Genomic DNA, 68337 nt, shown 5'->3' on the forward strand with positions numbered 1-68337 from the left:
TGGTAAAAACTCTTAGGATTTGCTCCCTTAACAACTTTTATATGTAACATACAGCAGTGTTAATTATAGTTATCCCATTGTACCTCACGTCCCTAGTACCTATTTATCTTATAACTGGAAGTTTGTGCCTTTTGATGCCTTCAACCAATTCCTCCCCCCACCCAACACCCCTTTCCTGCCTTTGGTAACCACAAATCTGATCTCTTTCTCTATGCTCAATGCTAGTCAATTGTTCGAGTCTACCAATTTGTTTAATTTGTCCCTTGTTAAAGAATATCTATATTATATTGTTTCCAGGCTCCAGGCTTTCACTATTATAAAGAATGTTGCATTTCTTATATAATCCTCAAACTCTATGAGAGGGGAACAGTTTAATCCCATTTTACAGATGAAGACTAGAGAGAGGGATAGGGAAATGAAGTAATTTGCGTAATCTCATGCATGTAGTAAGTGGAAAATGTACAATTCTAATCCAGAGCCTGCATTCTTTACTACCTTCCATTGTCTTCCTGCCAACAAGGGGAACTGTATTAGTATTTATCTACCATGTTAAGTAAGGTATTGGAGGCATGCTGCAGAGTGTACAGACTGGGGCTTCAGGAGTGTTTGTAATATGTTATTGCCTTAGCTTAGGTCATGGATTCGCACGTATCTATTTTTGTGGTTTGTTTTTGAAACATAAAGCATTTGTTTATTTTTGTGTTTCTTAATTTACGTCAATGTCACATATGAACTTTCATATGTATCATCTATTACACAATTAAAACTGTTAAAAATCCCAATACTGGTAAAAAGTTGTGTGGGTAAAATCTAAGGACAAGTTCTTCAGATTGCTTTAAAATTTCTGACCTATTCTTACATGGCTGGGGAAAGGAGAGATTGCGATGGTGATTTAGGAACCCATGGAGAGCAAATCTCAAATCTGGTCACATAGTGACCACCACGGCAATTATTCATCTGACATCCCTTTTCTAGGAACTATTCTTTTCCCAGTATTCATGGTTATGGTGGGAGACATAATGATCCTACTTCCTGGATACAGTTGATTGGACCAAGAGAGGACCCTTGGGACAAGATATTGTTTCTCTGGTAATTCATTTCCTGGCTTGAGTCAGCTGGTCTATAAGCAGTCACATGACTCAGGCTAAGCCAATCAGTGTCCTTTACCTAGAATTTTAGAACCAGAACTGGGAAACTATTAAGATTCAAACTCAAATCTGCTAGTAGACTTTTTTTAAAAAAAATTTTTGGCTGTGTTGGGTCTTCATTGTTTCATGCAGGCTTTCTCTAGTTGTGGCGAGTGGGGGCTACTCTTCATTTCAGTGCATGGGTTTCTCATTGCGGTGGCTTCTCTTGTTGCGGAGCTCTGGCTCTAGGCGCGTGGGCTTCAGTAGTTGTGGAGCATGGGCTCAGTAGTTGTGGCTCACGGGCTTAGTTGCTCTGTGGCGTGTGGGATCTTCTCAGACCAGGGATCGAACCCGTGTCCCCTGCATTGGCAGGTGGATTCTTAACCACTGCGCCACCAGGAAAGTCTCTCTGCTAGTAGACTTTTGGAGAAAATTTCATTTGCATTAAAAAGAAGGAGTACAAGGTAGACAAAAATACAAAAAACAAAAAAACCGACAAGCCACAGGGAGTCTTGATGGCATTCAAGGCTTGATTCCAGATGTTCCTGAGGCCCAGCTACACCCAAGACCTTCCAGAGCTAAGTTGTTTTTTAAGAGTCCCACGGTATCCATTTAATAAATTACTTTTTTTCTAAAGTACTTAAAAAAAAAGTTTCTGTTTTACCTGAGAGAATTCTAATTTCCTTAGGTCAATTAATCAGCAGGTGGTGCTGCAAAGGTATAAGCAGACAGCTATCAGGACAATAAGGACTTCCTGTGCTAGCCACTGAGAGTTTAATTGGTTATAGACCCACAACAGGTATTTATACTGAACAGCCAAAAGAAAATACAGTTAGCAAACAAAGAAGTATACCCTACTGGTCATGACAAAAAAAACCAGACAAAAGTAAAATCACCAGAGTTGCAGAACTTCCTTTGCCAAAAAAAAAAAGAATTTTTAAAAACTAAAAAACAATTGAGAGGCAAAGTAGGAATAATGGATCCCAATCAACAGGAATAAACCATAGAAATTCTTCTGTGCAAATGCATCAGTTTTGTGTAAAATAAAGGAGGTGGACCAGATAACTGTCTACCTCCTTACTACCTCTAAAATTCTTTAGCTCTGATGTTAAAAACATTAATAGCAATTTACAACTTTTGTAAAGTCCTGAAAATATGACAAAAATTATTTCACATTGAACATCACTGTCAAAAATGGAGGTCTTAGCTGACTTAATACCAATGATAAAATCAGACCAAGTGGTTCAGAATATGCTTTATTGGCTAGTTAACAAGTTTGGGTGACTTGTGAAGTATCAGATATAGCCCATGCTCTGTAGATGCTAAAAATATATAGAAATGTTGTGTAAAGATCCAAGAAAGCAAAATCCAATCCCTATCATTTTATTTCTCCATGGCTTTTAAATTAAAATCACTACTCAAGATCCAGCTCGTATTTATTTCCATTTCAAAGTCTAGTTTATTTTTCCTTTCACACCAATGATTCACTTTATCAAGAATATTTTCTTTATTGTGACTTAGTACTATATATATATGTATATATAATTAGAGTAACGATTACAGAATATTTTTGACAAGTATGGAAAAATAGTAGTTAATGTTTTCCATCTGTTTGCTGCATGCTATGTCACCAAAAGAACCACTGAGCCTACAGAATCAGGAAACGCCTATGCAAGTACATGACAGAAATATAAATGTCTAATGAATTAATTTTGATCACTTACTTACACATTTTTGTAAATGTTACCATATGTTGTTTAAATTACCCATTATCAAAATTAGTGCACAAATGTTGTCTCTTCCAGAGCTTCACTCTGGGAAGTTTTAAAAATTATAATTATTTAAATTTATTTGTGTAAAATGTATTGTCATTTACTTCTAGATATCTATTTTCTAAAATTAAAGTTCAAGTTCTGAAATCTTCCTTATAAGAGCTTTAGTGGTGCTGTCGCATGTCTTCTGTTTGGTAGATTTAAGTTCTCCAAAAAGTAAAAACAAAGAACTATATCTAATGACCTCAAATTCAAACTACATCTTGCAGAAAGGGAATGCAGAATGTGTTACAATTTCAATCTGCAGGCTTGGAAGGCATTGCAGATTGTTCGTGTTCTAGGAAGTCACCATAGCTTGGTTTCATGTTGGGACCCGTCTGTCCCCATCCCACCCCATCCTTCTGAGGGATTGTGCTGGAGGAAGAGACCTCAGTCAGAGCAACACAGAGAAGTCTAAGAAACCCTTTCTAGATGAGTCTATTTCACCAACCTGGCACAAAAATGGAGGTCAGAAAGCCTTCCCATAACCAAAACGACTGTTCTAAATATTATAAATATTGGCTTAGTAATTTGTTGTTTGTTGAACAACGATTGAGCAATTATAAAGCCAGCACGTCCTAAACTCCTTGGAGGCAGGTGCTCTAATTATGCCCATTTGACTCGCCCAAGGTTACACAACTAAGAAGTTGCCCCGCTGGGGGTGAACACAGGTGTGTCTGACTATGGAGCTGGTGCCCTGACCGGTCCCTAATGCTCCCTCCAAATAACCAAGTGTAAATGGCCAGATTTATTGGTACAAATGACACAAACATAACTTCCCGCCTTCTTGTCCTACGCTATGTTATCAGGGATGTAACTAAGCAGACTTTCTGGTCTGAGATTTTTAGTCTTATATTAATGTTTACAGAATGTGGTTTATCCCAATTAGTACTGCACATGCAAATTCCACACAGTGAAAATTTAAAGAAAAAATAGGCCTGAAATCACACGGCTCTCCCACTTGCAGTACTGGCAGAATAGGTATCAAAGAACCTGCACTGCTCTCCATTCACCAAACTGCTGAGTCAAGGTTAAGTCCAGGGGATAAGTTTTGGAAACACGAAAAACCTTGAATACATGCACACATGTACACTGTGCCTGAGGAGAGGTCACATATTGGATATTCGCATCCCAAAACATGAAGAACCATTGCACTAAAATCTTTTAAATTGTAAAATTGTGATTTCCCACATAACTTACATTGGAAGAATCTTAATCCATAAAAGAAAACCTGGCCTGTTTGTTATATTTCTCACGATAAAGTAATAAATTAGTATTGTGATTTACTCAAAAACAAAGAGAAAAACTAAAAATGGTTGCGCTAAGGTTTACAATGCACATATGATACAACTGTGTTAAAAGAAGGAACACTAGATTGGTGTAACGTGAATTGTTTCATCATGAACACATGTCTTAGGGTCTCCGAGAAATCTTTCCTTCACTCAATCCTGACGGTCAGAACATAAAAGGTGACTGTTCATTAAAGAAAACCAGACATCTCAAGTTAAGGAATTTAGTGCTTTTCTGTGTATGGGAGGATGCAGGAGCCTGGGCTCACTGAAATCATCCCTTTGACGTGCACCTCAGTGATCTGGGGTCAGTACCCTGCTCTTCTCCATCCTGAATCCCCTCAGGGTGCACAGCTGGGGGCAGCTGCAGTGGCTGCGGGCCTGGTGGCAGCAACATCCTTTGTTTTCTGACAGGGCAGGCGACATTCTTTGTCCACAACAGTCTAGAACTGTCAGGCACAAACTGAAGCTGCTGTGCTCAGGCAGAATTTCTTCTTCAGGGAAGACTTAGCTCTGCTCTAAAGATCTTTCAAATAACTGATTCAGGCCCATCAGATTATCTAGGATAATCCCTTTTCCTTAAAGTCAACTGGTTGTGGACTTTAATCACATCTACAAAATGCCTTCACAATAACACCTAGATAAGCGTTTGACTGAATAACTGGGGACTACAGCCTGGCCAAGGTGACACACAAAACTGACCATTACAACAATCACATGTATATGAATGTATATATACATCTGTATTATGATCCAGATGCACTGTTGCACTATGTGTGTGTAGACAGACAAATGGAGCATTCAGGAGGGATGCACACTAAAATGATAACAATGGAAGAGAGTGTATGTGGGGAGATGAAAAGGGGAGTGGTGTAGGGCAAAGAGGAGATTAACTTTTTACTCTTTATAGTTCTGGTGGGTGATGTTGATACTGGGGAGAGAATGCATGTGTGGGACCAGGGAGTATTTGGGAAATCACTGTACTTTCTGTCCAATTTTTCTGTGAACCTAAAACTACTCTGAAAAATAAAGTCTATTTTTAAAAAAATGACAGATTACCTACAAATAAATGGCAATCGGGTTGGTAGCAGAGCTCTCATCAGCAAAAATAAAAGCGGAAACATATCTTTTATGTACCCAAAGTAAAGAACGCTGAACCTAGAATTCAATACATAATAAATTATCATTCAAGAAGGAAGATAATTCAATATGTATTCAAATATGATATACAATGGAATATTAGCCATAAAATGGAACGAAATTGAGTTATTTGTAGTGAGGTGGATGGACCTAGAATCTGTCATACAGAGTGAAGTAAGACAAAAAGAGAAAAACAAATACCGTATCCTAATGCATATATATGGGATTTTAAAAAGCGGTACTGATGAACCTAGTGTCAGGGCAGGAATAAAAGACACAGACATAGAGAATGAACTTGAGGGCACGGCGGGGTGGGGGGGGAAGGGGAATGTAGTTTGAAGTGAGAGAGTAGCATTGACATATTATGGGGAAGGAAGCACACCTCTGTGACTGTATTAAAAGTCATTAAAATGTACACTTTCAAATGGCTAATTTGTATGGCATGTGAATTATATCTTAATGAAGTTGTTAGAAAAAAAAAAACAAATATGAAAATATAATAGTTTACTCCTCACTGACATTTGTGAAGAAACTACTGAAGAATATGTATCAAAGAGGTAGGAGGGAAATGCAATGGTGAGCAAATCCATTTGGATAACATATTGCTAAACTAAATTAAGTACTGAGTTTGAAAAAAACCACAAGAATTTTCATGGATGTGTTTAAAAATCAGAATGAAAATTCTGGATAACAATACTATGGAAGTTGATGGTGAAGTGTTTCAGCATGAAATAAAAAAATTATAAATACTTTGTTGCTTTTGGAAGAGAACAGAGTTAATAATTAACCTTAGAATACGTTAAAGAAATGTGAAGCTAACACACATGTTAAAAATGTAAGAGTACCTTTTAAAAAATACCACAGAAGTTAAGAAAAACATACTAATCCAACAAAAGGAGCAAAGGAAAACAATAGACAAGGCAAATGGGGATAAAAGCATGGTAAACAGATGACACAAAATAGGATAACTTCCAAGGAAGTTAGTACATTTTTGAAAATTTATCTTTAGAACACTACTCATCAAAACCTGTAAAATAGTTAATCCAATACTTAAGTGAAAATGTGTAGTTTTAAATGTGTTTATTATAAAACAAGAAGCAGTGAGCCTAAGAAATCAGAAGAAGAACAACGAAAATTGGAGGAAGTAAATAAGAGCAAAGGTAGAATTACAGAAACAGAAAGATCAAAGAATTTTAAAATAGAGTTAAATTGGAAATCAAAACCTGTTTCTCTTAAGAGAGTAGCAAATAGAAAAAGTCTGCTTAAGGAAAAAAGAGAGTACATGCAAATTAACATTAGGAATGGAAGAAGGCCGGTAAGTACAGATAAAGAACAGATTTTTTTAACCTTCAAAAACACATGACAATGTTACGACAATTAATTTTAAACAAGTGACATTAACACATTTTTAGAAAAATAAAAATGTCCACCTCTTAAAGGAACTAGACCCAGATATTTCACAGAAGAGATTTAGCAACCTCCAAGACACAAGTTATTTCTATCTTACAGAAACTCTTGCAGGGAATAGAAAAAGAGAGAAAGCTATCCAACTTTTTAAGGGGCTAACGTAACATTGTTACCCAAATCGGACAATAAAAGAAAATTATAGGCCCATCTAAACTATAAACATGAATGCAGAAATGCTCTATAAACTATCAATAAATTGAACCCACATTATATTCTGAAATTTAGGGTTTTCTAGCATTTTTCAAAATTAGAAAAATATAATAACACTGTTTTCCTGTACATACATTGAAGAAGAGAAGCCATATGATCTTGCCAATGAAATAACAAATGTGATTTGACAAAACTTTAACTCATTCATTTAACAAAAAAGAACAAAATAACATTGTAGCAAAATGTCCTTACCTTGATAAGGTATCAAACTACAAACAAAAACCAAGAAACCACTCAGTGGTCAAAGTATTTCAAATAATAATGGCTCGTATTGAATTTCATATTTTAAATAATTTTGCGTATATTAAATAATTTAATCCTCATAAGAACTACATGAGCTAGGTATTATTTTCTCCATTTGATAGATGGAAAAAGTGTTGCAGAGAGAGGTTAAGTAACTTGCCCCAAATCACACAGGTAGTAAGAGCTAGAGCTGGGATTTGAACCCTGGCACATTAGCCTCAAAGTCTTACTTTAGGATGCCATAATGCCTTGAAAAAGATCCAAAACCTCTTAATTTCTGTTGCCCACATAGACCATGCATTCTTGGATTGAGTGTGGATTCTGTCTAGTTCTATTTAAGCAGAATTTATGTAGATCCTAGAACTTGTGTCTCAGGGGCACTTTCCCCTAAGGTCCCAACATCTGTTTCAGATTTAGAATCATCCTCAGCAGATTCCTGAAGAGAACCTATTATTTGTCCTTCTGAAGTCTGTACCCTCTGGGGCCTAGTGAGGATCAATGCCCCTGCCATGTTCTCTCCCCCCAAAATCTAACTTTTTTTCAACTTTTGGATATTTTCCATGCCCTAAGTAACTTACTTCACTTCAATGGAATGCAGATGGCCTTCCCTTTGCCACAGCGCCTTCTGTGGTGGAGACCCACGACACATGACACAGACTGGGACTCTTTCTGGCTACATCTCACCTGCTTCTTTCAGGAAGGTTCCCTTAGGTTTATATTTCTTATCCTGACCCTTACATTGATCCCTTGCCTTCTTGAAAAACCTGTAAACCAGCCCTGTTTGCTAGGACTGAGTGCTCTCCCTTGATTACAATCCGTATCCGTGGGTGAGATCCTCTATTCCACCAACCGATTTTCGATCCTCAGTCGGTTGACTCGAACCATGCAGAACCGAGGATGTGGAGGGTCGACTGTACTGGCTAGGTCATATAAAAGACTTGAACATCCACGGAGTTTGGTATCTGCAGGGGGTACTGGAACCAATCTCCCTCGGATACCAAAGGACTATTGTAATTTCCCTTGATTTGGGGCTCAGATATTTGTTTTCTAACATAGTCCTCTCATCTTGATGTGGAAGGTCTAGCATAGGCAGAAATATGAAGTCAATGAGTTACTGAATTATCAGACCGTTCATTGTTTAGCTAAAGCTTGCCCATTTTCACCTCCTTGACTCGGATAAACTCATCTAGGTTGCCCTCTCCCAATCACCCCATCATGTACTTCATGAGGGGGGTCAATCGCTTTTGTCTTCCTTGGTTCCTTTTAGCGTTTCTCCTCTTCTGTGTGCTTCTTTTTTGAGGAGACTTAACTCTAGAAGTTCTTGATCCCCTAGGGCTCAGGAAATACATGGGCAGTGGGCAGAGTGCTTGCTGAATAAAATGAAGTGTGCTCAGACACAAGTGCTTAGGGACAGCTATCTCCTCACTGGATTCTTTAGTGGAGAAGCCATACTGGCCACTTTAATAAATAAGGCCCAACATTTTAGTGGTTTACCACAATGAAAGTGTATTTCTCACTCATGTAACAGTCACTGTACATGTTCCTGGTGAGTGAGTACCTATCCTGACCATGGTGATTCAGGGACCCAGGTTCCTGCCAACTTATGGTGTCACAGTCCAAATGGCCTCTTTTGTTGCCTGTGTCTAGATGGCAGATGGGACAGAGAACTTCTTAAAGGTCTTGGCCTATAGGTGAAACACGTCACTTCCATGCATATTTTGTAGTCGACTACTGATCTCATTGTCACATGTGTAAGTCAAAGGAATTAGTAAATGAAGTCCTTGATAGGGCAGTCATGTTTCAATTAAATTCCATATTACGGAAAGGTAGCACGATGTTGGTTGAAGCAAGCACTCAATGTCACTTCTTTACATTACATTAAAATAAATTTCCAGATGGATCAATATTTAAATGCACATTTTCTCCTCTTCAGCAAGTGGTATTGGGAAAGCTGGACAGCCACTGTAAATCAGGGAAGTTAAAACACACCCTCTGGGCTTCCCTGGTGGCGCAGTGGTTGAGAGTCCGCCTGCCGATGCAGGGGACACGGGTTCGTGCCCTGGTCTGGGAAGATCCCACATGCCATGGAGCGGCTGGGCCCGTGAGCCATGGCCGCTGAGCCTGCACGTCCGGAGCCTGTGCTCCGCAACGGGAGAGGCCACAACAGTGAGAGGCCGCGTACTGCAAAAAACAAACAAACAAAAAAACACACCCTCTCACCATACAAAAAAATAAACTCAAAATAGCTTAAAGACTTGTTAACATGACACCATAAAACTCGTAGAACATAGGCAAAACATTCTCTGACATAAATCATGCCAATGTTTTCTTAGGTCAATCTCCCAAGGCAATAGAAATAAAAACAAAAATAAACAAGTGGGACCTAATCAAACTTACAAGCTTTTGAACAGCAAAGGAAACCATAAATAAAGCAAAAAGACAACCTACAGAATGGGAGAAAATATTTGCAAATGATGTGACTGACAAAGGCTTAATTTCCAAAATATAAAAACAGCTCATACAACTCAATAACAAAAAAAACAAACAATCCAATCAAAAAATGGGTAGAAGACTTAAATAGACAGTTCTCCAAAGAAGACACACAGATGGCCAATAGGCACATGAAAAGCTGCTCAACATTGCTAAAAATTATTAGAGAAATGCAAATCAAAACTACAATGAGGTACCACGTCACACCGGTCAGAATGGCCATTATTAAAGAGTCTACAAATAACAAATGCTGGAGAAGGTGTGGAGAAAAGGCAACCCTCCTAAACTGTTGGTAGGAATGTAAATTGGTGCAGCCACTATGGAAAACAGCATGGCAGTTCCTTAAAAAACTAAAAATAGAACTACCATATGATCCAGCAATCCCACTCCTGGGCATATATCCCGAGAAAACTCTAATTCAAACAGATATATGCACCCTAATGTTCACAGCAGCACTATTTACAATAGCCAAGGCATAGAAGCAACCTAAATGTCCGTTGACAGATGAATGAATAAAAAAAGATGTAGTACATATACACAACGGAATACTACTCAGCCATGAAAAAGAATGAAATAATGCCATTTGCAGCAACATGAATGGACCTAGAGATTATTATACTAAGTGAAGTAAGTCAGAAAGAGAAAGATAAATACCATATGATATCACTTATATATGGAATCTAAAATATGACACAAATGAACTTATTTTTGAAACAGAAACATAGAAAACAAACTTATGGTTACCAAAGGGTAAAGGGGGTGGGGCAGGGGTAAATTAGGAGTTTGGGATTAGCAGAGACAAACTACTATATATAAAATAGATAAACAACAAGATCCTACTGGATATTGACTGTATTTAACATCCTGTAATAAACCAAAATGGAAAAGAATATGAAAAAGAATATGTATTTATATGTATAACTGAATCACTTTGCTGTACACCAGAAACTAACACAACATTGTAAATCAACTATACTTCAGTAATAAAAAAAAGGAGTGAATTTTAAAAATTTAAAGTAGATTATAATCACTGAAAGGGAAACAGCTGTCTATTATGAAACAAAATCCAGAACTCATTTTAAAAACATTAGTTAATTCAACTACAAACAGAAGGCATGGCAACCAGCAAAATGGGGATGGGAGAGTAGGGGGGTGGGGAGACTCATGGCTCAAAACGGTCATTTCATTAGTATATGAATGGTTTCTATAATCAAGAAGAAAATTCTAACAGTCCAAAAGGGAAACCAGGAAAAGATATAAGATGATAGTTCACCCAGAGAGGAAATATGGGGAGTCTAAGCAACAAATTAAAAAAGTAAAATCAAAATAAGATACCAGTGGCACAACTCAAACATTTTAATGACATTCTGGGACAGGCTGTGGCAAAACAAAACTTCATGCACTGCTTATGAGGGTGTAAACTGATACAGCTTCTATGGATTTCATCATTAACTCTGAAATTTAAAATGGGATATCCTTGGGCTTCCCTGGTGGCGCAGTGGTTGAGGGTGCACCTGCCGATGCAGGGGTCACGGGTTCGTGCCCCGGTCCGGGAAGATCCCACATGCCGCGGAGCGGCTAGGCCTGTGAGCCATGGCCGCTGAGCCTGTGTGTCCGGAGCCTGTGCTCCGCAACGGGAGAGGCCACAACAGTGAGAGGCCTGCGTACTGCCAAAAAAAAAAAAAAAGGGGGGATATCCTTTGGCCCAGTAAATCCCTTTCTACAAAAACATCTCACAAATATAGTTCTTGTGCTCTAAGTAAAAGACATTCATTCACTTAGCACTGTTTATATCAGCAAAACACTCTAAAAGACCCACAGATCTATCAATAGGGTTATGGCTCATTAATTTATGTTTCACCCATACACTGGAAAATTATAAAGCAATTCAAAAGAGTAAGATAACTCTACATGCAGTCATGTTAAGATCCTTTGACATATTTGGTGAACAATGTAATCTGCATACACACTGCAATAATACTCATGGAAAAGATATGCCTGCATATATTTTGATATGCCTGCAAATGCGAAGAAAACGGTTTGAAAGGATAAACACCCACTTTTTAACACTTCCGTTAAGAGGAGGAATGGGGCAGAAGGGAGTTTTAGGGCTGGCTTCTGGGTTATTTTCTTCTTTTTCACTTTTCATTCTATGCATTTACTTCTAACTTTTTACAAGGAGAATGTTATGTCTGTAGTTAAAGAATAAAAACAACTAAATTAGGTGTACCAGGTTCACCAAAGCCTTACCCTGAGAACCATGCTTCTGGATGATCCGCCCAAAGGTAAAAGCTGCCACTTAGAACACATGACATATCTGTGCCATTTGTGTGTGTGTGTGTGCGCGCGCGCGGGGGGGGGGGGCGACCGTGAACCAGCCAAATTCTGCCAATAAATTGTGAGTCCTGTAGGACAGGCACGATTCCATTCGCCTGTAACACGTGTTTCTTGTATTCACTGAATCGTGAGAGGCTGGGCGCAGGGACACATTTGGGGCTGGTTAGGCTACCATGTGGCCGCCAGCAAAGCTCCAGCCTCCGGGCGCGAGCAGCCTGGGCTCGAACAGACTCCTTCAGAATTTCTCCAGGAAACCGTCGGGTGGGTGGAGATGGGCGCTCCGTCCAGCAGCGCCCTTCCAATCTGCTGTCCTGTTTGAGAACGTCGCCTTTCCTTCCCGGAAATGAGCCTTAATGCAGCTAAGGTTGCGCCAGAGGCGGCGCCCGGGCGGGAGGCGGGGCAGGAACCGGGGCCCGTAGCGCAGGGGCCGGAGGCGGGGCCGGGGCCGGACTCGGAGAGCTGGCCGCAGCCGCCGGCAGGGCCCGGCTCCGAGCCTCTCCCGGCTGCAGAGCCCGAGCCGGAGCCGGTCTCGGCGTCGGGTCCGGGACAGGAGCTCGAGCTGGGCTGGGCTGCGGGGCAGCGCGCAGGGGCCCCGCCGGAGTCGCAGCCTCTGCCGGCGTCGGAGTCTGAGAACGGAGTGTCCGAGAGGCCCCGCTGCCACACCGACTGCCTGGAGGTGCTGCTCTCCCGGGCCTTCCGGCGGCTGGGATGGGAGGTGGGCTCGCACCCCTGGATCTTCTTTCTGCTGCCCATGGTTTTGACGGCCGTCCTCGGCGCTGGCCTGATTCACCTGCCCAAGGAAGAAGAAGACGTCGAGGAGCAGTACACCCCGATAGGGAGCCCCGCCAAGGCTGAGCGACGCTTCGTGCAGGGACATTTCACCGCCAACGACTCCAATCTCTTCTCCATCGCCAGGAAGAGCACCGGGGTCAATTATGCTTCCATTCTAGTGGTCTCCAACACCAACTCGCTGCTGGAACAAGAAATCTTATCAGGAATTAGTGAAGTGGACGACGCGGTTCAGGCTTTGACTGTGACACAGGCAAACGGAACCCAGATCCTCTACAATGAGGTGTACTCGAAGAACCAGGGCTACTGTGTACCCTTCCACCCACTCTTGTTCGCCTGGAAAACGAACAGTGTCCTCAACCTGAAAAACATCACCTTCCCCATCTACAGCCTAGCCGGCCAGGTCGTGTACCTAGCCAACATCCTTGGAGGAACTGTGTTAGGCAAGAGCATGGGACTGAGCCAGTTACTCCTGGAGGCCAAAGCCATGCGGCTGCAGTACTACCTGAAGACTGGCGAAGGAGAGGACAGCGAACGCAGCAAGGCGTGGCTGATCCACTTCCTGAACCAAGTTGGCAACCTTGAAAAGAGTCTGGCCTTGAAGAAGATCCAGGTACCTAGCGGCTGGGGCTTTACAGGGAGGCCAGGAGAAGGTGGGAGGGATAAGAAGACTTTTCCAACAGCACTCCCTAATTACTTGATGGAGCCCTTGACTTGAAGCTGGGTGTGTTCTGCTGTATTTGGTCCTTAATCCAACTTTCTTAACATAGCGCACTGAAGAATGCCACAAAAGAATCTAAAAGAGTGGATATATGCCTATGTATAACTGATTCACTTTGCTGTACACCTGAAACTAACACATAATTGTAAATCAACTATACAACAAAATTTTTTAAAAATAAAATAAAAAAGAGAGCTAAGACGTAAAAAAAAAAAAAAGCCAGAAATCTTAAATCCTTGGTAACATTTTGCTGAAAAACACAAATTGTACATCCTCAAGGTTGTTCTGTTCAGTACAGACATTGATCTTAAGGTTTAGTTTGGTTTTCTGGTCAAATTACTTTGAAATTTTTACTTTTAGTTAAAGTCTTTGCTGTTTCTGGGAGCCCCCTAAAATTTGTTTAGAGTTCAGTGGAATAAAAAAAAAATCTATAAGCAAAAGTTCCATGGTTTTGTTGAAAAAGAATGCTGAGCATTTTAAAAGTAAATTATAGCATAGTGCCAGGCACATGTTAGCTGTTCAGTAATTGCTGGGCTGGCAAACCTAATACTCTGAACAAAACTGGTGAAAGTGAGACACCTTCTGGAAAAAGCCTTTGAATACCCAGTCCTTAATGAAATGATATTTGTGCAGTTAAAATAGTAAAAGATAACAACCTAATAAAAATTTAGAAAAGCCAAAATGTCTATAGTTATCAATGATTTTTTTATATAAGATTCAGATTTCATATATTCAGGAGTTTTAAACTTTAGATTTTTGAAATAAACTTTGGAAAGCATGCCAGAGATTTGTGGGAAGAAGCAAATCTTTATTACCTTCTTTATTCTAAAATCATAATCCACATAGTTTGATTCTTTACTGAGTTTTAATGTTTCAGTCAATAAGCTATAGTGTTTCAATATCATTTGTAACACACACAATATCGGAATTAAAAGTTACTTATCTGAGTATCTTTTTGTGACAGATGGTCTACTTTACATCACTTTCTAGACAACTGGAATTTGAGCCAACTTCTATGACAGTGATCCCCTTGTTTCACTTGGCATACCTTCTAATCATATTATTTGCAATCACATCATGCTACAGGTAAAAGAATTTTATTAGTTTTTTAAACACTAACTTTAAAAAATATTTTATTGTGGTAATATATATGTATATAATGTATATACAATATATGTAACATAAAATGTACCATTTTAAAAACCATTAAAAAACAGTTATTTATTTAATTATTTGGCTATGCCAGGTCTTAGTTGCGGCACATGGGATCTTTATTTGCAGCATGTGGGCTCTTAGTTGTGGCATGCAGGCTCTTAGTTGTGGCATGCGGGATCTAGTTTCCTGACCAGGGATCCAACCTGGGCCCCGTGCACTGGGAGCATGGAGTCTTGACCACTGGACCACCAGGGAAGTCCCTAAAAACCATTTTTAAGTGTACAATTTAGTGGCATTAATTACATTCACACTGTTGTGCAACCATCACAACTATCTCTTTATAAATATGTTCCATCACCCCAAACAGAAACTGTAACCATTAAGCAATAACTCCCCATTGTCTCCCCCAAGTCTTGGTTACTTTTTAATCTACTTTCTGTTTCCATGATTTTGCCTATTGTAGAGATTTCATATAAGTGGAATCATATAGTATTTGTCCTTTTGTGACTGGCTTATTTCACTTAGCATAATGTTTTCAAGGTTTATCCATGTTGTAGCATGAATTCCTTTTTATGGCTGAATAATATTCCATTTTATGTATATACCACATTTTATCTACTTATCTGTTTATGGGCCCTTGGAATATTTCCGTCTTCTGACTATAGTGAATAATGCTGCAATGAACGGTGGTGTACAAATCTCTGTTTGAACTTGTTTTCAATTCTTTTCAGCATATACCTAGGAGTAGAATTAGTGGGTTGTATGATAATTCTCTGGTTAGCTTTTTGAAGAACCACCAAACTATTTTTCACAGAAGCTACACCATTTTATATCCCACCAGCAATGTGTAGGTTTTCCAATTTCTCCACATCCTCACCAACACTTATTTTCTGTTTTATTGATTATAGCCATCCTTGTAGGTATAAAGTGACATCTCATTGTGGTTTTGATTTGCATTTCCCTAGTAACTAATGATGTTAAGTATCTTTTTTTATGTGTTTACTGGTCATTTGTATATCTTCTTTGGAGAAATGTCTATTCAGGTCCTTTGCCCTTTTTTCTTTTTTTTTTGTCTGTGCCACACAGCTTGCAGGATCTTAGTTTCCTGACCAGGGATTGAACTCAGGCCCTTGGCAGTGAGAGCGTGGAGTCCTAACCACTGGACTGCCAGGAAATTCCCACATTTGCCTATTTTTAATGAAATTGTTTGTCCTTTTGTTGTGTTGAGTCCTACTTTTGATGAGTACTTTATATATTTTAGATATTAAATCCTTATCAAGATATATGATTTGCAAATATTTTCTCCCACTCTGTAGATTATCTCTTTACTTTCTTGATAATGTCCTTTAATGCACAAAAGTTTTAATTTTGATGAAATTCAATGTATTTATTTTTCTTTTTGCTACTTGTGTCTTGGTGTTATATCTAAGAATCCATTGACAAGTCCAAGGTCATGCACATTTACCCTGTGTTTCCTTCAAGAGTTTTATGGTTTTAGCTCTGAAATTTAGGTGATTGCAATTTTTAATTCATAGTTGTATGTGATGTGGAGTAGGGGTCCAACTTAATTCTTGTACATTTGGAAATTCAGTTGTCCAAGTACCATTTGTTGAAGAGACTCTTCTTTCCCAGTTGAATGGACTTGGCATCCTTGTCAAAAAACAATGGGCTGTAGATGTATGGGTTTATTTCCAGACGCTCAGTTCTAGTCCATTGGTCTATATGTCAATCCATATACTAGTACCACTCTGTTTTAATTATTGTAGCTTTTTTATAAGTTTTGAAATCTGGAAATCTCAGCTGTCCATTTTTTTTTTTTCATCTTAAGGTTATTTTGGATATCCAGGGCTCCTTGTGAATTTGAGTGTTGACCTTTCCATTTCTGGAAGAAAACGCCATTGGAATTTTGATAGAGATTGTGTTGAATCTGTAGATTGCTTAGGTGAGATTGTCATTTTGACAATATTAAGTCTTCCTCCCCATGAACTAAGAATGTCTTTCCATTAATTTAGGTCTTCTTTAGTTTTCATCAATGTTTTGTAGTCTTCAGCATACACGTCTTTCACTTCTTTGGTTAAATGCATTCCTAAGTATTTCATTATTTAAAACACTAAATGGAATTACTTCTTTAAGTTCGTTTTGAGATTGTTCATTGTGCATGGATAGAAACCGCTGAATCCTGTGTGTTTATCTTATAACCTGCAGATTTACTGAATTTGTTTACTAACGTTAGTAGTTTTCTTGTGGAGTCTTTGGATTTTTCATATATATAATCATATAATCTGTGCAAAGAGATAGTTACAATTCTTCCTTTCCAACTTGAATTCCTTTTATTTCGATTTCTTGTCTAATTGCTCTGGCTAGCACTTCCAGTACAATATTGAATATCATTGGTGAAAGTGGGCATCCTTATCTTGTTCCTGATCTTAGGTGGAAAGCTTTCCATTTTTCACCATTGAGTATGATGTTAGCTATGCAGTTTTCATTATTGACTTTATAACTTTGAGGAACTTTCCTTCCATTCCTTGTTTTCGAGTGTTTTTATCATGAGAAGATATGGGAATTTGTCAAATGCCTTTTCTGCATCTTTTGAGATGATCATGTGGTTTTTATCCTTTGTTCCATTAGTGTGGCGTATTACATTGATTGATTTTCCCATGTTGAACCACTCTTGCATTCCTGGGGTAAATCCCATATGGTCATGATGTATAATCCTTTCAATATGCTATTGAATTGTGTTTGCTAGAATTTTGTTGAGGATTTTTGTATCTATATTTATAAGAGGTATTATCTGTAGCTTTCTTGTGATACCTTTGTGTGGAATTGATATCAATGTAATGATGGCCTCATCATATGAGTTAGGAAGTGTTCCCTTCCTTTCAACTTTTTGGAAGGGTTTGAAAAGGATTGGTATTAATTCTTCTTTACATGTTTGGTAAAATTCACTAGTGAAGCCATCTGGTCCTGGACTTTTTTTGTTGGGAGGTTTTTGATTACTGATTCAATCCTTTTACTTGTTACATGTCTGTTGAAATGTTCTATTTCATCTTGAGTCAGTTTAGGTCTTTGTGTGTTTCTAGGAATTTGTGCGTTTTATCTAGGTTATCCAGTTTGTTGGCATAAGTTGTTAATAGTAGTCTCTTATAATCCTTTACATTTCTGTAAGTTCAGTAGTAATGTCCTCACTTTCATATCTGATTTAGTTATTTGTATCTTTTTTATTTTCTCCTTTGTCACTCTAGATAAATGTTTGTCAATTTTGTTGATCTTTTTCAATAACCACTTTTGGTTTTGTTGGTTTTGTCTATTGTTTTTCTATTCTCAATTTCTATTCTCAATTTATCACTGTTCTAGTTTTTATTATTTTCTTCCTTCTGTTAGCTTTGTGTTAGGTTGTCTCTTCTTTTTCTGGTTCCACAAGATGTCTAAATCCACAAAGTGGTTTGAGATCTTTTCTCTTTTTTAATGTAGCTATAAATTTACCTCTGGGCACTGGTGTCACTACCTCTCATAAGTTATGGTATTTTGTATGTTTGTTTTCATTTTCCTTATAAATTATCTGCCTAGATGTTTTATCCATTATTGAAAGTGATGTATTGAATTTGCCAACTATTACTGTAGAGCTATATATTTCTCTCTACAATTCTGTTAATATTTGCTTCATATATTTTGGGTCTCTGTTTTGTGGTTAATTTATGTTTATAGTTGTTATATCTTCCTGATTCATTGACCTTTTTATCAATATATAGTGTCCCTCTGTCTCTTTTAACAGTTTTTGAAATAAAGTCCATTTTTGTCTGATATCAGTATAGCCACCCCTGATCTCTTTTGGTTACTATTCATATGGAGTATCTTTTTAAATCCTCTAACTTTCAATCTATTCATGTCTTTGGATATAAAGTGAGTCTCTTGTACACAGCATATAGTTGAATCATGCTGTTTTATCCATTCTGACAATATCTGCCTTTTGATTGGAAAGTTTAATTTATTTAGATTTAAAATAATCGCTGACAAGGAAGGACTTGCTGCTGCTGTTTTGCTGTTTGTATTCTGTATATAGTATAGCTTATTGTTCTTCATTTCATCCACTTATGCCTTTTTTTTTTTTTTTTGGCCATGCTGCACAGCTTGTGGGATGTTTTCTTTAATACTCATCTTTTTTTTTTTTTTAAATTTTATTTTTTTTTGCTGCTCCACGGCATGTGGGATCTTCCCGGATGGGGGCACGAACTCGTGTCCTCTGCATAGGCAGGCGGACTCTCAACCACTGCACCACCAGGGAAGCCCAGCTTGTGGGATCTTAATTCTCCGACCAGGGATTGAACCCAGGCCCAGGCAGTGAAAGCTCCAAGTCTTAACCACTGGACCAGTGAATTCCTGATTTATGCCTTCTTTTATGTTTAGTTTCTATTTTTCTAGTGAGCTGTTTTGATTCTTTTTTCATTTCCTTTTGTGATGGTTTTTAGAGACTTTCTTTGTGGTTACCATGGAGATTCATATAACATCTTAAATTTAAAATGATCTATATTAAATTAATACCTACTTAACTTTTAAGTATGCTGCTTCTATACATCTCTGTCCTCCCTCCCTTATGTTGTTGTCATAAATTGTATGCACTATAACATAGATTTATAGTTATTTTTATGTCATTGTCTTTTAAATTCTGTAGGAAGTAAAAGGTAGAGTTACAAACCAAAAATACAATAATACTTGTTTTTCTATTTGCCCATGTATTTACCTTTACTGGAGATCTGTATTTCTTCATGACTTCGGTTACTTTTTCTTTTTCCTTCATTTCAATCTGAAGGAGTTCCTTCAGCATTTCTTATAAGACAGGCCTAGTGATAACAAATTCCCTCAGCTCTTCTTTATCTGTAAATGTCTTAATTTCGCCTTCATATTTGAAGGAGAGTTTTCTGGACACTGCCTTGAAGTTGATCGGTTTTTCTTTTAACACTTTCAATATCATCCATTGTCCCTTGGCCTCCATGGTTTCTGATGAGAAATCAACCTTGATACTTATTAAGTATCCTTTGTACGTGATCAGTTGCTTCTTTCTTGCTGCTTCCAAGACTGTCTTTGTCTTCATCTTTCAATAGTTTGATTATAGTGTCTCTTGGTGTGGATCATTTTGAGTTTATCCTACTTGGAATTTGTTAAGTTTCTTGGATTTGTAGCTTCATGTCTTCTATCAAATTTGGGAAGTTTTCAGTCATTTTTCTTTAAATAGTCTTTCTGCCTTTTTTCCCCTCTCTTCTTTTTCAGGGACACCCATTATATGTATGTGGGTTTGCTTGCTGGAATCTAACAGGTCAGTGAGGTACTTTTCACTTCTTATTTCTTTCAGCCTCTCAGACTCAGTAATTTCAATTGACCTATCTTCAAGTTCACTGGTTCTTTATTATGCCTGCTAAATCTGTTATTGAACATCTCTAGTGTTTTGTTTTTTATTTCAGTTGTACTTTTCAGCTCTAGAATTTTAGTTCCTTTTAAGTTTTTTTTCTATCTCTTTATTTAAATGATCACTTTGTTCATACATTATTTTCCTTATATCCTTGTCAGTGCTCACCTTTAGTTCTCTAAGCTTATTTAGGACAGCATTTTATAGTCTTTATCTACTAGGTCCTGTCTCTGTCTTTCCTGTCAATTTATTTTGTTCCTTTGCCTGATCAATACTTTCCTATTTATTTGTTTGCCTTGGGATTTTGTTGTTGTTGTTGTTGTTGAAAACTTGGCATTTGACTATTATAATGTGGTAACTGGAAATCAGATTTCCTACCTCCCCAGGGTTTCCTGATGTTTGTTTGCTTGTTTGTTTAATACTGTAGTAGTTGATCTTCTTAGTGACTTTCCCAAACTATTATTGCAAAGATTGTATTCCTTGTTTATGTTGTCACTGAAGTCCCATTCCTTAGCTTGTGTTCAGCTAGTGTTTTGACAGAAATTTCCTTGCATTCCAGGAGCTCTCGCAGTCTTTTCAAAATGGTTGTGTGCCTGGACTCTCCTTCAACACTTACCCAGGGTTATGCCATGACTGGGGATTAGCCATAGGTGAAAAGCTTAGTGTCTTAAGTCCTTTTTGAGCATTATATCTTGCCCTGGGTGACTTTCTAAATTCCCCAGTATACACAGGCACTTGTGAATATTCTAAACTCCCAGAGAAATGCTCCCCAGCTTCTGCCTTAGGCAGTCTTTTGTATGTTTGGGCTGTAATCTTTTGCCCTATGCATGTGAAGTTTGTTTATTCAGTTTGTGGTGTTTCCACCTTTCTCAACCTGAGTTTTGTGTTAGACAAAACAGAGGAGTGCCTTGCATCAGTCCTTCAGGTAGTCCCTAGGCAGTTTAGAACTGATACATAAAATATTACGTGAATAAGGTCTGCTCTGCTCCTTCCAGAAATAAGGACATAGTCCCACACTGGTAACATGGGCTGTTGATGCTTTAAGACTGCTGTTGCTTTAAGACTCTTGTCACTTTAAGACTATGGCCAGTTTAACACATCTGCCACTTTATTGTCACTGCCACTTTAAAACTTCTATCCCACCAGAGAGGGAGGTGAAGTAGGGCATATAAACTCACTACAAACTTTCCTACTGTTTTAAAGGCCCCCTGCCTTTTTTTTTTTTCAGCCCTCTGTAAACTTTTGACTGTTTTCCAGAGATCACAGAGTTGGTTCTGACAACTTCTGCTTGTTTTTCTATGTATCGGTTGGGAGGCAAGAAGTGGAAAATTCTTACTCTACATTTTTCTGATGTCTAGCAGTAAACTCTTATTTTTTAAACCTAATGACTTAAAACAAATTTTGCCCATTAGCAATAGTATGCAATCAAATGGAATAGTAACAAGAACTTTTGGCTGGTTTTGTTTGTTTCGTATATGTTTATTACCTTACATGTTTGCCAGTTATGATTAGTTGTGTCATTTGGAGGCAGATATGCTGATAGAGCTAAGAAACAAGTCTTTATTTCTATTATAAATTTGAACTAGTACTTTTAACTATACAAAAAAGTAAGCTCTAATTTAATTGACACGGGCATCTCCATTGTTCTGGTGTGGAGTTTACTTTGTTAAGCACTTGTTATCTAGGCATTAGGGTTAGTTTGAGCTCTTATGGCCGGAAAGCTAAAATGTGAAAAATATAAGCCAAAAACAAAGTAGAATTTAGATGTAGAAAGAACCTCACAAATAATATTATTCTAATGATTCTCACATCAGAGTCACAGAGAGAGCCCTAAAACCACATATTCTGAGGCCCTGCCCTATTGAATCAAGTATCTGGAGGCTAAGTCTGAAAATCTATATTTCAAAAATTTCTCCAACTTATTCTCATAAGTACATAAGTTTGGGGGAAAATGATATAATTTAACTCTCTAGTTTAAGGTGGAGAAAGATGTGAGGCTCCAATAGGTAAAGGGACGTAACCACACCGGGTGCATCTGTAGAGTCAGTAAGCTAATTTATTACTTTGTTATTCTGGAGAGGAAGATCACATCCCTTAGAAAATAAAGAAATGAAAAAAGAAGGAAGGAAGAAAAAAGGAGGAAGAAGGGAAAGAAGGAAGGGAGGAAGGGAGGGAGGGGGGAGGAAAGAAAGCAAAATTCAGCCGTGTTAAAGTTAGTAGGATAAATAATTTTTTAAATTAGTACGGAATCTATAAGGTACCAAGAACTAGTTTGACAGAAGTCTTCTACTGGATAGTTGGTTCTGAATATACAAAGTTATGTCAATTCTTGCTTATCTGTAGCAAATAATTGTGAACAGTAATGCAGAAAATCTTATACTGAAGGCAATTAGAAAATGACCTACATGTGTCTTTGAAGACTTTTTATGCTTATATAACCAACATATTGGACACACAGGACACATGAGGTGTAAACATAAAGCAACTTTATTTTCATCTCCCTCTGTTCCCTTTAAGTTTTGTAGGTAGAGCAAGTTCTTCCTCTGCCCCATAAAAACTGAGGCAGGCCCTGTGACTTTCATTGTCATTCTTAGGTAAGACAGAGTCCTCCAATCAGAATTAAAATGTCCATGTCCATGTAATAAACAAAAAGTGGTAACTTGATTTGAAGCTGAGGTTTCCCCCTCTCTTAGCTGGAGCACACTGCATGGGAAAGCCTTTTATGGGGAAAAAAGGGCTTCCCTGCCCTCTTCTATCACTTCTTATCTTGCTGTACTAGTTCCTGGGTTGGAACATGCCCAAGGAGAAGAGGAAAGGGAAGAGGAAGATTCTCAAGCCATACATGCTGAGTGATGGTCTAATAGATGCTTTTTCTGGGTTTGAATATACAACTGATTTTCCTGTGAGAGCTTTTGTAAGTTCCTTGACATCTCTCACTCCCAGTTCTCTGTTATCACTGAGAATCTTATCTCTGTTCTGGGTGCGGCCTCCTAGACAGTCCCTAAGATATCCCCATCCTGCCTGTCTCACACACTTATATATGAAAGTTATTCCTTGCCTACATGCATTTACCTCATACAGAACCATTATTCAAACACATTTTGTGGTTCCATATTTACTGTCTTGCAGTGAAGTCATTTAAACAGTAGTAAGACTTTCTCAAAAGGTATACTCCAAATTGAACTTCATTCTATAGTAAGTACTGGTATGTTGAGCTTCCAGACTATTTCAAAATTGTCTGACATTTTGGAAACGACAAAACTTACACCAAATGTGAGATCAATTTCAGAAAAAAATCCGGAGAATCTTTCGGATTCAAATACACTGTAAACTATTCTTTAGTCCTGATAGACATCATTATCTTTCAAGGAAGATGTGGATCCCTCACCAAGCGTATACATAGATTGTATTCTAAGTGGGATGATTTCTAATTTAGCCTCCCCTTAAATGAATAGAAAATTCAGAAAATTGGCCATTTTGCTGCCAGTGATGCCTAACTGCCTGAGCATTGGAATCATATGAAGACATTTTTAGACACTTGGATTCTGCAGCTTCTCTACAAACCTATAGATCAGAATCTGCAGAGCTGTGTTCCAGGACTGTAGGAATCTAAAGTTCTAAGACTCTCCTAAGTCATTCTGATAAACTGCTTAACCAAGGTCCTTCTTGGGGACTAGAAAATCTGCAAGTGTGTTCACCAAACAGTGCTCTACATTCACATCTTCCCTCCATTGCCTATTGAACATTAAAATAAAGGTCATTTAGAAAAAGTCAACACAGCAACTAGTCAAAGTCAAGTCACTCTGGCCAATAAAATACCTCACTCCCCCATCCTCTGAAAAATTTACACCAACAAAATCCAGAAACCTGAAAGAGGGAATGGGGATAAACATGTCACATGTAGCTTTTATCCTCATTAATCTTTCTGATTTCACAGTTCATCTGTGTTGCTTTCTTATCTTAAACGCCTATAAACCAGTATTGTTACTTTAAGAAGTGTTTGTTGTAATCAAAGTTTGTCGTAACGAAGACATTTACTTTCGCTCTGGAGTGGGACTGTGTGAGTGTGTGTGTGTGTGTGTGTATCTTTGGGCCCTGACCCTCACCGACAGCATCAGCAGCTTGAGAAAAAGTGAGATACACGCACAGTGTAGGTTCTTTTTTTTTTTTTTTTGGTAGTAATAAGAAAGTTCAGCTATTTTAATGTGGTCCTGCCTGAATAAGGTCTTTAGTTATATTCTTGCTGTTTTGGAATCAGTAGCTCCATTGGCTTAGTTGACTCTCCCAGTTTTCAAACCAGACTTAGTTTCTCTCTCCTGCTAAAAATATCTAGAGGCAGGTATCAGTCATTTGTTTTGGAGCAGTTAGCAAATGAGTAAAGTAGAAAACCAGAGGCTGTTGTCAGTATTTTAAAATGTAAAGTCATGAGTATTGGGAGGAAAAGTGTTAAACCCATTCCTTAATTGCTGTGTATGTATTCCCATTTCTGTTGGTCCAACCAAGAAACAGGCATAGCTTGTGTTACTCAAAATGGAGTACATATCACATACTTTTTGCAATTAGTAGCCACTTCTCTAGAGCCCACTTCTCCATCAGAGGAGAGTATGAAAATCTTTTAGAAGGAGGCTTTACTTTTTTTTTTAATTTTTATTTTTTTTAAACAGCAGGTTCTTATTAGTCATCAGTTTTACACACATCGGTGTATACATGTCAGTCCCAATCTCCCAATTCATCACACCACCACCACCACCACCCCACTGCTTTCTCCCCTTGGTGTCCATACGTTTGTTGTCTACATTTGTGTCTCTATTTCTGCCCTGCAAACTGGATCATCTGTACCATTTTTCTAGGTTCCACATATATGCATTAATATACGGTGTTTATTTTTCTCTTTCTGACTTACTTCACTCTGTATGCCAATCTCTAGGTCCATCCACATCTCTACAAATGACTTGATTTCATTCTTTTTATGGCTGAGTAATATGCCAATGTATATATGTACCACATCTTCTTTATCCATTCATCTGTTGATAGGCATTTAGGTTGCTTCCGTGACCTGGCTATTGTAAATAGTGCTGCAATGAACATTGTGGTGCATGTGTCATTTTGAATTGTAGTTTTCTCTGGGTATATGCCCAGTAGTGGGATTGCTGGATCATATGGTAATTCTATTTTTAGTTTTTTAAGGAACCTCCATACTGTTCTCCGTAGTGGCTGTATCAGTTTACATTCCCACCAACAGTGCAAGAGGGTTCCCTTTTCTCCACACCCTCTCCAACATATGTTGTTTGTAGATTTTCTGATGACGCCCATTCTAACTGGTGTGAGGTGATACCTCATTGTAGTTTTGAGTTGTATTTCTCTAATAATTAGTGATGTTGAGCAGCTTTTCATGTGCCTCTTGGCCATCTGTATGTCTTCTTGGGAGAAATGTCTATTTAGGTCTTCTGCCCATTTTTGGATTGGGTGGTTTGTTTCTTTAGTATCGAGCTGCATGAGCTGTTTATATATTTTGGAGATTAATCCTTTGTCCGTTGATTCGTTTGTGAATATTTTCTCCCATTCTGAGGGTTGTCTTTTCGTCTTGTTTATGGTTTCCTTTGCTGTGCAAAAGCTTTTAAGTTTCATTAGGTCCCATTTGTTTATTTTTATTTTTATTTCCATTTCTCTAGGAGGTGGGTCAAAAAGGATCTTGCTTTGATTTATGTCATAGAGTGTTCTGCCTTTGTTTTCCTCTAAGAGTTTGATAGTGTCTGGCCTTACATCTAGGTCTTTAATCCATTTTGAGCTTATTTTTGTGTGTGGTGTTAGGGAGTGATCTAATCTCATACTTTTAAATGTACCTGTCCAGTTTTCCCAGCACCACTTATTGAAGAGGCTGTCCTTTCTCCACTGTACATTCCTGCCTCCGTTATCAAAGATAAGGTGACTGTATGTGTGTGGGTTTATCTCTGGGCTTTCTATCCTGTTCCATTGATCTATCTTTCTGTTTTTGTGCCAGTACCATATTGTCTTGATTACTGTAGCTTTGTAGTATAGTCTGAAGTCTGAGAGCCTGATACCTCCAGCCTCGTTTTTTTCCCTCAAGATTGCTTTGGCTATTTGGGGTCTTTTGTGTCTCCATACAAATTTTAAGATTTTTTGTGCTAGTTCTGTAAAAATTGCCATTGGTAATTTGATAGGGATTGCATTGAATCTGTAGATCGCTTTGGGTAGTAGAGTCATTTTCAGTATATTGATTCTTCCAATCCAAGAACATGGCATATCTCTCCATCTGTTTGTTTTATCTTTAATTTTTTTATCAGTGTCTTATAGTTTTCTGCATACCAGTCTTTTGTCTCCCTAGGTAGGTTTATTCCTAGGTATTTTATTCTTTTTGTTGCATTGGTAAATGGGAGTGTTTCCTTAATTTCTCTTTCAGATTTTTCATCATTAGTGTATAGGAATGCAATAGATTTCTGTGCATTAATTTTGTATCCTGCAACTTTACCAAATTCATTGCTTAGCTCTAGTAATTTTCTGGTGGCATCTTTAGGATTCTCTATGTATAGTATAATGTCATCTGCAAACAGTGAGAGTTTTACTTCTTCTTTTCCAATTTGTATTCCTTTTATTTCTTTTTCTTCTTTGATTGCTGTGGCTAGGACTTCCAAAACTATGTTGAATAATAGTGGTGAGAGTGGACATCCTTGTCTTGCTCCTGATCTTAGAGGAAATGCTTTCAGTTTTTCACCATTGAGAATGATGTTTGCTGTGGCCTTTATTATGTTGAGGTAGGTTCCCTCTATGCCAACTTTCTGGAGAGTTTTTATCATAAATGGGTGTTGGATTTTGTCAAAAGCTTTTTCTGCATCTATTGAGATGATCATATGGTTTTTCTTCTTCAATTTGTTAATATGGTGTATCACATTGATTGATTTGCATATATTGAAGAATCCTTGCATCCCTGGGATAAATCCCACTTGATCATGGTGTATGCTCCTTTTAATGTGTTGTTGGATTCTGTTTGCGAGTATTTTGTTGAGGATTTTTGCATCTATATTCATGAGTGATATTGGCCTGTAATTTTCTTTTTTTGTAGTATCTTTGTCTGGTTTTGGTATCAGGGTGATGGTGGCCTCATAGAATGAGTTTGGGAGTGTTCCTTCCTCTGCAATTTTTTGGAAGAGTTTGAGAAGGATGGGTGTTAGCTCTCCTCTAAATGTTTGATACAATTCACCTGTAAAGCCATCTGGTCCTGTACTTTTGTTTGTTGGAAGATTTTTTTTTTTTTTTTTTTTTTGCAGTACACGGACCTCTCACTGTTGTGGCCTCTCCCGTTGTGGAGCACAGGCTCCGGACGCGCAGGCTCAGCGGCCATGGCTCACGGGCCCAGCTGCTCCGTGGCATGTGGGATCTTCCTAGACCGGGGCACGTACCCATGTCCCCTGCATCGGCAGGCGGACTCTCAACCACTGCGCCACCAGGGAAGGCCCTGTTGGAAGGTTTTTAATCACAGTTTCAATTTCATTACTTGTGATTGGTCTGTTCATATTTTCTATTTGTTCCTGGTTCAGTCTTGGAAGGTTATACCTTTCTAAGAATTTGTCCATTTCTTCCAGGTTGTCCATTTTATTGACATAGAGTTGCTTGTAGTAGTCTCTTAGGATGCTTTGTATTTCTGCAGTGTCTGTTGTAACTTCTCCTTTTTCATTTCTAATTTTATTGATTTGAGTCCTCTCCCTCTTTTTCTTGATGAGTCTGGCTAATGGTTTATCAATTTTATTTACCTTCTCAAAGAACCAGCTTTTAGTTTTATTGATCCTTGCTATTGTTTTCTTTGTTTCTATTTCATTTATTTCTGCTCTGATCTTTATGATTTCTTTCCTTCTGCTAACTTTGGGTTTTGTTTGTTCTTCTTTCTCTAGTTCCTTTATGTGTAAGGTTAGATTATTTGAGATTTTTCTTATTTCTTGAGGTAGGCTTGTATAGGTATAAACTTCCCTCTTAGAACTGCTTTTGCTGTATCCCATAGCTTTTGAATTGTCATGTTTTCATTGTCATTTGTGTCTAGGTATTTTTTGATTTCTTCAGTGATCTCTTGGTTATTTAGTAACATAGTGTTTAGCCTCCATGCATTTGTGTTTTTTACATTTTTCCCCTGTAATTCATTTCTAATCTCATAGCATTGTGGTCAGAAAAGATGCTTGATATGATTTCAATTTTCTTAAATTTACTGAGACTTGATTTGTGACCCAAGATGTGATCTATCCTGGAGAGTGTTCCGTGCACACTTGAGAAGAAAGTGTAATCTGATGTTTTTGGATGGAATGTCCTATAAATATCAATTAAATCTATCTGGTCTGTTGTGTCATTTAAAGCTTGTGTTTCCTTATTAATTTTCATCTTGGATGATCTGTCCATTGGTGTAAGTGAGATGTTAAAGTCCCCCACTATTATTGTGTTAGTGTCGATATCTTCTTTTAGAGCTGTTAACAGGTGCCTTATGCATTGAGGTGCTCCTATGTTGGGTGCATATATATTTATAATTGTTATATCTTCTTCTTGGATTGATCCCTTGATCATTATGTAGTGTCCTTCCTTGTCTCCTGTAACAGTCTTTATTTTAAAGTCTATTTTATCTGATATGCATATTGCTACTCCAGCTTTCTTTTGATTTCCATTTGCATGGACTATCTTTTTCCATCCCCTCACTTTCAGTCTGTATGTGTCCCTAGGTCTGAAGTGGGTCTCTTGTCGACAGCATGTATATGGGTCTTGTTTTTGTATCCATTCAGCCAGTCTGTGTCTTTTGGTTGGAGCATTTAATCCATTGACGTTTAAGGTAATTATCGATACGTATATTCCTATTAACATTTTCTTAATTGTTTTGGGTTTGTTATTGTAGGTCTTTTCCTTCTCTTGTGTTTCCTGCCTAGAGAAGTTCCTTTAGCATTTGTTATAAAGCTGGTTTGGTGGTGCTGAATTCTTTTAACTTTTGCTTGTGTGTAAAGGTTTTAATTTTCCATCGAATCTGAATGAGATCCTTGCTGGGTAGAGTCATCTTGGCTGTAGATTCTTCCCTTTCATCACTTTAAGTATATCATGCCACTCCCTTCTGGTTGTAGAGTTTCTGCTGGGAAATCAGCTGTTAACCTTATGGGGGTTCCCTTGTATATTATTTGTCATTTTTCCCTTGCTGCTTTCAATAATTTTTCTTTGTCTTTAATTTTTGCCAATTTGATTAGTATGTGTCTCACAGTGTTTCTCCTTGGGTTTATCCTGTATGGGACTTGCTGCACTTCCTGGACTTGGGTGGTATTTCATTTCCCATGTTAGGGACGTTTTCGAATATAATCCCTTCAAATATTTTCTTGAGTCGTTTCTCTCTCTCTTCTCCTTCTGGGACCCTTATAATGCGAATGTTGTTGCGTTTAATGTTTTCCCAAAGGTCTCTTAAGCTGTCTTCATTTCTTTTCATTCTTTTTTCTTTATTCTGTTCTGTGGCAGTGAATTCCACCATTCTGTCTTCCAGGTCACTTATCCGTTCTTCTGCCTCAGTTATTCTGCTATTGATTCCTTCTGGTGTAGTTTTCATTTCAGTTATTGTATTGTTCATCTCTGTTTGTTTGTTGTTTAATTATTCTAGGTCTTTGTTAAACATTTCTTGCATCTTCTTGATGTTTGCCTCCGTTGTTTTTCCAAGGTCCTGGATCATCTTCACTATCATTATTCTGAATTCTTTTTCTGGAAGGTTGCCTACCCCCACTTCATTTAGTTGTTTTTCTGGGGTTTTATCTTGTTCCTTCATCTGGTACATAGCCCTCTGCCTTTTCATCTTGTCTATCTTTCTGTGAATGTGGTTTTTGTTCCACAGGCTGTAGTTCTTTTTGCTTCTAGAAGGAGGCTTTCATACTTTTTGTTAGCCAGATACATATTGAACCAGCTTTGAAATACAGGAGCTATTTAGGATCATGTTTAGGGCTAACTGGAGTCACAGGTGGGTGAGAAGACAACTGGATATAGGTACTTCCATTTGCTGTTGCGTTCCATTCACACTCCTTTGAAGATCAGAGTGGAATTAACCATCTGCAGTGTTTTAGTATATTTTTGTGGTCCTGAAATGCCAGTCAGTGGATTTGTGCTTGGCTAGATGTGTAAGAATCAACCAGTATAGTTTGATAAAAGTACAGATTCCCAAATTTTCTGTCTCCAAACTCCCTTTTTTTTTTTCAGCTGGTCTGGGCTAGTGCCTGGAAATTAAACTTCTCCAGCAGACAGGTATGAGAATTATTGCCCAAGAGGGCTCTGTATAGGTGTCCAATTCAAGAATGTTATGAATTGCTGGAATTTCAGTATGGAAGCTACCACTACAAGTTCCATGATTTTTCCCTCCAAATTTACAGGTGTGACTGTATACGAAACAAAATGTGGGTTGCAGCCTTTGGAGTGATTTCTGCTGCCTTGGCAGTGGTGAGTGGCTTTGGCCTGATGTTGTACATTGGGGTGCCATTTGTGATCATAGTTGCAAATTCACCATTTCTTATTCTAGGTGAGGCTGCACATTGTGTGTGTGGGGGTGTGGGGTGGATAATGGAAGGGGATTGTGTTACATTAAGCAGAATAAGTATATTTAGGTGGCTCTACAAGTCCAAAATGGGGCATCAGGAAAGAAGAAAATCAGATGGAATTCTGAGTCTTTAGAGTTAGAAAAATCTAGTACCCCAAATGGAAAAACACAGACCAGGGACATGAACAGGCAGCACACACACACACACACACACACACACACACACACACACACACACACACACACACACACACCCCCAAACACACAAAATCCAAAATACTAGTCACTGAAAATATAAGAAAAAATATTTGACCTTTCAGTAAATCAAGGGATACAAGTTAAAACAAAAGTGAGACACCTTTGTTTTCTTTTCTTATTAATGAATATTAGCAAGATTAAAGGTTTGGGGAATGTTGTATGCAAATGAACACTCATGTTCTGCTGGGGGAAGTTTGTAAATTGGTGCACTTTTAAAATACAACTTTGCAACAGATCAAAAGAGTTAAAAATTTAAAAGGGAATACCTTTGACCTGCCAACTCCACTTCTAGGAGTTTGTCCTAATTATTGGACAAGTGCTCACAAAGTAGAACGTGTATTTCATTTCAGTGTGATTTAGAATAGGAAAAAACAAGAACAACCTAATCCCATATCGACATGGGATCGGTCCACTCAAACATAGCATATTAAAGTTTTGGAATCCTATTCACTCTTTAAAAAGAGGTAGATATAAAGTGTTAAATGAAAAATGCTAGCTATGAAACAAGATGTTTAAAATAGATATACAAATATATGTGTATATTTGTATAGAGCAAATTCTGGATGGCTATACTTAAAATATTAGCAAGGATTATCCCCGAAGGGTGGAATTACAGTTGTTTAAATTTTTTCTTTGCATTTTCCTGTACTTTCAGGATTTATTTTACAATAAGCATGAGAAGATAAATATGTTTATATTTTGGAAAGTAGGCAACTTGGAAGAAATAATATTTGATTTCTTAGGGGAGACAGTGGAGGAAACCTTCCTAGTACACACTCACACTTAAAATATAAGAAAGCTCTCAGTGTTCCCACAGTCATACATAACTATAGTTAAAATCTATGCAACCGATTTAATATAAAGCATCTTCATACTGTCTGTGTATACATTGAAGTATGAGTGTAGGGGTGTGTGTGTGTATGAGTGTGTGTGGGGGGGGTTGTGATTTCAGTAACTCAAGAAATATATGAGGACAATTTTTGAACAAGGTTCTATAAAGAAAAAACTGGTTTTTAAATACCTAATAAATATCAATGAGTTTATTCATCGTCCTTAGTACCTCTGATTCTTCCCTTTTGTTCAGCTGAATACAACTGAAATCCACAAAGCTGGCAGCAGGGGGAGTGTCGGGATGCAGTTTATGACACACTACGTAAACCTGTGTCAGTGTAGGCCCTCGCACCGCATGTTAGTTCCAAGTACTGATTTTGTATCAATGTACACAGAAACAGAGGTGTACATGAATGAAAGCAGTAGAAAGCTTGAGGCAGACGAAATTTGTCTGCAACATGCTCATGCTGTCCTTTGTAATCCCATTTCTTCTCTGTGGTCCTCCTCTCCTAGCCTTCATTGATGGTTTCAAAGTCCTCAGATGTTCTCCTGTCCTCTTTATTCCAAACCAATCAGGAAACGTCATTGTGGAAAAGACTGATTACCTTAGTAGGCATTTAATATGTAAAGGATTCTTAATATTTACTTTGGTGCATATTTCTGATCTCAAGAGAGCCTGCATTTTATTGTGATAATGCCTTAACCTGGGCAAGTGAAGTTTGAATGATAGCCTTCTGGGTATCAAAAACAGACTAGCAGGAAAACTGCATTTGTGTGTGTGTGTGTGTGTGTGTGTGTGTGTGTGTGTGTGTGTGTGTCTATAAACTATGGGGTGCCTCTACAATCAGCACATTGATAGCTAGATGCTAACTGTAGAACAGATAAATCCAGCTCATATTTTAAGCAACAGTATGTTGGCTCAACATTAGTGCACTAGAATAAAATGGTTTATGGGAGAAAATGATCTCTCAAGTATTCTAATGGAGTCAAGGATACATTGCTAATCCCACTTCACCTAACACCCAGCAGCCAGGTTTCCTGACTCATCATTGAAACACCCTAAATGATGACTAGGAGTAGAGTATACTGTGCTCTGTGCAAATAGGAGTACGTGCAAAGCACAGAGCTACTACAGAGCAAGGAGCGATAAGTTCTGTTGTGGATTCACAGGCAACCAGAGAAAGCATCACAGAAAGAAGTATCAAAACACAGATTGAGCAAGATAAATAAGACCTTAAGAGATGGACAAAGAAATGGTGTGAACTGATCTGTTTAATGTTTAATGGATGTTCATATGTATGAAGATTCTGTTTCTTTTTTTAACAGGCGTTGGGGTCGATGACATGTTTATCATGATTTCTGCCTGGCAGAAGACCAACCTCATGGATAGCATAAAAGAACGGATGTCCAATGTCTATTCAAAAGTGGCAGTGTCCATTACAATCACCACCATCACCAACATCCTGGCCTTCTATACAGGAATTATGACCTCTTTCAGGTCCGTACAATACTTCTGCATCTATACAGGAACAACCCTTCTCTTTTGTTATTTTTATAACATCACCTGTTTTGGAGCATTTATGGCCCTGGATGGTAATAGAGAAGTAGTTTGTCTATGCTGGTTGAAGAAACCAGAAACTCCTGACCAAAAATGTTCCTCGTTAAAAAAGCCCTGCGGCCTCCCATGTAATTCTCTCCGAGACAAACATAAAGCTGATATCCGCCCAATGAATTTGTTCTTTAGAGACTATTTTGGTCCTTTTCTCACAAGCACTGAGTCCAAGTTTTTGTAGTGCTTATATACATTTTGTACATCATAAGTAGTATATATGGGTGTTTCCAAGTGAAGAAACGTTTAGACCTCTGAAATTTGGCAAGTGATGACTCCTACATCACACCGTATTTTAATGTAGAAGAAGAACATTTTTCAACTTATGGTCCCAGGGTTATGCTTATTGTTACTGAAGCTCTTGACTGTTGGGAAGGAGATGCTAGGCAAAAATTGGAAAAATGTCTTGTAGATTTTGAAAACAGTGACTATGTAGATTACAATCTTACAGAGTTTTGATTACGAGAATATGTGAAATATATGGAAAACCACCATCACGATGTAAATGATAACTTTTGTAAAAAATATTCCCAATTTTGTAATAGATTCTCCACTTTTTATGTATGATATTAACATTACATCATCACAGGAAATCATCTGTTCCCTGGCCTTCATTCAGACCATGGGTGTTTCTTCTTCAACCAATAAGAAGCTGATGTTACTCCAGTTCCGAGACATGGCCGAAAAGTGTGAAATTCCCCTAATGGTGTATAACCAGGCGTTCATATATTTTGATCAGTATTCTGCGATAGTAGAAAACACTGTTTGAAATGTAATTGTTGCCTCAACACCTATGTTCATTGTTTCCTTACTGTTAATCCCTCACCTGCTGTGTTCTTTGTGGGTAACTTTTGCTATCGCTTCTGTGATTTTGGGAGTAACGGGTTTCATGGCATTCTGGAACATCAATCTTGATTCCATATCCATGATTAATCTCGTCATTTGTATAGGGTTTTCTTTTGATTTTTCTGCCCACATTTCCTATGTATTTGTTTCCAGTTCAAAGCCCTCAGTAAACCAAAAAACCATCGAGGCATTGTATCTGCTAGGCTACCCTGTGTTGCAAAGTGCAATTTCAACAATAATAGGAGTGTGTGTCTTATCTGCAGCTAAAGCATACATCTTCAGGACATTTTTTAAGATTATGTTTCTTGTTATGGTATTTGGAGTTGCTCATGGCCTAATTTTTATTCCGGTATTCTTAACCTTTTTTTGAAAGTTTGACTAGTCACTAACCAATCAAAGACCAATTATAGAATTCCTGATTGCCCCAATCCAATCTGATAAAAATGTGCTATTAAGAATAGTCAATAAACTAAAAACAAAGGGATGTTTCCTTGGTGTGGAGATCCCATTTTAAAATGTTATTTAAAATATCCTGAGAAAAATTAATTAGTCTTACATTAAAATATCTTTGCTAAATTAGGAAGTGTTGTCATCTTTATTATGGTCTATACAATCAAGCATAAGTATAACTTTCCAGTTATTTTTTCCTTTTATTTCATCATTAGTAGTTTATGCCTGGAATTCAGATATTTTATGTATTATGCTATAAATGGAATATTATTTTCATTGTACTTCCCATATGCATTATTATGTAAAAGTGCAACTGATTATTATTTATTCTCCTAGTCTGGGGTTTTTCTATGCATGTTCTTAGTGCTGTATTTTGCTGAACTGAAGTTTTTAAGTTTTGGAATCCAATTTATCATTTTTTTAATGGTTAGTGTTTTCTGTGTCCTCTCTAAGAAATTTTTGCCTAATCCAAGATTACAAAAAATTCATCTATGTTTTCTTCTCAAAGGTAGTAGTTTTATTTTTACATTTAGGTCTATAATTCATAGACCCATGTTTGTTGGGAAGTATGGATAGAGGTTCATTGTCTTCCCATTATAGTTATCCAGTTGTCCCAGCAGCATTAGTGAAAAGACTGTCCTTTCACCATAGGGATTAATTTGGCACCTCTGTCAGAGAATCAATTGACAGTTTATGTGTGGCTCTGTTTTTGTGCATTGATCTGTTTTTCTGTCATACCACACTGCATTGATTACTGAAGCTTTCTATTAATTATTGAAATTAGGTAAGGTATCCAACATTTTTCCTCTTTTCCAAATTGTTTTGGCTATTCTAGTTTCTTTGCATTTAGATACTAATTTTAGAATCATTTGTCAATTCATCAAAAAAAAATCTGGGATTTTTGATTGGGATCGTGATTGGGTTATGGTGAATCTACAGATCAATTTGGGGAAAATAGGTATCTTAGCAGTATGGAATCTTCCAATCTGTGAGCATGGTTTATCTCTCCATTTTTTATATCTTCTTTAATTTCTCTCAGGCATGTCTTATAGATTTACATGGATTTACTTCTAAGAACATTAATTTATTATATCATTGTAAATATTTTAAATCCCCTTTCCATTTTTTTTACTAGTACATAAAAATAAAATTGGTTTTGGTATACCTACCTTATACTGTGTAATCTTTTTAGGTTCATTTATTAGTTCATGTAGAGTTTTTTAGTTTCTCTAATAGTTTTTATCTATGCAATTATGTAAAGGTCACATAAAGACAATTCTGTTTCTCCCTACATAAACTTTATCTTGTACTTATCTTATTGCACTGGCTTAAAATGTCCAGTAAAATGTGGGAAAATGTACTGAAAGCAGACATTATTGCCTTGTTCTCAACTTTGTAAGGAACGTGGTCAATATCTCAGGCAGTATGATTATTACCTGGAAGTTTTTCATAGCCATCTTCTGTCAGATTGTGGAAGCTCTTTTCTACATATAGTTTTCTGGGATGTTTTAACATGAATGGGTATTAAATTTTGTCAAATAATTTCTGTCCATTGACTGAGATTATCATGTCTATTTTTCTATCTTAATCTGTGAATGTGACAATTTATATTGAGTGATTTTTTAATATTATACCAACCTTGCCTTCCTAGGATGACTCACACTTAGTCGTGGCATGTTATTATTTTCATATATTGCTGTCTTTGTTTTGTTAATATTTTGTCAATGGTATATGTTCCTGTGTTCATGAGGCATATTGGTCTACAATTCCCTTTTTTGTGATGCCTTTCTCAGGTCTTTATATCAGGGTTATGCTGCCCTCAGGAAACAAGCCAGTAAATATATATTCCTCCTCTTCTATTTTCTGAAATATATGATGTATGGTTGATATAATTCTTTCATTTCTTACTTAAATGTTCAGTAGAATTCACCAGTGAAGTCTTCTGGGCATGGAGCTTTTCTGGGAAGGATTTTTATTTCAGATTCACTTTCTTTAACAAATAGAAGGACATTCAGATGTTCTTTTTCTTCTAGGGTCAATTTTGGTATGTTTGGTTTTATAAGGAATTTGCCCATTTTGCTAATTGGCTAATTGATTATTTTCTTACCATTTTAATGTCTAGTGATGTCCCATGTACAGTTCTTGATATTGGTAATTTGTATTATGTACCTTACATTTCTTGATCAAGGGATTATCAATTTTATTAAATTTTTCCAAGAACCAGCTTTTGGCTTTATTGATTTCTTTTATTTCTCTATTTGCTACTTGATTGCCACACTCTTTATTCATTCTTTGAGTTTAACTTTCTCTTCATTTTCTAGCTTTTTAAGGTGGTAGGATAAGTCACTGATTTTAACATTTATTCTTTTCTAAGAAAGCTTTTAATGTGATAAATTTCCTTCTAACTAGTCTTTTAACTATCCACAAATTTGTATATGAGGGGTGTTCATTATCGTTCATTTCGAAATAAGCTCGTATTTTCCTTGTGATTTCTTCTTTGACCATGAATCAAACAATACCTTTATTTTCTGTTCATCATTTAAGAATAGTTTAACTAAGCGGTCCCCAACCTTTTTGGCACCAGGGACCAATTTCATGGGAGACAAATTTTCCATGGGCCAGGGAGGGTGGGGGATGGTTTTGGGATGATTCAGGCAAATTACATTTATTGTGCACTTTATTTCTATTATTATTACATTGTGATATATCATGAAATAATTATACAACTCACCATAATGCAGAATCAATGGGAGTCCTGAGCTTGTTTTCACTTGCCACTCACCGATAGGGTTTTGATACGAGTCTGCAGGCAATTGATTTATGATGGTCTCTGTGCAGTCAAACCTCTCTGCTAATGATGACCTGTATCTGCAGCCGCTCCCCAGCGCTAGCATCACCACCTCAGCTCCACCTCAGGTCATCAGGCATTAGATTCTCATAAGGAGCACGCAACCTAGATCCCTTGCATGTGCAGTTCACAGTAGGGTTCGCGCTTCTATGAGCATCTAATGCCACTGTTGATCTGACAGAAGGTGGAGCTCGGGCGGTAATGGGAGCAATGGGGAGTGGCTGTAAACACAGATGAAGCTTCACTCGCTCACCCGCTGCTGACCTCCTGCTGTGTGGCCCAGTTCCTAACAGGCCACGGACCTGTACTGGTCTGTGGCCCGGGCATTGGGGACCCCTGGTTTAACTGGATATAGAATTCTAGGTTGAGAAGATGTTTTTCTTTCAGCCCTTTAAAAATGTCATTGCATTGTCTTCTTGATGCAATGCTTTGATTAGAATTCATCCTTCACTGTTATTTTTTTTAATTAATTTTTATTGGAGTATAGTTGCTTTACAATGTTGTGTTAGTTTCTACTGTACAGCAAAGTGAATCAGCTATATGTATACATGTATCCCCTCTTTTTTGGATTTCCTTCCCATTTAGGTCACCACAGAGAACTGAGTAGAGTTCCCTGAGCTATACAATAGCTTCTCATTAGTTATGTATTTTATACATAGTATCAGTGGTGTATATATGTCAATCCCAATCTCCAATTCATCCCACCCCCTTCCCTGTTTGGTGTCCATATGTTTGTTCTCTATGTCCGTGTCTCTATTTCTGTTTTGCAAATAAGATCATCGACACCATTTTTCTAGATTCCACATATGTCTGTTAACATACAGTATTTGTTGTTCTCTTTCTGACTTAACTTCACTTTGTATGACAATCTCTAGGTCCATCCATGTCTCTACAAATGACCCAACTTCATTCCTTTTTATGGCTGAGTAATAGTCCACTGTATATATGTACCACAATTTCTTTTTCCATTCCTCTGTTGATAGACACTTAGGTTGCTTCCATGTCTTGGCTATTGTAAATAGTGCTGCAATGAACATTGCGGTACATGCGTCTTTTTGAATTACGGTTTTCTCTGGGTAAATGCCCAGCAACGGGATTGCTGGGTCATATGGTAGTTCTATTTTTAGTTTTTTAAGGAACCTGCATACTGTTCTGCATAGTGGCTGTATCAATTTACATTCCCACAAACAGTGCAAGAGGGTTCCCTTTTCTCCACACCCTCTCCAGCATTTTTGTACATTTTTTTTAATTATGGCCATTCTGACCAGTGTGAGGTGATACCTCACCGTAGTTCTGATTTGCATTTCTCTAATGATTAGTGATGCTGAGCATCCTTTCATGTGTTTGTTGGCACTCTGTGTGTATTCTTTGGAGAAATGTCTATCTAGGTCTTTCATCCATTTTTGGATTGGGTTGTTTTTTTCTGATATTGAGCTTCATGAGCTGTTTGTATGTTTTGGAGATTAATCCTTTGTTAGTTGCTTCATTTGCAAATATTTTCTCCCCTTCACTGTTATATTGATCTTCTTTATGGAATGTGCCTTTTTTTCTTCTAGCTTCATTTAAGCTTTTTTTATTATTGGTTTTCAGTCATTTGACTATGATGAGATTGTATATGGTGTTTTTTCTATTCAATCTTCTTAGGTATCTTTAAGCACTGAGGACCTGTGGCTTGATAGTTTCTGTCATATTTGGAAATATTTTAGCATTTATTTCTTCAAATATTTTCCTGCCACATTGTCTTTCCCCTCTCCTTCAGCGACTTTAATTACAAATATGTTCTCATGATTTTTAGTTGGTTCTTAAAATTGTAATTGTCTCCAAGGTTGCATTTTATTATTAATAAATTGAAATTTATTGATACCTTTGATAAACTCTTCTCTGTAGCCCATATTTTGTTGGAAAAATACTCTTTCTACTTACGGTGAGATTCTTGGTAAGCTCAGGAAAATTCTGCTCAGTAAATGTACTTAATTATGCTTTTATGTATGGAAATATTTAAATATTTTGGTCCAAATATTTTCATCGTACTGTCCATTTTTATTTCATTGAGACTGTCATTCTTAGACAAATATTTTTTAACACAAAACTCATCAACTATGTTGTCTCTATTTCTAATTATCTTGAATATTTTGCCAAACAAAATAGAGATATCACAAAATAATAGAGCTTTTCAATTTTTCTATTCATTCCAGAATGTAAATTTATCCCCCAAATGGAAGCTCAGCCAAAACTTTTTCTCACAAGTTATGAGATTACAAAGCATAATTATAAAATGTCCGTCAGGTACACAGTTTGAACTCCCTTATTTGCTTTGGTGTTTTCCTTCCTCACTTTTGTAGTGACAGATTCAATGCCTTCCTATTTATACACCATGTTTTCGAGAATTCCAATTTGCTAAAGGCTTCAAAACTTTAAGTTCCACTCACTGAACACTTTGATTAAAGATTCACAAGTGATTTTGAGCAAATTGCAACAAAAAATAATAGACTAGTTCACAAACTAGTTGAATAACTTTGTAGGGCACTAGATTGCTTTTCAAAGTAGTTCCTCAAAGAATCAAACATTTGTAAAATCTGTGTAATATTGGGCAGCTAAGAGGGACAAGTGTGTACTGTAATGCTTGAATATTTTTAATTCAACCTCAACTTAAATGGCAAATAATTGTTCACTAACTTTAGGTATTTTATTAGCTCATCACCTCCTTCTTCATGTATCCCTCTGGAGGAATCTTTGGTTACCCATTCACATTTACAAATGAAGCCTATTTTGCTCAGGTCATTGATAAATCCATATGCAATTGTTAATTCTGTGTCTAGTAGCTAAAACTGGTTTCTACTGCTGTTCTGGTATACCACCTATTTTAAGTTTGTCCTGGACGTCTTGTTTTAAATGAAGTATTATTATTAAGAGATGAATTGAAATAAGCCTGGATTGGTTTGATATACCTCTGCTTTTTACTTTCAGATTCTTCCATGGTCTAGTCTAGTGATGTGGATGACACAAGTGCCCTGAATAGAATTTTCACTTTAACATGTAGTTAACTGTGAAAGTCATCCACTGATAAACTGCCTCCCTTCCAGATCCTTTACAAATACTATGTAACTAACATTTCCCTTTCATTGGCAGTGAGCAGAGTGTTCAATGAATAAAATGAAGTGTGCTCAGACTCAAGTGCTTAGGGACAGCTATCTCCTCATTGGATTCTTTATTGGTGAAGCCATACTGGCCACTTTAATAAATAAGCCCCAACATTTCAGTGGCTACATTTCCCTGTCTCTTTTCAGGAAAATTCCCTTAGGTTTATACTTCTTATCCTGACCCTTACATTGATCCCTTTCCTTCTTGAAAAACCTGTAAACCAGCCCTGTTTGCTAGGACTGAGTGCTGTCCCTTGATTACAATTCATATCCGTGGGTGAGATCTTCTATTCCACCAACCGATTTTCGATCCTCAGTCGGTTGACTCGAACCATGCAGAACCGAGGATGTGGAGGGTCGACTGTACTGGCTAGGTCATATAAAAGACTTGAACATCCACGGAGTTTGGTATCTGCAGGGGGTACTGGAACCAATCTTCCTTGGATACCAAAGGACTATTGTAATTTCCCTTGATTTGGGGCTCAGATATTTGTTTTCTAACATAGTCCTCTCATCTTGATGTGGAAGGTCTAGCATAGACAGAAATATGAAGTCAATGAGTTACTGAATTATCAGACCGTTCATTGTTTAGCTAAAGCTTGCCCATTTTCACCTCCTTGACTCGGATAAACTCATCTAGGTTGCCCTCTCCCAATCACCCCATCATGTACTTCATGAGGGGGGTCAATCGCTTTTGTCTTCCTTGGTTCCTTTTAGCGTTTCTCCTCTTCTGTGTGCTTCTTTTTTGAGGAGACTTAACTCTAGAAGTTCTTGATCCCCTAGGGCTCAGGAAATACATGGGCAGTGGGCAGAGTGCTTGCTGAATAAAATGAAGTGTGCTCAGACACAAGTGCTTAGGGACAGCTATGTCCTCACTGGATTCTTTAGTGGTGAAGCAAAACTGGCCACTTTAATAAGTAAGTCCCAACATTTTAGTGGTTTAGCACAATGAAAGTGTATTTCTCACTCATGTAACAGTCACTGTACATGTTCCTGGTGAGTGAGTACCTATCCTGACCATGGTGATTCAGGGACCCAGGTTCCTGCCAACTTATGGTGTCACAGTCCAAATGGCCTCTTTTGTTGCCTGTGTCTAGATGGCAGATGGGACAGAGAACTTCTTAAAGGTCTTGGCCTATAGATGAAACACATCACTTCCATGCATATTTTGACCATATTCTACTGGTTACAGGGCCACACGTATAAATCAAAGGAATTAGAAAATGTAGTCCTTGATTGGGCAGCGATGTTTCAGTTAAATTCTGTATTATGGGAAGGTAGCACAATTTTTGATTGAAGAAAGCACTCGATGTCATTGTTTCTTAACCTGTTTACATTTCACTAAAATAAATTTCCAGATGGCTCAATATTTAAATATAAAAAAAGGGACTTTCCTGATGGCACAGTGGTTAAGAGTCTGCTTGCCAGTGCAGGGGACACAGAATCTAATGCCACTGACCTGACAGGAGGTGGAGCTCAGGCGGTGACGCAAGTGATGGGGAGCAGCTGTAAATACCGATGGAGCTTCGCTCACTTGCCAGCCTCTCACTTCGTGCTGTGCGGTACTGGTCCATGGCCCTGGGTTGAGGACCCCAGGTGTATCACATTGATTGATTTATGTATATTAAAGAATCCTTGCACCCCTGGGAGAAGTCCTACTTGATCACTGTGTATGATCATTTTAATGTGTTGCTGGATTCTGTTTGCTAGTATTTTGTTGAGGATTTTTCTATGTTCATCAGTGATATTGGATTGTAATTTTCTTTTTTTTTCTTTTTTTTTTTTTTGCGGTACACAGGCCTCTCACCGCTGCGGCCTCTCCCGCTGTGGAGCACAGGCTCCAGACGTGCAGGCCCAGTGGCCATGGCTCACAGGCCCAGCCACTCCGCAGCATGTGGGATCCTCCTGGACTGGGGCATGAACCTGAGTCCCCTGCATCGGCAGGCGGACTCTCAACCACTGCGCCACCAGGGAAGCCCTTCATTTCTAATTTTATTGATTTGAATCCTCTCCCTTTTTTTCTTGATGAGTCTGGCTAAAGGTTTATCAATTTTGTTTATCTTCTCAAAGAACCAACGTTTAGTTTTATTGATCTTTGCTATTGTTTTCTTCATTTCTATTTCATTTATTTCTGCTCTGATCTTTATGATTTCTTTCCTTCTACTAACTTTGGGGACTTTTTGTTCTTCTTTGTCTAGTTGCTTTAGGTGTACACTTAGATTCTTTGAGATTTTTCTTGTTTCTTGAGGTGAGACTGAATTGCTATAAACTTCCCTCTTAGAACTGCTTTTGCTGCATCCCATAAGTTTTGGGTCACTGTGGTTTCATTGTCATTTATTTCTATGTATTTTTTAAATTTCCTCTTTGATTTCTGCAGTGATCTCTTGGTTATTAGCAGCATAATGTTTAGCCTACATGTGTTTGTGTTTTTTACAGTGTTTTGTTTTTTTCTTCCTGTAGTTGATTTCTAATCTCACAGTGTTGTGGTTAGGGTTAGGGGTTAGGGTTAGGGTTAGGGTTAGGGATAGGATAGGAACCCCTTATCATGTATATATATATATATATATATATATATGTGTATGTGTATATATATATATATATATATATATATATATATACACATACTTTTTTTCCCATTTCTTAAAATTTATTTTTTAATGCCTGACATTGGAAGTTCTACATCTTTGAGTTTTGGGTGGTTGTTTTATTTATTTTTTTTATTGGACTACAGTTTATCATCATCATTTAACATATTTCAAACACACACAACGCACAGTGTTGCATTGTATAGATGTACTGGAACTTGGTGTATAGTGGGTAGCTATCGACACACACACTTCTTTCCCCCCTGTTATTGTGGTAAGTCACACTGAAATCCATGTCATCGTGACCGGAAGTGCATTTTCCACAGTGTCCCCCATACACCAATTTGTTGTCTTTGGACTTTGTCACGGTCTATGGAGAGATAGATTTTTATTTCCACTTGTATGGGTTTGAGCGTATCAGCCTTTCCTTTCCAGCTTCTGGGCTTTCCCTGTACATTCGAAAGACCTCCTCCGTTCGAAAGTATGGAATGAAAACCGACGCATGCATTGTTGTTCTTTGAGTACTTGCTTGGTTTCCGTTTGCCAGTCCACGGCTTCCCTCCTTCGCAGGAGCCAGGATCTCGCTCTTGCACTCTGGGCAGCCCTTGCTGGCCACCAGGCCCCGCCGGCGTCTCCGTGGAATTTTAACCACCTGGAAATCGCGTGGCTAGTGTGTCTCCAAGGCGGCAGATGCCCGCCAATATCTTCCCAGCCTCCTCTCCCCACCCCCGCTCCCTCTGTCTGCTGCCGGGGTCGGTCGTGCCGTGCTATGCCATGCGAAACAGGGAGCTAAGTGCCACGAGGATGCCTCAGGGCCGGGGCGGACGCCCTCCACCCGCCCCGGGACAAGCTCTGGCTTTGGGGCGGCCAGCGCTGCGTCCTCGCTCCCGGGCGCTCGGGTTCTGTCCCGCTTACGATCGCGCCGGTTGTCGGCCGCCCTCTGGCGGCCTCTTTTATATCGCCTCTTCCGTCTGGAGCTCTGGCGCCCTTGGCGATGGATGGGACGCGGCCTCCGAGCGTGAAGCGGAGTCCCGGGCGCCCGGCGAAGCTGGCGGCACCTCTCCGGGTCAGGCAGGGGCGTGGGCGCGACATTCGCTCGCCGCGTTCTGGGCGCGCAGGCTCACTGGGGGTGGTCGCGCCGCGCTTCCGCCCGGACGTGCAGCCGCCTGGCCCGGCGTACGGGTACCCACCAGCGCCCCTTGGGCTGCATCAGCCACCCTGCCATGGCCCGGCGCTGCGGGGAGGAAAGGGAGGGCGTCGTGCACCCACGCAGACCCCCGTGGCGCGGGTGTTCTTTGCCGACCTTATTAATTTCCCCACTCCCTCTACACTTCCTGCTCCTGAGGAGAAGGCCGACCGGTACCTGCTGAGGCCCGTGGAGTGTGGAATGGACGCAGTGGCGGGCACGCTTGAGTCCCAGTGGTTGGATTCTTTCTGATAAGAGTTTTCGGAGTCGCACGCAGGAGGTGGGGACCGCCCCGGGCCATGAGAGGTAACCTGGGTAGGGTGGCACGGGTGTGGGTGTTGTCCCTCTTAGGGCCCAGTCGTCGGAGGTGCGTCTGCAGAATTTTCCCCAAGTCGCCGTCGAGAGACATTGATGGACCGGTACCTGCCAACTTGGGCGAACTGGAGAGGGCATGCCCCGCCCACTCTGCCCCTCATTCCTGGCACTCCTCCCCCCCGCCCCCCTTTGCTGCGACGCTACCCTGAGATGGCCGTGAGAGCTCAGGGGCTGGCAGTGATGGGGTAGTGCTGGGGACCGGTGGCTGGACTGAGCTGCTGGGGGACCCCTGTAATTTGTGAATAGCCAGCCCCCATTGCTGGGTGTGGGAAGTTTTTCACCTAATGTTGGCGGGTCTTTTTGCTGCTAGAGAAGTGTGGTTTTCTTCAGTGTGTGTTGCCAGGGACATTGGGCTTCTGGACGTGCATAGTGCTGTGGGTTTGACCACAACTTTGCACCTGGCTCTCCCGTTGCTTCTTGAGCTGCCTGCTGGGCGTGTGCATCGGCTCTTAGGTGTGTGTCCAGCTGACCCAATCCTACATCATACTCCATCTCTGGTCCCTGGCAACCCGAGGGCAGTGAGGCCATGCAGTGTGGGTCCTCTAGTCTCTTGTGGCTGTGATAACCTCATCTCACAGGTGTCATGTCATGCGTGAGATGTAATATTCCCAGAATTGTTGGGCACTGTCACCTGAGAAGAGGTCGCTGGTGAGGCTGAAGCAGGCCCTGCTGGTGACGGTCTCCCTGGGTCTCCCCTTTGGGGATTCCATGCACATGGATTGGTGGTTATGTCATGCTCTCCAGGGCTGGGGCTAAGTTGAACAAGATGAGGGCTGGAAGTTCAAAGCAAATGGGGCCACTCTGGTCCTGCCCTTGGGGCCCTTACCTCTTTCCCCCTGCCTATTGGTGGTGTGTGGAACTCAGGAGTGGTGACTCTATCCCGACCTTAGTCTCTTGTCCTTTGCTTCAGGGCATCAGTGTGGCTGTGGTTTTTTTATCTTAGGAGATGCTTTTTTTATCTTAGGAGGCATGCAGCAGACTGGTGGGATGGCTCTCCCCAGGGCACGGAGGGCCACTTGCAAGACCCATCCCACCGCTCTGCTGCATGCCTCCTTGGTGTGTGAGCATGTGTCACCTACTCTCTGTGGTGCCTGTGGAGTTGTACATGTTGCCCCTCAGGTGCTGAAAATCAAGCAGTGCTGTTTCCTATTCCCAGCAAACCCCTTGTGTCACCACTGTGATGGTATGTCCTTGTGTGTAGATTTCTTGGGCGCCTTGATGGTAAGGTGGCACACCTGTCCCACTTTCGGGGCAAGTACCTCATTGTGGTCATGCTTACTGTGCTAGAGGGACTGAGGTTGCCAGGTGAATGCCATGAATACATTTTTGCCAGGACTTGTGTGCAATAGTGGGAGGCTGGGCAGCACAGAGAGGGGCTCAGTCAGACTTCAGGGTTAGGACAGTTTCAGAAACTTGGTAGGACATGGGTGAGGATATTAGCTCAGGATAATGTCAGGACATTAGATATTGACGGCCGCAGGGCCTTAGAGCCAGTGTCAGGGCCTGACTTAGGACGAGCATCAGAGCATTTGTTAGGTACAGTGTCAGGGACTGAGTTAGGTGTATTGTCAGGGCCTGAGTTAGGACAAGCCTCCAGGCCTCAGTTAGGGACAGGGTCACGGCCTCGGGAGTAATTTCAGGGCCTTAGTTAGGGACAGCATCAGGGCTTACTTTGCAACAGTTTCAGGACCTTAGTAAGACATGGATGCAGATATTAGCTCAGGATAATGTCAGGACTTTAGATATTGATGACAACAGGGCCTTAGTTAGACACAGTGTCAGGCCTGTGTTAGGACTAGCATCTGGGCGTCTGTTAGGAATGTCAGGGCCTGAGTTAGGAATAGTGTTAGGGCATTAGTTAGGGACACTTCTGGGCCGGATTTAGGAAGAGCATCTAGGCCTTAGTTAGGGACAGTGTCATGGCCTTGGGAATAAATTCAGGGCCTGAGTTAGGCACAGCATAAGAGCTTCAGTTAGCATAGAGTCAGGACAGTTGCTAGGGACAGGGTTAGGGGAAAGTTGAGGGATCGTGTCAGGAAATGACCTAGCGATAGTGTCAAAACCTTAGTAACTGATAGTATCACGGCCTTATTTAGAACCAGTATCAAGGATTCAGGTAGGGACAGCATCAGTGCCTGACTTAGGGAGAGCTACAGGGCCTGAGTGAGGCCTAGGGTCAGGCCCTTAGCTGGGGACACTGTCAGGGCATGATGTAGGAGTCGCATCAGGGCCTTTGTTGGATCAGCAATAGGGTCTTAGTTAAAGACATGATCAGGGCCTGAGGTAGTCACAGCGTCAAGACCTCAGTTAGGCATAGCTCCAAGGCCTGAGTTAGGGACAGCCTCAGGTCTTCACTTAGGGACAGCAACAGGGCTTTCTTAGGGACAGTGTCAGGACCTTGATTAGAAATGGGTCAGGATATTAGCTTAGGATAGTGTACAGATTTTAGATATTGCTGGTAGTGGGGCCTATATTAGGGACAGATTCCGGGCCTTAGTTAGAGACAGTGTCAGGGTCTTAGTTAGGACTAATCTGGGCCTTAGGGACAGTTCTGAGCCGGATTTAGGACGAGCATCTAGGCCTTAGTTAGGGACAGTGTCATGGACTTGGGACTAAATTCAGGGTCTGTGTTAGGCACAGTGTAAGAGCTTCAGTTAGCATAAGAGGCAGGACATTTGCTAGGGACAGGGTTAGGGTAAAGTTTAGGGATCGTGTCAGGAAATGAGCTAGGGATAGTGTCAAGACCTTAGTCACTGAGAATATCAGGGCCTTAATTAGAACCAGTATCAAGGATTCAGGTAGGGAGAGCGTCAGCGCCTGACTGAGGGAGAGCAACAGGGCCTGAGTGAGGCCTAGTGTCAGGCCCTTAGCTGGGGACACTGTCACGGCATGATGTAGGAGCTGCATCAGGGCCTTTGTTGGGTCAGCAATAGGGTCTTAGTTAAAGACATGATCAGGTCCTCTTTTAGGGACAGCCTCAAGGCCTCACTTAGGGACAGCATCAGGGCTTACTTTGGGACAGTTTCAGGACCTTAGTAAGACATGGGTGAGGGTATTAGCTCAGGATAATGTAAGGACATTAGATATTGATAGCAGCACGGCCTTAGAGACAGTGTCAGGGCCTGACTTAGGACGAGCATCAGAGCCTTTGTTAGGTACAGTGTCAGGGACTGAGTTAGGTGTTGTGTCAGGGCCTGAATTAGGACGAGCCTCCAGGCCTGAGTTAGGGACAGGGTCACGGCCTCGGGACTAATTTCAGGGCCTTAGTTAGGGACAGCATCAGTGATTTAGTTAGCATAAGAGGCTCGACATTAGTTAAAGACATGGTTAGGTTAAGGTCTAGGGATAGTGTCAAGACATGACCTAGGGATAGTGCCAAGATCTTAGTTACTTAGAGCATCAGGGCCTAATTTAGGACCAGTGTTAGGGCTTCAGGTAGGGACAGTGTCAGAGCTGGACTTAGGGAAAGCGACAGGGCTTTAGTGAGCCCTAGCGTCAGGGCCTTAGCTAGGGACAGTGTCAGGGCATGACTTAGGAGTAACATAAGGACCTCGGTAGGATCAGCCTCAGGGGCTTTGCTAAAGCCAATATCAGGGCCTCTGTTAGGGACAACGTGAGGGCCTCACAGACAGCGTCATGGCTTACTTGGGGACAGTTTCAGGACCTTGGTAAGAAATGGGTGAGGAAATTAGTTCAGGATAGTGTCAGGACATTATCTACACACACAGCTGGGTGAGACATAAGGCTGGACACTTGGGGCTGAGAGGACTGATGAGGTTCGGGGAGCAAATAGAGATGCTTTGAAGCAATACTGCATGCTACACATTCAATGGGTCTCCACTCAACAGCAGGGCCTTAGTTAGGGACACTGTCAACGCCTTAGTTAGGACTAGCATCAGAAGCTCTGTTAGGTACCGTGTCAGGGCCTGAGTTAGGAATAGTGTTAGGTCATCATTTAGGGACAGTTCTGGGCCGCATTTAGGATGAGCATCTAGGCCTTAGTTAGGGACAGTGTCATGGACTTGGGCCTAAAATCAGGGTCTTTGTTAGGCACAGTGTAAGGGCCTCAGTTAGCCATAGCTTCTGGGCCTGAGTTCGGCACATCCTAATGCCTTCACTTAGGGACAGCGACAGGACTTTCTTAGGGATAGTGTCAGGACCTTGGTTAGAAATGGGTCAGGATATTAGCTCAGGATAGTGTCCGGATTTTAGTTATTGCCGGTAGCAGGGCCTATATTAGGGACAGATTCCGGGCCTTAGTTAGAGACAGTGTCAGGGCCTTACTTAGGACTAGTCAGGGCCTTAGTTAGGGAGAGCATTAGGGTATCAGTGAGGATAAGAGGCAGGAAATTAACTCGGGACAGAGTCAGCTTCCAGGCCAGGGGTAGTGTCAGGAAATGAGCTAGGGGTAGTGTGAAGACCTTAGTTACTGAGAGCATCAGGGCCTGAGTTAGGACCAGCGTCAGGGCTTTAATCAGGACCAGCATCAGGGCTTTAATCAGGACCAGTGTCAGGGCTTGATACCGGGACAGCGTCAGAGCCTAACTGAGGTTCGGCAACAGGGCCTAAGTCAGGCCTATCTTTAGGGCCTGAGTGAGGGACAGTGTCAGCGCATGACCTAGGAGTAGTATGAGGGCCTCTGTAGGATCAGCATCAGGGTCTTGGTTAAAGACATGCTCAGGGCCTCCTTTAGGGACAGCCTCAGGGCCTCACTTAGGGACAGCGTCAGGGCTTACTCTGGGACAGTTTCAGGACCTTGGTAAGACATGCGTGAGGATATTAGCTCAGGATAATGTCAGGACATTAGATATTGACGGCAGCACGGCCTTAGAGACAGTGTCAGGGCCTGAATTAGGACGAGCCTCCAGGCCTGAGTTAGGGACAGGGTCACGGCCTCGGGACTAATTTCAGGGCCTTAGTTAGGGACAGCATCAGGGATTTATTTAGCATAAGAGGCTCAACATTAGTTAAAGACATGGTTAGGTTAAGGTCTAGGGATAGTGTCAAGACATGACCTAGGGATAGTGCCAAGATCTTAGTTACTTAGAGCATCAGGGCCTAATTTAGGATCAGTGTTAGGGCTTCAGGTAGGGACACTGTCAGAGCCGGACTTAGGGAGAGTGACAGGGCTTGAATGAGTCCTAGCATCAGGGCCTTAACTAGGGACAGTGTCAGGGCAGGACTTAGGAGTAGCAGAAGGGCCTCGGTAAGATCAGCCTCAGGGGCTTTGCTAAAGGCATTTTCAGGGCCTTTGTTAGGGACAGCCTCATGGCCTCATTTAGGGACAGTGTCAGGGCTTACTTAGGGACAGTTTCAGGACCTTGGTAAGAGATGGGTGAGGAAATGAGCTGAGGGTAGTGTCAGGACATTAGATATTGACGGCAGGAGGGCCTTAGTTAGGGACACTGTTAAGGCCTTAGTTAGGACAAGCATCTGGGCCTCTTTTAGGTACAGTGGTAGGGCCTGAGTTTAGAATAGTGTCAGGGACTGAGTTAGGGACAGTGTCAGAGCCAGATTTAGGACGAGCATCAAGGCCTTAGTTAGGGACAGTGTCACGGCCTTGGGACTAAATTCAGGGCCTGAGGTATTCACAGCATAAGGGCTTCAGTTAGCATAAGAGGCAGGACAGTTGCTAGGGACAGGGTTAGAGTAAAGTTTAGGGATCGTGTCAGGAAATGACCTAGAGATAGTGTCAAGACCTTAGTCACTGAGAGTATCCGGGCCTTATTTAGAACCAGTATCATGGCTTCAGGTAGGGACAGCATCAGTGCCTGACGTAGTGAGATCGTCAGTGCCTGACTGAGGGAGAGCCTCAGGGCCTGAGTGAGGCCTAGCGTCAGGCCCTTAGCTGGGGACACTGTCAGGGCATGATGTAGGAGCCGCATCAGGGCCTTTGTTGGATCAGCAATAGGGTCTTAGTTAAAGACACGATCAGGGCCTGAGCTAGTCACAGCATCAAGGCCTCAGTTAGGCATAGCTTCAGGGCCTGAGTTAGGCACATCCTAACGCCTTCACTTAGGGAAAGCAACAGGGCTTTCTTAGGGACAGTGTCAGGATCTTGGTTAGAAATGTGTCAGAATATTAGCTCAGGATAGTGTGAGGATTTCAGTTATTGCCGGCAGCAGGGCCTATATTAGGTTCAGATTCCGGGCCTCAGTTAGAGACAGTGTCAGGGCCTTAGTTAGGACTAGTCTGGGCCTTTGGTAGAGAGAGCATTAGAGCTTCAGTGAGAATAAGAGGCAGGACATTAGCTCGGAACAGAGTCAGCTTCCAGGCCAGGTGTAGTGTGAGGAAATGAGCTAGGGATAGCGTGAAGACCTTAGTGATTGAGAGTATCAAGGCCTTAGTTCGGACCAGTGTCAGGGTCTTAATCAGGACCAGTGTCAGGGCTTGATGTAGGGACAGCGTCAGAGCCTACCTGACGTACCGCAACAGGGCCTAAGTGAGGCCTATCTCTGGGGCCTGAGTTAGGGACAGTGTCAGGGCATGACTTAGGAGTAGCATAAGGGCCTCTGTAGGATCAGCATTAGGGTCTTGGTTAAAGATATTCTCAGGGACTCTGTTAGGGACAGCCTCAGGGCCTCACTTAGGGATAGCGTCAGAGCTTACTTTGGGACAGTTTCGGGACCTTGGTAAGACGTCGGTCAGGATATTAGCTCAGGATTATGTCATGACTTTAGATATTGACGGCAGCAGGGCTTTAGTTAGACACAGTATCAGCCCTGCGTTAGTACGAGCATCAGAGCCTCTGTTAGGTACCGTGTCAGGGGCTGAGTTAGGAATAGTGTTAGGGTATTAGTGAGGGACAGTTCTGGGCCGGATTTAGGATGAGTATCTAGGCTTTAGTTAGGGACAGTGTCATGGACGGGGGCCTAAATTCAGGGTCTGTGTTAGGCACAGTGTAAGAGCTTCAGTTAGCATAAGAGGCAGGACATTTGCTAGGGACAGGGTTAGGGTAAAGTTTAGGGATCGTGTCAGGAAATGACCAAGGGATAGTGTCAAGACATTAGTCACTGAGACTATCAGGGCCTTAATTAGAACCAGTATCAAGGCTTCAGGTAGGGAGAGCGTCAGTGCCTGACTGAGGGAGAGCTATTGGGCCTGAATGAGCCTAGCGTCAGGCCCTTAGCTGGGGACACTGTCAGGGCATGATGTAGGAGCCGCATCAGGGCCTTTGTTGGGTCAGCAATAGGGTCTTAGTTAAAGACACGATCAGGGCCTGAGGTAGTCACAGCATCAAGGCCTCAGTTAGGCATAGCTTCAGGGCCTGAGTTAGGCACATCCTAACGCCTTCGCTTAGGGAAAGCAACAGGGCTTTCTTAGGGACAGTGTCAGGACCTTGGTTAGAAATGGGTCAGGATATTAGCTCAGGATAGTGTCCGGATTTTAGTTTTTGCCGGCAGCAGGGCCTATATTAGGGACAGATTCCGGGCCTTAGTTAGAGCCAGTGTCAGGGCATTAGTTAAGACTAGTCAGGGCCTTAGTTAGGGAGAGCATTAGGGTATCAGTGAGGATAAGAGGCAGGAAATTAACTCGGGACAGAGTCAGCTAGCAGGCCAGGGGCAGTGTCAGGAAGAGAGCTAGGGATAGTGTGAAGACCTTAGTTATTGAGATCATCAGGGCTTTAATCAGGACCAACGTCAGGGCTTTAATCAGGACCAGTTTCAGGGCTTGATACCGGGACAGCGTCAGAGCCTAACTGAGGTTCGGCAAGAGGGCCTAAGTGAGGCCTATCTTTAGGGCCTGAGTGAGGGACAGTGTCAGGGCATGACCTAGGAGTAGTATGATGGCCTCTTTAGGATCAGCATCAGGGTCTTGGTTAAAGACATGTTCAGAGCCTCTTCTAGGGACAGGCTCAGGGCCTCACTTTACGACAGCATCAGGGCTTACTTTGGGACAGTTTCAGGACCTTGGTAAGACATGGGTGAGGATATTAGCTCAGGATAATGTCAGGACTTTAGATATTGACAGCAACACGGCCTTGGAGACAATAGATATTGACGGCAGCACGGCCTTAGAGACAGTGTCAGGGCCTGACTAAGGACGAGCATCAGAGCCTTTGTTAGGTACAGTGTCAGGGACTGAGTTAGGTGTTGTGTCAGGGCCTGAGTTACGATGAGCCTCCAGGCCTGAGTTAGGGACAGGGTCATGGCCTCGGGACTAATTTCAGGGCCTTAGTTAGGGACAGCATCAGGGATTTAGTTAGAATAAGAGGCTCGACATTAGTTAAAAGACATGGTTAGGTTAAGGTCTAGGGATAGTGACAAGACATGACCTAGCGATAGTGCCAAGACCTTAGTTACTTAGAGCATCAGGGCCTAATTTAGGATCAGTGTTAGGGCTTCAGGTAGGGACACTGTCAGAGCCGGACTTAGGGAGGGTGACAGGGCTTGAGTGAGGCCTAGTGTCAGGGCCTTAACTAGGGACAGTGTCAGGGCACGACTTAGGAGTAACATAAGGGGCTTAGTAGGATCAGCCTCAGGGGCTTTGCTAAAGCCTTTTTCGGGGCGTTTTTAGGACATTTGCTAGGGATAGGGTTAAGGTAAAGTTTAGGGGTCGTGTCAGGAAATGACTTAGTGATAGTGTCAAGACCTTAGTAACTGACAGTATCAGGGCCTTATTTGGGAGCAGTGTCAGGGCTTCAGGTAGAGACAGCATCAGAGCCTGAGTGAGGTAGAGCCCCAGGGCCTGAGTGAGGCCTAGCGTCAGGCCCTTAGCTGAGGACACTGTCAGGGCATGATGTAGGAGCCGCATCAGGGCCTTTGTTGGATCAGCAATAGGGTCTTAGTTAAAGACGTGATCAGGGCCTGAGGTAGTGACAGCGTCAAGGCCTCAGTTAGGCATAGCTTCAGGGCCTGAGTTAGGGACAGCCTCAGGTCTTCACTTAGGGAAATGACCTTGTGTCAGGACCTTGGTTTGAAATGGGTCAGGATATTAGCTCAGGATAGTGTCCGGATTTTAGTTTTTGCCAGAAGCAGGCCCTATATTAGGGACAGATTCCGGGCCTTAGTTAGAGCCAGTGTCAGGGCCTTAGTTAGAGCCAGTGTCAGGGCCTTAGTTAGGGAGAGCATTAGGGCATCAGTGAGGATAAGAGGCAGGAAATTAACTTGGGACAGAGTCAGCTTCCAGGCCAGGGGCAGTGTCAGGAAATGAGCTAGGGAGAGTGTGAAGACCTTAGTTATTGACACCATCAGGGCTTTAATCAGGACCAACGTCAGGGCTTGATACCGGGACAGCGTCAGAACCTAACAGAGGTTCGGCAACAGGGCCTAAGTCAGGCCTATCTTTAGGGACTGAGTGAGGGACAGTTTCAGGGCATGACTTAGGAGTAGTATGAGGGCCTCTGTAGGATCAGCATCAGGGTCTTGGTTAAAGACATGCTCAAGGCCTCTTTTAGGGACAGCCTCAGGGCCTCACTTAGGGACAGCGTCAGGGCTTACTTTGGGACAGTTTCAGGACCTTGGTAAGACATGGGTGAGGATATTAGCTCAGGATAATATCAGGACTTTAGATATTGACGGCAGCAGGGCCGTAGTTAGACACAGTGTCAGACCTGCGTTAGGACTAGCATCAGAGCCTCTGTTAGGTACCGTGTCAGGGTCTGAGTTAGGAATAGTGTTAGGGTATTAGTGAGGGACAGTTCTGGGCCGGATTTAGGATGAGTATCTAGGCCTTAGTTAGGGACAGTGTCATGGACGGGGGCCTAAATTCAGGGTCTGTGTTAGGCACAGTGTAAGAGCTTCAGTTAGCATAAGAGGCAGGACATTTGCTAGGGACAGGGTTAGGGTAAAGTTTAGGGATCGTGTCAGGAAATGACCAAGGGATAGTGTCAAGACATTAGTCACTGAGACTATCAGGGCCTTATTTAGAAGCAGTATCAAGGCTTCAGGTAGGGAGAGCATCAGTGCCTGACTTAGGGAGAGCAACAGGGCCCGAGTGAGGCCTAGCGTCAGGCCCTTAGCTGGGGACACTGTCAGGGCATGATGTAGGAGCCGCATCAGGGCCTTTGTTGGGTCAGCAATAGGGCCTTAGTTAAAATCATGATCAGGGCCTGAGGTAGTCACAGTGTCAAAGCCTCAGTTAGGCATAGCTTCAGGGCCTGAGTTAGGGACAGCCTCAGGTCTTCACTTAGGGAAAGCAACAGGGCTTTCTTAGGGCTTTCTTAGGGAGAGCATTAGGGCATCAGTGAGGATAAAAGGCAGGAAATTAACTCGGGACAGAGTCAGCTTCCAGGCCACGGGTAGTGTCAGGAAATGAGCTAGAGATAGTGTGAAGACCTTAGTTATTGAGACCATCAGGGTCTTAGTTAGGACCAGCGTCAGGCTTTAATCAGGACCAGTGTCAGGGCTTGATACTGGGACAGCGTCAGAGCCTAACTAAGGTATAGCAACAGGGCCTAAGTAAGGCCTATCTTTAGGGCCTGAGATAGGGACAGTGCCAGGGCATGATGTAGGAGCAGAATAAAGGCCTTTGTAGGATCAGCATTAGGGTTTCCATTAAAGATATTATCAGGGCCTCTGTTAGGGACAGCCTAGTTAGGACTTGTTTCAGAGCTTTTTTTAGGTATCGTGTCAGGGCCTGAGTTAGGTGTAGTGCCAGGGCCTTAGTTAGGGACAGTGTCAGGGCCTGAGTTAGGGACAGTGTCAGAGCCCGAGTTTGGTGTAGCATCAGGGCCTTAGATAGGGACTGTGTCAGGGCCTGAGTTAGGAGTAGTGCCAACTGTCCTTAGTAGGGACAGTTAGGACTTAGGATATTTAGTAAGGACACTTAGTCAGTGCCCCTAAATAAGGCCTAACACTACTCCTAACTCAGGCCCTGACACTGTCCCTAACAAAGGCCCTGCTGCCATCAATATCTAAAGTCCTGACACCATCCGAAGCTTATATCCTGACCCATCTCTTACTTAGGTCCTGAAACTGTCCCTAAGTGAGGCTTGACGCTGTCCCTAAGTGAGGCCCTGAGGCTGTCCCTAACAGAGGCCCTGATAATGTGTTTAACCAAGACCCTGATGCTGATCCTACAGAAGCCCTTATACTACTCCTAAGTCATGCCCTGACACTGTCCCTACCGCAGGCCATGACACTGGTCCTAAAGAAGGCCCAGGTGCTCTCAATAACTAAGGCCTTCAAACTATCCCTCGCTCCTTTCCTGACTTTATCGCTAGCCCGTAACCTGACTCAGTCTGTAGTTAATGCCCGGCCCCTTATCCTACCTGAAGCCCTAATGCTGTCCCTAACTAAGGCCATGACACTGTCTGTAACTAAGGCCCAGAAGCTGCCACCAATGCAGGCCCTGCTGCCGGCAATATCTAATGACCTGACACTATCCTGAGCTAATATACTGACCCATCTCTAACCATGGTCCTGACACTATCCCTAAGTCAGCCCTGACGCTGTCCCTAAATAAAGCCCTGAGGCTGTTCCTAACAGAGGCCCTGAAGCTGTCCCTAACTGAGGCCCTGATCATGTCTTTAACTAAGACCCTAATGCTGATCCTACAAAGGCCCTGATGCTGCCCCTAAGTCATGCCCTGACAGTGTCCCTAGCTAAGGGCCTGACACTAGGCCTCACTCAGGCCCTGTCGCCTCCCTAAGTCCCGCTCTGACGCTGTCCATACCTGAAGACCTGACACTGTGTCTAAACGAGGCCCTGATACTCTCAGTAGCTAAGGTCTTAACACTATCCCTAGGTCATTTCCTGACATATACCTAGACTTTAACCGAACCCTGTCTTTAACTAATGTCGAGCCTCTTATGCCAACCATAGCCCTGATGCTGTGCCTAATTCAGGCCCTAAATTTAGTCGCAAGCCCGTGACACTGTCCTAACTAAGGCCTAGATGCTTGTCCTAATTCAGCAGCTGATACTGTCCCTAACTAAGACCCTAACACTATTCCTAACCAAGGCCCTGACATGGTACTTAACAAAGGCTCTAATGCTGCTGCTAGCTAAGGCCCTGAAACAGGCCCTAACTAAGACTTTGACACTACTCCTAACTCAGGCCCTGACACTGTCACTAACTAAGGCCCTTGATCTAGGAGTAGTGTTAGGGACTAGTAGTTAGGGACAGTCAGGGCATGACTTAGGAGTAGTATGAGGGCCTCTGTAGGATCAGCATCAGGGTCTTGGTTAAAGACATGCTCAGGGCCTCTGTTGGGGACAGCCTCAGGGCCTCACTTAGGGACAGCATCAGGGCTTCCTTACGGACAGTTTCAGGATGTTAGTAAGACATGGGTCAGGATATATGCTCAGGATAGTCTCAGGACTTTAGATATTGACAGAGCAGGGCCTTAGTTAGGACCAGCACCAGAACCTCCTAGGAATCGTGTGAGGTCCTGTGTTAGGAGTAGTGTCAGGGCCTGAGGCGGGTGTAGTGTCAGGGCCTTCTGTTAGGTACAGTGTCAGGGCCTGAGTTAGGAATGGCGTCAGGGCCAGATTTAGGACGAGCATCAAGGCCTTAGTTAGGGAGTGTCATGGCCTTGGGACTAAATTCAGGGCCTGAGTTAGGCACAGCATAAGGGCTTTAGGTAGCATAAGAGGCAGGACTTTAGCTAGGAACAGGGTCAGGTTAACATCTAGGGATAGTTTCAAGACCTTAGTTACTGAGAGTACCAGGGCCTTACTTAGAACCAGTATCAAGGATTCAATTAGGGACAGCATCAGAGGCTGACTTGGGGAGAGTCACAGGGCCTGAGTGAGGCCTAGCGTCAGGCCCTTAGCTGGAGACACTGTCAGGGCATGATGTCGCAGCTGCATCAGGGCCTTTGTTGGATCAGCAATAGGGTCTTAGTTGAAGACATGATCAGGGCCTGAGTTATGAATAGTTTAAGTGCCTTACTTAGGGACAGTGTCAGGGCCTGAGTTAGGGACAGTGTCAGGGCCTGAGTTCAGAGTAGTGTGAAGGCTTAAGTTAGCACCAGTGTCAGAGCCTTAGTTAGGACTAGAATCAGAGCCTTTGTTAGCTATTGTGTCAGGGACTGAGTTAGGGACATGTTCATGGCCTTGTTAGGACTAGGGTTAGGGTTAGGGTTAGGGTTTTAGGGTTGGGGTGGGGTTAGGGTTTAGGTTTTAGGGATTAGGGTTTAGGGTGAGGGTGAGGGTGTGAATGAGGGTGAGGGTTAGTGTTACATTTCCAGAGCACTCGAAGAGCATCAGGACCACATTAGTAGCCAGACCAACATGCCATGGAAGTTTTCGTCATGGCCCTAGTCTGAGCTGCCATGAGAAAACACTATGCTTAGAATTCTTCGAGGACCTCGTACCTGAAGTCACTCTACTCAAGGAGAAAGTCAGCATCCTACCATGCTGTGTCGCTAATGGGACACTCGGCGTGAGCACTTGCCTCGACCTGAGGCCCTGAGTATACGTGCAGAGAGGGAGGCATGCAGCTGTTTCCATGAGGTCTTAGTGGCTGTTCTGATTTATTTTAAAGAAGTACCCTTTTCAGGATTCCTAGGCCCCTCGGGTGTGCTTCATTTTCCTTCCAAGATCAGTGAGTACCTCCAGACGTGTGTGGGCCTGCTGAGCAACATCAAGGCCCATAGGTTCCTTGGAGGTCCTCTGTGTATGACGAGTGATGGGCAACACACTGCACATTACTTAAGGAGAGCTGCATTTCCAGAGCTCTCAAACAGTAGCAGGACCACATTAGTAGTCAGTCCAACGTGCCATGGAACTCTTCGTCATGGCCATCGTCTAGGCTACCATGAGAAAACATTCTGCTTAGAATTCTTCGAAGACTTTTCCTGTAGTCACTCTGCTCTAGGAGAAATTCATCATCCTACCATGCTGTGTCACTAACGGGGCACTCAGCGTGAGCACCTTGCCTCAAGGTAAGGCCCTGAATTGCCGTGCAGAAGCGGAGGCGTGCAGCAGTTCCCATGACGCCGTAGTCGCTGCTCTGCATTGTCTTAACGGCTGTACGTTTTTCAGGACACCTAGGAGCCTCGCGTGGGCACCCTATTCCTGGCAGGAACAGTGAGTACCCACAGGTCCCCCTGGGCCTGCTAAGCAACTGCCAGGCCCTTAGCCCTTCGGAGTCAGTCTGTGTATGCTGCTTGTAGGGCAACACACTGCACTATTTTTTCGGACAGCTTGATTTCCCCAGCACTCCCACAGGTTCACCAACACCGTTTTAGCACGTCCAACATGCCGTGGAAGTCTGACTCATTGCCCTAGTCTGAGATGCACTTAGAAAAACACTCGGTTTCCCATTCTATCTAGGAGCTCTTGCCTGAAGTCACCCTGCCTCCAGGAGAAAGTCGGCTTGCGTTCCGACTGCATCTAAAGCCCAGTTCTTCGTGTAACACTGCAGGCTTTTGAAGAGCCACAGGCCCAAGGACTAGCTAGGGCGTTCCTTGGTTGAGGCAGTTCAATAGATGCAGAACATCCTGCTTCGAGAAGTTGATTCAGGGAAGGAACCAGTGGGTAACTTGTGTCTTTTTTGACTTGTTAGAAACCACAGGGATGTATGCTGCGTGTGCCCATGGAAATGGGGCCTGATGGAACTAGCCATGCTTTCCCATTTTGAAATCTCCATTCATGCTTCGTTGAAGCTACCTGAAATTCACTGCCATTGACAGTCCTCTAGCCACTGTAGGCATAGCACTTGGAAAAAAACAGGTTTCCTCTAGCTAAACCGGGTGATTCCATGGCTGGGGTGGTGGTCAGCCTGCCATGCTGTAGAGCTAATGGGAAACTCAACATGAGTACTTGTCTCGAGGAAAGGCCCTGAGTATCCGTGCAGAAAGCAGGCATGCAGCTGTTTCCATTAGGCCTTAGTCGGTGTTCTGCTGTATTTTAAAGGAAGTACCCTTTTCAGGATTCCTAGGCCCCTCGGGTGTGCATCATTTCCCTCCAGGATCACTGAGTACCTCCAGACCCCTGTGGGCCTGCTGAGCAACATCGAGGAACATAGGTTGGTCCCTCAGAGGCCCTCTGTGTATGCCGAGTGATGGGCAACACACTGCATGTTCATTAAGGAGAGGTACATTTACAGAGCCCTTCAACAGCCTCAGGCCCATGTTTCTGGCCAGTCCGACGTGCCATGGAAGTCTTCGTCATGGCCGTCCTTGGAGCTGCCATGAGAAAATATTCTGCTGACAATTCTTCTTGGACCTCGTACCTGAAGTCACTCTGCCTGAGGAGAACTTCATCATCCTACCATGCTGTGTCACTAACGGGGCACTCAGCGTGAGCGCTTGCCTCAAGGTAAGGCCCTGAATTGCCGTGCAGAAGCGGAGGCGTGCAGCAGTTCCCATGAGGCGGTAGCCGCTGCTCTGCATTATCTTAACGGCTGTACGCTTTTCAGGACACCTAGGAGCCTCGCGTGGGCACCCTATTCCCGGCAGGAGCGGTGAGTACCCCCAGGCCCCCCTGTGCCTGCTAAGCAACTGCCAGGCCCGTAGCCCTTCCCAGCCAGTCTGTGTATGCCGAGTGTAGGGCAACACACTGCCCTCCTTCACGGGACAGCTTGAAATCCCCAGCACTGCCACAGGTTCACGAACACCCTTGTAGCACATCCAACATGCCGGGTAAGTGTGACTCATTGCCCCAGTCTGAGCTGCACTGAGAAAAACCCTCGGCTTCGCATTCCATCTAGGACCTTCTGCCTGAAGTCACCCCGCCTCCAGGAGAAAGTCGGCTTGTGTTTCGACTGCACCTAAAGCCCAGTTCTTCGTGTAACACTGCAAGCTTTATAAGAGCCACAGGCCCGGATGTCTAGCTAGGGCGTACCTTGTATGAGGCAGTTCGCTAGATGCAGAACACCCTGCTTTGAGGTTTTGATTCAGGGAAGGAACCACTGGGTAACCTGTTTCTCTTTTGACTTGTTAGTAACCACAGGGATGTATGCTGCGTGTGCCCATGGAAATGGGGGCCTGTTGGAACTAGCCTTGCTTTCCCATTTTGAAAGCTCCATTCATGCTGCCTTGAAGTGACCTGAAATTCACTGCTGTTGACAGGCCTCTAGCCACTCTAGGCCTGCTTTTGGGAAGAAAATGAGTTTCCTCTATCTAAACCATGTACTTCCATGGCCAGGGTGGACCTCTGCCTGCCATGGGCTAGAGCTAAATGGAAACTCAATGTGAGTACTTGCCTTGAGGAAAGGCCCTGAGTATCCGTACAGAAAGGGAGGCATGCAGCTGTTTCTATGAGGTCTTAGTCGCTGTTTTGCTGTATTTTATAAGAAATACGCTTTTCAGGACTGCTAGGCCCCACGGTTGTGCATCATTTCCCTCCAGGAGCACTGAGTACCTCCAGACCCCTGTGGGCCTGCTGAGCAACATCGAGGAACATAGGTCGGTCCCTCGGAGGCCCTCTGCATATGCCGAGTGATGGGCAACACACTGCACGTTCCTTAAGGAGAGCTACATTTCCATAGCCCACGAATAGCCTTCAGGACCACATTTCTGGCTAGTCTGATGTGACATGGAAGTCTTTGTCATGGCCCTCGTCTGAGCTGCCATGATAAAACACTCTGCTTAGAATTCTTCAAGGACCTCGTACCTGAAGTCACCCTTCCCAAGGAGAAAGCATGCTACCATGCTGTTTCACTAACGGGACGCTCAGCGTGCGCACTTGCCTCGAGGTAATGCCTACTGCGTGCTGTGACCCATATCACCTGTGAGGACACAAGCCACAAGCATATGTTAGGTCCTGTTAGCCTCCCAGCCAGTCCCTGAAGGTGAGGGCGGCCCTGTAGACCCCAGCCCTCTGCACCACGCCTAGTAGGTGGAAGACCCACTTCTCCTTGCCATTCCAGAAGTGGTTCTGGGGCTGTCCTGGGAGGGCTTCTGGGGTTACGCAGGCTGAGCCCCTGTTGCTAAGTCCCCACTTCCCCACAAGAGCCTCCAGAGCAAGCTGTTTGCCCTGTTGCCTGAATGACCGCCCACCAGTTTTCTCAGGAAAGAATCAGGGGTTTCTGTAGCAGCGTCTGCAGGCAGCTGTGCATCTGGGCCCACGTTCACATCTTCTGTGTAAACACCGAGAACCTTCTCTGACACGTGCCCCCGGCTGACCCCCTCCGCATGTCGACCACAGGCCCCAGTGTGGGCGTCAGACTGGCCGCCCGTCTCAGCCTCCTGTTGTTGTCAGAGCTGCTCCAGGCTCTGCTCAGGACCCGTGTACCCACTTTTCACAGGGCTGTCCTGCACCCCCACCTTCAGCAGGAGTTCCCCTAAGTATTTAAGTTAAGGGGTCCAGAGATAAGAAAGGAAGCTACAAACAAACAAAGAGATGGACCCAGCTGGGACCAAGATGGCAACGAATGTGACCTCCAACTGACCCTGAGTCTCATCACATGTTGAATTTACTATATCAGCATATTAAGTGACACACCCACCAGCGGCCATGGCTGGACATGAAGGACCAGAAACGGGTAAAAGGAGGTGGTACCCCAGCGCCTTGGAAGAAGCCCCGCCCCTTCCCCGGAAGGCCTCTTCATCCCATCACTAGCCTCCCTCCTCCTCCCTTTGTCTTTACTCTTTAAAATTAAACCTCTCTCTCCAGGAGGGCGAGAAGGTGATCTGTGAACTCAGTTCCCGCTTCTCCATTCTTTGACCACTGAGTAGAGCCTGTGCTGTGTTGGTCTCGGCTTTGGTTCTGTTATTTGCCTACTTGAACCCACGTGGGAAAAGGAAACCTCCCCCGCTGAGGCAGAGCGCCTCGCAGGCTGGGGCCCGAGCAGGGTCCACATGACTTCACCTGGTAACAGTCTGTAAGGGGACGGTGGTCTCTGCCCATGTGGTGGGGAGGGCACACCTACAGCCACAGCACCGGCTCCGTGGACGGCACGGCGCCTCATGGGCCTGGACTGTGTGCTCTCGTCCCCCCACGCCTGACACCCCCTGACAGTCGTGACGTGGTGACACTGGCTGCTGGGTGTCCAGTCAGGGGCGACCAGAGGCAGCACCTGGTGCCAGGTGAGATGTGCCTTTTCACGGGCAGGGGACATAGGAGATATTAGGACTTTGTGTCTAGAAAACAAACCAAACGGCTAGAAGGTGATCTGAGCTGTGGACTTGAAACCCACGTGCGAGGTGAGGGCTCCCACTGGACACTGGCTTGGGAGCTTCTGCACAGGCGAGACCACACCCGTGCTTCCCGCCCGACCCCTCCAGGCCTCCCTGTGGGCACAGCTGGACCTGCACCTCTCAGGCTCCCCGACCCAGAGCCTGGAGGGCTGATGCTGCTAGGGCCTGGGGACGCGAGGGGTCCCTCCACCAACGCTGCTCGGCCCCTCCTGCCCAGTGACCAGGGGAGGGAAGCCCCGTGGAGTCTGAGGCCCGGCACAGGCGAAGCTCGTACCTCCCCCCCCCCGAACGCCAGCCCCGCCCTGCTTCCTCAGGCCCACCGCCTGTCCCTCCCGGTGCCCGCGTCCCACCGACCCACATTCCCGGTGTGGACGTCCACGTGCACAAGCTGCTCTGTGTCCTCTTCCCACATGGGACACCCCCATCCCTGCTTCTCCCTAATGACGGCCCGGACCCCGAATGTTCTGGGCAGGAAGAGAGCTCAGGAGGACGCTGGCCTGTCCCGTCTGCCTCCCGGGGGCCCAGACACAGGGCTCGGGGGCTGCTGGGCCTTGAGGTCTGGATGCTCCCAGGTGTGGGATGAACCTGCCACTGCCCGCTGGAGCTGCTCCTTCTGAGATTCGGGAACCAGGGGGCCCCACCAAATGGAGCCCGTCCTCAGGCTCTGCTGCAAGTCTGCTCGGATTTGCTCTCCCGATCCTGAAGACAGACCTGCGGGAAACAGGGCCTGCGATTCCCACACGGACGGTGTTCTGTGGAATTTCCACTAGACCCCTTCCTACCCTGTTCTGAGCAAATTACTAGTCAATCCATGCTACCATCACCCCACAAGCAGACCGGGAAGATGAGGCTCCAAGAAGCCAAGTAATGCAGCCGGAAGCACAGCTGTGGGACCACGGAGTGGGGTCTGTACCCGCCGCCCGCCCAGGGGGACTGCCCACTCCCCGCAGCTTCCACGCCTGTTCCCTTCCCCCCCTCCCCGGGCCAGCTCACAGAGCCTCCTCTTGGGGGGATTCACTTACCTTCTTCTAACAGTATCCGTCTCACTGTCCTGTTCTGGGATCACCCGGAAGGCTTGTCACTGAAGCACGATCAGCCTCACGTCACCAGGGCAGCTTTCCTGGATCACACTCACCACCTGCATGTCCACTCTCAGCTCAGACCCAGAAAGGCCCCCTCGGCCCCGAGCCCCATAGCTCTGCCTGGGCTCCCACCTCCTCCTGCCTGGTCCGTCCCTCTCATGTCCCGTGCAGGGTCACCAGGAGCTCCCACCTGCCCCAGGCAGGCTGTCTGCTCTGTCCTGGGGAGGCCTCCGTGGTGTCAGGTGGAAGACATAAGAGGTACCCGTGGGGCCTCCCTCACGCAGCCCAGTGGCCAGCACCCGCCTACTCACTTCATCACTCTTGATGGACGGGTTCAGGGGGCCCGTGGCATCTCCTGGTTCTCATTTCATCCCAGCACTGCCCACAGGGAAGTTGGTAAGCAACTCTGTGCCGGCTGCACAGAGAGGGCGCTCATACACACGCCCTACTCCCAGCACACAGGGCTCTCATGGCCAGGCCCCTCCCAGGATATGGAGCTCACCTGGGCAGGAACCCAGCAGCCCACGGGGCTCTCGTGGTCAGGCCCCTCCCCAGGTATGGAGCTCACCTGGGCAGGCACCCAGCAAGGCTGGGCACACAGGAACCGTGCATGTAGCCCTCATTGCAGAGCACCCCCAGCTCACCTGTTGCTCAGAGCTGACCCTGAGCACCTCAGAGCAGCACCTGAACTAACAAACAGCAGCTCCGACAGGTCTGTGACCCTGGGCTTCACTCTGTGCGGCCTCCTTCCACCGGGTCTTCCAGAGGCTTCCACTGCAGCTGGGGCACCAGGCCTCTGACTCCACCCACCACCCCTCCTCTCCCTGACTCCTGGGTTCCTTTCATTAGGAGAGGGTCTTGAAGTTGTCTCCCACTCATGGACCAGAGAAAATGATTAGAAAACAAGCAGGGCTGCAGCCCTGTGTCTATCCTGACTCTCAGGACCCCACACCTGTTCCTTGGACCTGGCCAGTGCAGCAAGGCCCATTTTCTGCAGCTATCAGCCCCTGAGGGCGAGGATTGGGTGACCTGGGCAGCCTGACCTGGCCCGCCAGCCCTCCCCAGGTGTGCCTGGGTTGAGATCAATATAAACACCACTCCAGGCAGCAAGAGCCCCTGCAGCTGTGCCTGACGCCATATTCTCTGCTCCGTCAGCAGTCTCGGGGCTGGGCTGGTGGGAGGGAGTAGGGCCCACGGCTCTGTGGGTGGCCCGGTGTGAGTGGGGCTCTGCTGGACTTTCTGCAGGAGTTGCCGGGCTGCCACCTGCTAAAGAAGAGGATGTGTCACCCATACCTGCCGCTGGAATCTCTCCCTGGGCGGAGGTGAGGAAGGAGAAAAGCAGTGGGGGCCTGGACAGGAGGGGTTCCTCAGGCAGGGAAATGGAAAGCTTCCAGAAGAGCGCCCAGAACCAGGACCATCCTGGCTGGCCTGCAGGCACCAACTCGGCCGGCGTGCTGTGGCTGGGGTGGCTCCAAGCCCTTTCCTCTAGGCTTTAAAGTGTTTGCACACATTCAGGTGTTTTACCTGGGAAGGGTGGGAACAGTTCAGCAGCAGCTGGCCTGGGGCTCAGCCCACGTTTACTCACAGACGCCTTGGCACCATCCCCCAGCCCTGCAATGAGGACGCTCCTTGCAGTGGGGGGCTTCTGGCTGCATGGGAGACGTTTCCCCACCTCTGTTGGTCAGAATTGTTTACCACTGGGGCAAGTGTTCTGATAGGGTTTTCATCTGTGTAACTAGTGGGTTCTTAATTAGCAACGTGAACGGTGACATCAGAGGTCCTGAATCAGGATGGAAATACTTATCTCCAACATTTACAGGTGTAAAAACCTGGGGAGGGGGCTTCCCTGGTGGCTCAGTGGTTGAGAGTCCGCCTGCCGATGCAGGGGACACAGGTTCGTGACCCGGTCTGGGAGGATACCACATGCTGCAGAGCGGCTGGGCCTGTGAGCCGTGGCTGCTGAGCCTGTGCGTCCGGAGCCTGTGCTCTGCAACGGGAGAGGCTGCAACAGTGAGAGGCCCACGTACCGCAAAAAAAAAAAAAAAAAAAAAAAAAGGAAAAGAAAAAACCCGGGGAGGCTGTGTGCAGCCGGCACCCTTAGGGATTGGCTTCCGACTGACCCCTGAACATTCTGGTGTCCAGCCACTGCTTTAGGATTTCTGGGGCCCAATGCTGACTCTATGGGTTCTGCAATCCAGCCTCTGTCGGCCTTTAATGAGACTCGCACTTCCAGGATCCTACAGAGCAGGGTCTGTGTGACTGTTCTGTGGCTTCTATAAAAAATGACCACAAGCTGGGTGGTTTAGAACAACAGGAATTCATCCTCCCCCAGTCTTGGAGACCAGACATCTGAGATCAAGGTGTTGCAGGACGGAAGTCTCTCCAGAGGCTCCAGGATAGGGTTCTTCCTGCCTTTTCCAGCTTCTGGGGTCTCCAGGCGTCCCCAGGCTTGTGGCTGCATCCCTCCCGTCTCTGTCTCTGTCTTCACGTGGTTTCTCCTCTGTCTGTGTTTCTCCTCTTTTGTCTCTCATAAGGACTCTCTCAGTTGGATTGAGGGTCACCGTAACCCAAGATGACCTCACCTCTAGATCCTTAACTACATATACAAAGACATTTTTCCCAGATATGGTCCTGTTCACGTGTTCTGGGGGGACACATCTTTTGGGGCCAGCATTCAACCCATTACCTGTGTATAAAATAACACTCTTTTAGGAGATTACCAAGGTCCCATATGGACTGGCAAAGACAGTAGCCATGTAGGTGGTGAATGTGGGGCCGTGGTGGTCTGGGGAGAACGAGGACCCTGGAATCACCTGGAAAGGATGAAGTCCTGGCTGCATTAGGTGAGCTCTTCCACCATGGGGCCCGTGGAAACAGTCACTCCACTCGGTCCGTGGAAAGGGACCCAGTGCCGAGTCCAGAAGTGGTTATGTTGCAAAGCTGGCTCTTCCGGGATCTCATCATCAATAGCATCATGTAACCGATAACTACGGGCTTGGGGGAATCGGTTTCTGGCACATGATGACAGCACTGTCACTTTAGGCTCATCAAGCCTATAATAGGAATGTTTGAAGGAGAAGAGTTTGGGAGATTGTAAAGCTTGGTTGTCAAGGCAACTGAGCAGGTTTGTCAAGGTTGTCAAGGAAACCTCCTCCTTAAACTGAAGGCAGGGCTGGGAGAGCTGAACTCCAGGGATCTTTTAAAGGGGCTGCTCTGAAGCACCATCACCTAAGAGGAGGTCTCAGCGTGAGCTGGGGTTTGAGAAAAGTGTGATGAGATTAAGCCTGACTTTCTGTGACAGCTGGGGAGGGGTTTGTAAAGCACCTTGGCTTTTAAGGCAAAGTTTGTTGCTGGAACAAAGTGTCTCCCAAAACTGGGCTGAAGTTCAAGATGTCTCTGTCCCTTTCTTGTGAGAGTCCAGGGCAGATGGGTGTCAGGTCCCAGGCTCTGTCGCCCTTGCTTCTCCTCCCTGCTTCCAGGTGAGGGTCCAACCAGCAGGGTGAGGTGACCAGGTGGGCATCATGCCCTCCGTCCTAAGATGCAGGCTGGCCAAGGCCATCACCACCTCCACCCCTTCCCCTTGCTAACACGAGACACTACGCCCCAGCTGTAAGGGGTGGGAAGGCTGGGAGGTGCAGGGTAGCTGTGAACAGGAAAAAGGGAAATGGGTTCTGATGGGCAGCTGTGCGGCCCTGCTGTGAGGGTCACCTGGACGGTAGTGCACAGACTCTGGGGCCTGTGAAGCTTCGATGTTTTGTGGTTCTGGAAATCCTATAGGAGACGGTCTGCAGCAGGTGAAGCTAATGCTCTCAGTGGAGCTGGTGAAACCAAAGATCTGCAGTTCAGACTGAAGGTGCCGATGTACATACAGGACAAAACCATCTCGTGTGAATGTAGTTCAGGCACGTTTAACACGAATGCAGTCATGTTAATGCCTAGCAGCTTCTATCTTGTGCCTCCCCTCAGGGACCCCCTCCTCAGTTCCTGGGGTTCCTGTAACCCACGTACAGGGGGATGGAGAGTGGGCTCTGTCCAGTCTGAGCCCTGAGCTACGCTGCGTGTGAGTCTGCTCAGCACCGCCGTAACAAATAGCACAGACAGGGTAGCTTGGATAACAGACCTATCTCCCAGTCCTGGATGCTGTCGGAGATCAAGGTGTGTGCACACTGGCTTCTCCTGAGGCCTCTCTCCTTGGTGCTTAGACGGCTGTCTTCTCCCCAGGTCCTCACATGGTCTCCCCCTGTGCCTATCTGTGTTCTAATCTCTTCTTGTAGGACATCAATCCTATTGGATTAGGATCCACCCTGTGACCTCACTTTTACCTTGATCACCTCTTTAAAAATCCCATCTCCAAATACAGCCACATCC

General features: G+C 43.3%; 1 protein-coding gene across 1 annotated transcript; it reads left to right on the top strand.

Moving 5' to 3' along the window:
- The first annotated feature begins 12457 nt into the window (after positions 1 to 12457).
- Positions 12458 to 36938, top strand: LOC132421149 (patched domain-containing protein 3). Its single transcript, XM_060006386.1, is given in 6 exon segments — positions 12458 to 13516; positions 14589 to 14710; positions 30566 to 30711; positions 33145 to 33603; positions 33606 to 33936; positions 33938 to 36938. Coding segments are annotated over 6 exon segments (2823 nt in total). The 3' UTR covers positions 34644 to 36938.
- The last annotated feature ends 31399 nt before the right edge of the window (positions 36939 to 68337 follow it).

This window comes from Delphinus delphis, chromosome 2 (genome assembly GCF_949987515.2).
Source record: "Delphinus delphis chromosome 2, mDelDel1.2, whole genome shotgun sequence".
NCBI classification, from domain to species: domain Eukaryota; kingdom Metazoa; phylum Chordata; class Mammalia; order Artiodactyla; family Delphinidae; genus Delphinus; species Delphinus delphis.